General features: G+C 42.7%; 7 protein-coding genes across 14 annotated transcripts in view; 6 read left to right on the top strand and 1 right to left on the bottom strand.

Moving 5' to 3' along the window:
* Positions 1-14554: 14554 nt before the first annotated feature.
* Positions 14555-23606, top strand: ttc29 (tetratricopeptide repeat domain 29). Of its 2 annotated transcripts, none has more exons than XM_012832792.3 (11): positions 14555-14892; positions 15215-15310; positions 15396-15479; positions 17531-17754; positions 18641-18826; positions 19179-19391; positions 19743-19828; positions 19985-20076; positions 20263-20386; positions 22762-22984; positions 23100-23606. In XM_012832792.3, exons 2-11 carry the CDS (start codon positions 15219-15221, stop codon positions 23114-23116), a joined length of 1341 nt encoding a protein of 446 aa, XP_012688246.2. In that variant the 5' UTR covers positions 14555-14892; positions 15215-15218; the 3' UTR covers positions 23117-23606. The 2 variants fall into 2 exon arrangements, with proteins under 2 accessions (XP_012688246.2, XP_031441258.1); XM_031585398.2 differs by having other exon boundaries at positions 23103-23606.
* Positions 23607-23847: 241 nt separating this feature from the next.
* Positions 23848-30783, top strand: slc10a7 (solute carrier family 10 member 7). 3 transcript variants are annotated; one of them, XM_031585008.1, is made up of 13 exons: positions 23848-24072; positions 24596-24678; positions 24789-24925; positions 25585-25660; positions 25782-25820; positions 26206-26241; positions 26768-26851; positions 27388-27553; positions 28313-28364; positions 28733-28806; positions 29129-29274; positions 29554-29603; positions 30357-30783. In XM_031585008.1, the coding sequence occupies exons 1-12, from the start codon at positions 23973-23975 to the stop codon at positions 29572-29574; spliced, it is 1014 nt and encodes a 337-aa protein (XP_031440868.1). In that variant the 5' UTR covers positions 23848-23972; the 3' UTR covers positions 29575-29603; positions 30357-30783. The 3 variants fall into 3 exon arrangements, with proteins under 3 accessions (XP_031440868.1, XP_031440867.1, XP_012688288.2); XM_031585007.1 differs by having other exon boundaries at positions 29554-29599; XM_012832834.2 differs by lacking the exon at positions 29554-29603.
* A 107-nt stretch (positions 30784-30890) lies between these two features.
* Positions 30891-34399, top strand: anapc10 (anaphase promoting complex subunit 10). The gene is made up of 5 exons (XM_012832835.3): positions 30891-31253; positions 31644-31760; positions 31911-32001; positions 32116-32236; positions 34073-34399. Exons 2-5 carry the CDS (start codon positions 31646-31648, stop codon positions 34301-34303), a joined length of 558 nt encoding a protein of 185 aa, XP_012688289.1. The 5' UTR covers positions 30891-31253; positions 31644-31645; the 3' UTR covers positions 34304-34399.
* Positions 34400-34569: 170 nt separating this feature from the next.
* On the top strand, positions 34570-42184 carry LOC116224637. 3 transcript variants are annotated; one of them, XM_031585010.2, is made up of 7 exons: positions 34570-35473; positions 36425-36817; positions 38427-38533; positions 38842-38947; positions 39505-39633; positions 41044-41220; positions 41376-42184. In XM_031585010.2, exons 1-7 carry the CDS (start codon positions 35425-35427, stop codon positions 41420-41422), a joined length of 1008 nt encoding a protein of 335 aa, XP_031440870.1. In that variant the 5' UTR covers positions 34570-35424; the 3' UTR covers positions 41423-42184. The 3 variants fall into 3 exon arrangements, with proteins under 3 accessions (XP_031440870.1, XP_031440871.1, XP_031440872.1); XM_031585011.2 differs by having other exon boundaries at positions 41044-41210; XM_031585012.2 differs by having other exon boundaries at positions 41065-41220.
* Positions 42185-42412: 228 nt separating this feature from the next.
* On the bottom strand, positions 42413-50774 carry LOC105904845 (protein phosphatase methylesterase 1-like). 2 transcript variants are annotated; one of them, XM_031585006.2, is made up of 15 exons: positions 50661-50774; positions 49808-49892; positions 49409-49501; positions 46910-46967; positions 46644-46695; positions 46307-46461; positions 45482-45572; positions 45218-45283; positions 44790-44979; positions 43854-43977; positions 43557-43601; positions 43345-43409; positions 43172-43239; positions 43045-43082; positions 42413-42663 (listed from the first exon to the last, which is right to left on the bottom strand). In XM_031585006.2, exons 1-14 carry the CDS (start codon positions 50735-50737, stop codon positions 43058-43060), a joined length of 1194 nt encoding a protein of 397 aa, XP_031440866.1. In that variant the 5' UTR covers positions 50738-50774; the 3' UTR covers positions 42413-42663; positions 43045-43057. The 2 variants fall into 2 exon arrangements, with proteins under 2 accessions (XP_031440866.1, XP_031440865.1); XM_031585005.2 differs by having other exon boundaries at positions 43839-43977.
* Positions 50775-53354: 2580 nt separating this feature from the next.
* Positions 53355-57449, top strand: gprin3a (GPRIN family member 3a). The gene is made up of 2 exons (XM_031585541.2): positions 53355-53610; positions 55390-57449. The coding sequence occupies exon 2, from the start codon at positions 55491-55493 to the stop codon at positions 57447-57449; it is 1959 nt and encodes a 652-aa protein (XP_031441401.1). The 5' UTR covers positions 53355-53610; positions 55390-55490.
* An 8376-nt stretch (positions 57450-65825) lies between these two features.
* The window catches only part of trim2b (tripartite motif containing 2b), a 13863-nt gene continuing 9970 nt past the window's right edge, over positions 65826-69718 (top strand). Inside the window, exons 1-5 of one of the 2 annotated variants that reach the window (XM_031584790.2) lie at positions 65826-65917; positions 66192-66338; positions 66919-67070; positions 68298-68478; positions 69311-69718. The exon at positions 69311-69718 is cut by the window's right edge and continues 367 nt beyond it. In XM_031584790.2, the coding sequence (XP_031440650.1) occupies positions 66303-66338; positions 66919-67070; positions 68298-68478; positions 69311-69718 (777 nt within the window). In that variant the 5' untranslated portion in view covers positions 65826-65917; positions 66192-66302. Of the gene's footprint in view, positions 65918-66191; positions 66339-66389; positions 66456-66918; positions 67071-68297; positions 68479-69310 lie in introns of those variants that run through there. The other variant, XM_031584791.2, reaches the window with a different exon arrangement.

The raw sequence follows: 69718 nt of genomic DNA on the forward strand, positions 1-69718 counted from the left end.
CCAGTCTTCTCAGGAAGTGAGGATACATTTACATTACATTTAGTCATTTAGCAGACGCTTTTGTCCAAAGCGACGTACAAGGGAGAGAACAGTCAAGTTACGAGCAATAGAGACCTAGTGTAACAATAAATACTACTTTACATAAGAAATAGAAAAAAGAAGTGCAGGAATGGAACTGCTGTAAGTGCAAGTAAAGTGTTGTGTCAGATTCGTAGGTTTGAGATAAGGAAAAAACTGTATATTCTGATCCAATTAAAACTCTTTGTTCTCGTTGATTCCTGAAGAAGATCTTCAAAAACGTCAGCAAACCAGCAAAGTGTGAAGCAAATAAGGTTTATTTAGCCAGTGCAATACCAACAGCATAAACCTGAGCTCATCTCGAGACAACACTGATATTACAATGGTTTGAACATCATTTTATACATTAGCTTGGCCTTGGTGCTTCTCCTGTCAGCGTATATCACTTATCACCCCCCTCTAATTGGGCATATATGGTTTTTTTTTTTGGGATAGTGAAACTTCAGGCCTCATGGGTTGGGTTTTGGGCCACCTGCACCAAGATGTGCTCTAAGTAACCTCTAGGTTGGAATCATGCCCTGCCCTTAGATGAACTCTGGGTTGAATCTATGCCAAGTTTATAAGTTTAGCCCAGTAGTAACCTTCCGACCTTCCGGCCTGTATGTAGCGGATCTCTATAGTCCTTGATGTAATGATTCCTTACCCACACTGTGCCCAGCCCTATATCTGAGCACAGATTGAGCATTCTAACTTATTTTATAATAGCACAGTATTTTTGACAATTATGGTATTGTGTATATCCCAGTGATTATGTTGATTTGCTCATGTTCCATTTATAATGGCTTTTTATACTGAGTGTTAATAATCTACACATCGGTTGATATACATGAGTACATGAAATGTTCTACTTATACTGGTTATTACATGAGTTAATAATCTACACACAGGTTATTATACATTAATTAATGAGTTTAAAAATGTTTCCACCACATAAGTACTAGTCGATGTGCAAGTTAGGAAAGGAGGTGCTCTCTGAAGAGTTGGGTCTTCAAGAGCTTCTTGTAAAGACGGTAATTTCCTAGACCAATGAGGGAATAGGCGTCTGGAAGGTTTGGGTGGATTCGTCTCTCTTTGCTTTGCTGAAAAAGTAACATTTATTAAAACACCTTTCTTATTACGACCATACTTAATCTGACTCCATTTTCTGTGTCTGACTCCACTCTTTTGGGAACCCAGTCTAATATCCTCGCTTTTACTGTATATTCCTACCGGGTTTGTAGGCTGATCTCCAACTCAATGCACCTATCGTCTGTAGTATGAATTTCCTCCCTTACTCTTTAGTAACCGTGTTCTTCACTGGAATAGTGTCATTGAACGATCTTGCCAAGATTCCATTTTGACATATCCACAGACATAAACCGCATCTAGTTCTGGACTAACCCAGAGGTTAAAGGGACTTTACAGCTTGTTGGTCTCTGTGGCTCAGTGACAGAGCGCCAGACTGCTTGTCCGCTCTATGTATGTCCATTCGATCCAGTGCAGAGGCTGGTCCGCAATCCTATCCCTATATTATACAATTAACAGTTCAACTGCAGCATGTCTAGTCCAGTTGATTTTAGCCAGGAACCTCAAGTCTTACTCTTGTCGCCGCTATGTCTGTAACCAAATCCTAGTCAGTATTACCGGAACACTGTGACCTGAATAACCATCAGTTAAGAATTTCAGCAGAGGTCATAGTGGGTCAGAATTACCAATGTATTACGTCAGGTACAAGTGAATACTACAGGTTACAATCTAACAAGTCTAAAGTGAAGAATATAAGTCTAAAACACCACATGAAACATAAAAACACTTAAAAATACTCCCTCGAAATGGCAAACCTGTCTCTGTCATGGTTTGCATCATTTTTGGGAGGAAATCGTCAGAAGCAATCTATAACTCAATTATGCTTATCCTACATAAACAATAGAAACTATAAAAAAACGATTCAATTAAATGAATAATCTCTTATTTTCTTTGTTATTTTTGTCATATACAGATATGCAATGATGATTGCTGGGTAATATGTATCTTGTTGTCCAATGTCAAGTCTCTATTTGATCATGTGACGAGACTATACAATATAGTTAGTTAAGGCGCAAAATCTGAAAGTCCGACAAGCTGACTGAGCACAGCCAGAGGCACAGCACACCTGCAAGCCGAAAAACACCTTTTAAACATAAAATTGGTGATGCATGATTTCCTTTTTTAATGGACAAGATAGCCAGCCCATTCAGCCTCTCCTGCTCCAAGCTGCCCCTCAGGTAGGTCTTAATGAGTTTCAATTGGGAAAAGAATCACTCGGCTGTTGCCCTGTCACAATGTCAGAAACAATAGCAGGGCAGTGAACACCTCAACGAAGGTGGATGCTATGGAGTAGACTTTGACCTATCTACTTTCCCAATACAATAGCCGAAGTATCTAATTCGACCGTAAAATCCAACACATTGTTGGTCAAATGCGTGTGCGTGTGTGTTTTGCGAGCGCACAATTTTTTTTCTGCGAACGGGGGGGCCTCCTGGGTGTAACATTTGCCCTAACAAGAGCATTTAAGTAGGTGGGAGCAGAATCAGCAATCACTCTGTAAGCCAGCATAAGTGACTTCAAGTTCAAGTATTTATTTGTCAGATGCACAGAAAAACAGAGTCAGACTTGATAGGAATTATTTCTATATCCCAAATGTATCGGAGACTCAGTCAGATTGTGATGAAAAACCAAATCCAGGTTTATTCTTTCAGTGGCGCGCACCAAAGGAGGAAAGAGAGTTAGATTTCACTGTGTGTTCCACCTAAATCTCCTTCACTGAGTGTCTTTTGGGAAAGCACAGAATTTAAGCTGTGTGCATGCCAGGGGGGGTGGATCCCTAAATGCTAATTATTATATGTCTCTAGTCAGGGGGGGGAAGCTGTGAGGGCTTCTCACACCTCATGTAGGCCAGGAACAGAATACACATGAGAAGTTTTTACAACTCATGAAATCCAAAGAACACTAAAATGACCACTAGGTCAGATATATTGAATTATTGACTATGGAATATATTTATTAAACTAACTATCAAATGTCGGTCCCTTCATTCCCCCTTTTCAAGACTTAAGGTCTTGGACATAAATCTTTGTTTTTAAGATCAGAGTAAACGCTTGCTTAAGTTTTGGGTGAACACAGTCAGTTTTTCTTCTCTCTCTCTCTTTCTCCCAAAAGGTGCGCATTCTCTCGCGAGGTAAGGCGAAACCTTTTTCTCATCAGGGTGCCTCACACCTGTTTGCCAATTTTTTGGTGGGCCCCCCTGATGTTTTTAAGGGGAAATTCCTTACCGACGTCAAATCAAAATGACCGCCCTCTCCAGCCGCGAGAGCCGACAAATGTAAGCAGAGAAATAATTACATGTACAGTACAGGGTAGCCATTCGGAAACATGAAGTTACAAACAGTGGGAACACAGAACAAAATGAACTATACATGAAGATGAACTCAAACAAAAATGAAATTGCTCGGATTACACAATTGTACAGAAGATAACGGATTATGGGAGATACATTATAGTGTCACAACATTTTAAAACATTTCCTTTCTGGTTACTGAGGGGTACATGACATGGAGCATTACTTAATTGTAATGTGGGTTGACGGTAATACGGTTAAGTGTGTGTCTCTGTGTGTGTGTGTTCGTGTGTGTGACTCCAGAATGTGTGTGTCTTTGATGGTGATGGTAATCGTTCCCGATTTTTCCGTGGTCCCTTGGAGTTGATCGTCTATGATGGTTGAAGGTGTGTGTGTCTTGACACTCTGTGTATTGTGTCTTGCCTTTGTTTAAAAGCAAGGGTTGACTTTCCTTGGGAGGGGGTAGGACGTGTGTGTGTGTTTGTGCGTGTTAGTGTGTGTGTGTGTGTGTGTGTGTGTGTGTGTGACGCTTGGCTTGTCTCAGTTGTTCCCCTCCTGTGGTCTTTGCTCCTTATGGGGTCATTCCACCTATGCATCTCTTAGCATATCAGGAGATTGCCATTTCTTTGAGGTGTCCCCGTCATCTCTTCTTGGTGGTGGTCATCGGTTCAGGTGTTGCGGTGGTCCTGTGGATTCCAGAGGTGTTGATCTGGGTTGATGGCTGTGGTCTGAGTTTGTCCTCATTTCGACGTCCTGGCCAGATGCGGCATGGCGTTTGTTTGAAGTTCAAACGATTCTGCTGTTCCTTCATCTGTTGATTTTCTGGAATGGTCCCCCTTTCGACACCTTGGAGAGAAGCTGCTTCCTTTTTTTTCATCGCTATTCTCCATATTCCTAAAAACTGTCTGTAACGAGATCTCAGAAAAAGATAATACCGGCCAACACCTCCATGAGGCAGGAAGCCTGTTAGCATACTCAACACATCAGACAATAGACATTTGGTATTGGGTGTGAAAGACTGCAGACAGCTTAATCTCAGACAAAAGCAGGTTTGCTTAAATCACATCATCCTGTTACCTGCAAGGTCTGGGCATTTGCATCTAGAAGGAAAGGCCACAGACCCATACTAACCCAATAAACAACTGAGAGTTGGGATTTGAAAGAAGCTGAATGTTTGAAAGAAATGGAATGATTGAAAGAAAGAAAACGTTTTTAAATCTCCTTCAATTCAAACAATTTCACTTAAAGACAAAGTCAGTGGTCAAATGTAGGTTAAACAGTCCTGTAAGTTCATTCATTCATTCATACGACGGCTGGCCAGCCTACAGGCATACACACACATTCATTCGCTTGTTCAGGAGACAGGTGTGTCCATCCCTAAGAGAAAGGAATCAATCTGTTAACAGAGTTACGTTACAGTTAGTTAGTTAGTTACAAAAGTATCTCATAAAATCCATTTTTATCCAGATTCCAATGGCACTTGAATGCCAAACCATTTAAGGCATTCCTTAATTCATTAATTGCTCCTGGATCATTTGATGAAGTCAGAAATTCAGCAGCTAAACCTGTTTTGAGAAAAAACACATTTTGCAGTTATCATCTTATTAAGGTCAATTCTCTCTGAAGCTCAACACCTCCCCCTTTTGATCTACCAGCAGTCGTCTGCTGCTGTGAGATCACGTACGGTTTCCGAAAAAAAAAAAAACATCTTATTTTCCATGTACCTTAAACCCATACACTAAGGATGCAGACTTTGTTCTGTTAAAAAATATGCTTACAATTATTCATAATTGTAACACTTCATACAATGATTTTAACATGGGTTAAGAAAATCATTGTGTAGGCAAAACAAATGCTTAAAGTCTGTCTTGCTATGTGGCTTTGGTGTGGTTCACTTCAGCTTAATGGGCCATCAAGGTCACAGGCGCGGCTGTGCCTGAAGAGGAATTAAGTGGTATGTGTGAAAGCTGTCTGTAACTATTGTGTGAACAGACACAGTCTAACATTTTAGCAGTCTAACATCTGACTTTATCAAAAGCATTGTGAAATCTGGACTTAAAGGAATCTTATGTCTTGAATCATGACTGGTCAAATCCAAGAACTGAATCTCCACAATCTAATGTAAATAATTTACAAATTAACTTAGAACAATTTCTAAATTAAAATATTAAAAATGCTGTAGATCCCTTTTCAAACACCCGTTCATGGCCACAACCTTTTTTATCCTCTTGGGAAATTTATCTGAGCGGTAAGTAAAACAATAGAGTATGTCACAAGCACAGCTCAGACTGCCTCGGACCAATACCCGAAAAAATAGATGTGTCAACTTCTAAGACAAGCACCGTGTGTGTCAACTTCTAAGACATCACAATAAAAATAAAAGTAAAATAACATAAGATTTCTGTTCTAAGACAAGCACAGTGTGTGTCAACTTCTAAGACATCACAATATTTCTGTTCTTAGACAGGACTCTACTTCCTATATTTCCCAAGATTTAGGTAAGTGTACTTACCAAAGCGTTGTGTCAACCGGGGTATGAAATCTCAGCAAAATTCCAAGAATTAATATCTCGGTGGTGGACCTCCAATTGATGGTAATTAGTTTTATACCATATATTGAAGATTCAGTCTTAGGTTTGATCAGTCAGGATTCAGGTTTATTCTTGAAGAATGGCGGCCGACCATTTTGTGAGACAGAGACTTTCAGATCCATCCTCCCTCACAGAACTTCACCTCAGCATATCTGACTTGTTCCTTGGGGAACAGTCTGTTAAATACACTGACATTAAGGGGTGTTACCGTCTATCCAAATGGGCCACGCATGCAGGGTTCTTTGTCTCGACCTGGGGGGGAGGTGAGACCAATGTCGCACCTCACTTACCCAGGTCAGAGACAAAGAATATTCACCAAGCAAGGTCCACTCATGGCTCATGACCCATCCAAATAAAAGCAACAATTATGACTAGGTATAATATCATTGACTTATTGACTATGGCATATTCTTATGACCTATGCTGGTCCCTTCAGACTGGGCACTGAAATTCTTAGGACAAGACACCGCACAACAAACTACCATAGCATAACACAAAATAACTTTCATGACTTGAACTTAATGCAAGCAGCTACAGGCAGCCAGTGGATCTCAATGAGTAGCGGGGTGACGTGTGCCCTCTTTGGTTGGTCGAACACCATGACACCATGACGTTCTGGATCATCTGTAGTGGTTTCACCACGCATGCCGGCAGGCCCGTTAGGAGGGCGTTGCAGTAGTCAAGGCGGGAACTCACCAAGGTTTGCACCAGCAGCTGGGTGGCATAATGGGTAAGGTATGGCCTGATTTTGGAAGCTGCCCTCTCAATGGTTTTAGATAGGAGCGTGAGAAGTGAGACTGGCCGATAGCTTTCCACCTGAGTGGAGTCGAGAGACGGCATCTTGAGCAGCGGTGTTACCCAAGCCACTTTGAATAAAGAAGGAAATGTTCCAGAATGAAATGAAGCATTAATCATCTGTGTGATTGCCGGTAAGGTGATATGGCTTGAAGGGTGTTGGATGGGATGGGGTCCAACGGGCATGTGGTAGGACGGCTACCTGTTAGGATTTTGGAGACCTCACTCTCAGTGAAAGGGGTGAAAGAAGGAAACAATGAGAAATGTATGGTTGTGCCCTTAGGGGGAGGAGACAGTTGGTTTAATTGCTTCCCGATGGCTGCCACTTTCTCTGTGAAAAAGGAAGCAAAGGTATCAGCAGTCAGTTGCACCGTTGAACTTGCCGGAACAAGCCGGCTGTAATGAAAGAATATAATTTAACGACACTATGAAATGAAACACCAAGACAAGTACAAACATCTGGACATGAAACAGAAGCTCCAGAGGAGTTGAAAAGAAGGCTGGTGTCACAGCCGACTGTGTTCGTAAAAGCCTCATCACAAAGTAAGGCTGCAGTGAAGGCAAGCTTTATTGCAGTAGCGGAGGTCGCTAAAGCAGCCCGACCCTATACCGAGGTAGCCTGACGATGTCATACTCATAATTCTAGTCAGAATATGAGTCTGATATCGCTCCATTGGGCTGTGATTATGGGGCGTGTTTCAACCGAACCAGGAGAAAAAATGCCTCTTCGCTCAATTGGTTACCTACAACCAATCAGAACAACGTAGTATGTGACCAGGGGCAGCTGATACATTACACTTTTACCGGATCCCGTAGGAAGGAAGGCAAAAACATCTTTTCGATTGACAAATGCCTTAATCGCGTTTCTCTGTTCCTCTTTCAAAATGAATGCACTGTCAATGTCTAAATGGACTCGAATCTATACATTTCAGCTCTCCAGCGGCAGCCATGTTTGTTGAAAATGAATTCAACTCGTGTGTTGGTGACGTGGTTGGTTACGTTACTGTTGATCATCTGTCCATCCTCGTATAAAGCCCGCCTTAACAATTTGATTGGTACGGCCAATATCTGTCCGCAGATAATTTCTCCTCAATGGAGTAATGCCAGACCGAACTTCCCAACCAAAAAATGTGTGGGCGGGGCTAAGTTCGGTCTGGTATCCAGGCTAATACCGAGGTAGAATTAGTCAAGAACTGCGTTATAAAAGTTTGCGACATTGTGTGCCCTGATAAAAGGCAATTTTGTTTTAAATGTGAGCCTTCGCAGAAACACGTTGCTGATTGTGTATGTGACCTTGCCACCGATCTACAACAACACCTGATGGGAAAGGGAAAAATATTTCATTGCATACTCCCTTGCTGTGGATGAGAGCAGCGACACATCTGATACTGCCCAGCTGTCAATCTTCCATCCGTGGAGTGGACTTGACTCGGAAAGATCTCTTTGAAGAGGTACCCAAATGTGTAAATGAAAAGGGGCTGCCTTGGGACAAACTTGTGGGATTGACCACAGATGGAGCACTTGCAATATGCAGAAAAGAGAGGCATAAGAAATGAATGCCATTGATGTTTATTTAATTTTTTTTATTAGATCTCTGTGTTTATAGGCAAAAACGAATAGGCCTAGGCTTTAGGCTGCTTGTCCCAGATTCAATAGGCCAATGGTAAACTTAAGTTCATGTTTACATATGAAAAAATATAATATATCTTTTTTTTTTCTTCAATGAATATTGAATATGTCCGGCCCTCAACTTGGACGCAGTTTTTTATTTTGGCTCTCTGTGTATTTGAGTTTGACACCTCTGGTTTAAGTAGAGAGGTGACAGGTGTGCGTGATTAGTACTGCAGTGAATGAGATGGAGTTGCGTGAGTTGAAGTCGAAGGGGGCGTGGCAGGAGCAGAGTTCAGCGCTGGCGTGACATGCACACAAAAAACCACAACCACACGGCCCTCATGCCCATTTCGCTTCACGACAACAAACTGAACTAGTTCACATTTCCTCCCAGCGCTATATTGCAAAGGGGATTGGGCAAAAAGTGTAAAAACTGTTGACAGTGAGAGTGTTCAACTACGGGTAAGAAAAGTTGGGGCTGACCGGTTTATTTTTTATTTTCAATGGTTCATACTTTTGTGTTATTCACTAGTAAAATATCTCGATAAAATGCTGCATTTGGGCCCAAAAAGGATATCCTGACATTCCAAATAATACAGTGGCACATAAAAAAAGCTTTACATATTTAGTATTGAGTTCAGTTTGTTTTCTAACACATAGCTATGGCAATATAGTACATTTTGATATTTGTAGCATACTAAGTTCATTTCCTCAGTAATAAGTAGGACGCCCACACCAGATGTTATCTATATAGCACTACTACTGCACAAAGTATGTCATCTGAAAAAGCTGGTGTGTGCCCTTATAGGAGGGGTTTGTGGATAGCACAACCACTTCATGAAATGCATGTGACCATTGAGTTGCACAGTTTCTGAACAGTACATGATGTCAGTGTCTTCAAGGTTGGACCAATGTTCATGAATCATAGCCCACGTAAAAGCCCCCTTAATATAGCGAAATTCCAGTCAAATAAGGGAGTGTTTGTAACGTAGTGAGGTGGAAAATATGTGAATGAAAAACTCAATATTCTGTGTGTGTATTATTAACCAGCAGTATAATCACCAGTATGGGTAGAACTTTAACTATCAGTATAATCACAAGGATATTCATGATAATAAGCTGTTAAAACTACTGTACTATCACAACATGAGTTACACTACTGATAGGACTTGTGTTGTGCTTAAACATAGAATGCAGCAGTCCTAAGCACAGAGGGTGGGGAGCCCACCCAGAGACTGTGGGGGATCTTCCATGTGCCGGCCTGTAGGCCCGAGAGTTTCCCCCTTTCCCTGTGGCACTGTGCCCAAGGCACAAGGCTCCAAGCCAGGGGTGATTTAGAGCACCTGCTTAGCCATGAGGGGGTAGAAGATTTATGGTGACATCAGAAGTATATAAACCATGGTAAAACTCTGTGATATCAGTATAGTCTTGCGACTTGCTCAGGTTTATGCTGTTGGTATTGCACTGGCAAAATAAACCTTTTTTGCTCCACACTCTGATTCCTGAAGTTTTTGAAGAACTAAAGAACCAAGAGTTTTATTCAGATCAGAAAACTGACTATTTACCCTATCTCAAACCTACAAATCAGACACGACATTAGCTAGATAGCTAAATAAATCGATACGACAACATAAAACAACGGGTGAAATTAATTCAATACTTGAAGTTAGCACTAACAGATAACATTAGCAAAGGAAATGCTGATGAGAACTAGTGAAATTCCAGTCAGATAAGGGAGTGTTTGTAACGTAGCTAGATAGCTAAGTAAATCGATACAACAACATAAAACAACGGGTGAAATTAATTCAATACTTGAAGTTAGCACTAACAGATAACATTAGCAAAGGAAATGCTGATGAGAACTAGTGAAATTCCAGTCAGATAAGGGAGTGTTTGTAACGTAGCTAGATAGCTAAATAAATCGATACGACAACATAAAACAACGGGTGAAATTAATTCAATATTTTAAGTTATATCATACAGCACTAACAGATAACATTAGCAAAGGAAAAGCTGATGAGAACTAGCGAAATTCCATTCAGATAACAGAGAGCCTTAAGGTAGAAAGCAAGCTAAACACAAAAGGTGAAATTACTTCAGTACTTAAAGTTATCTCCTACAGCAGTGTATTAAATGTGTAAATGCTCACCATGTCGACAATTTACCTCGGTAGATTCCAACAATTCGTTGTAGCTTTAGCATCCAGCTTGCTTCACTGTTTGATTTACGCCCCCTCAAGTCCAACAATTTCACGTCACCTAACTTCGCCCTCCAACATTTCTGCGGCGTGATTGGTCAAATGTTGAAAATGTTGGACAATTGTCCACGGTGATTGGCCAAATGTTGGAGATTCGCGAACGTGATTGGCTCTCGCCTCCAACTTTCTCCAACATTTGACCGGCTGTTCCTTCGATCCAGTCTCTTCGGGGGCATGAGTTCGAATCCCACCGCTGCCAGAGTTTTGACGTTGGAGGCAGCTTGGTCTCTGACTACATAGTGTTAGATGCAGGGGCGGGGCTTCCTATAGGGCCTCATCTGGGCCATATCTGAGCTGCATCTGGGCCGAACTACAGTGGAAAGTCTATTGCGGATTTGGTTGAGAGACTGTGTGCCTTCAAGACAAAGCTAACGATCTTCACAACAGACTTAAGGGACTCAAAATTGATGCACTTACACCTGCGATACTAGCTTTTCTCATTTGAAAGCTATCAAAACAAAGACACGTTCTTCCCTGACCAATGAGAAGTTACAGGAGTTGTCTCAGGATTGCACTTACTACATATGAGCTGTAGAAAATCATGGTTGTAATACAGTGGTGTGGTGAACATGAAGCAGTTTTGCAACAACAAGTGTCATGAGACCTGTGTGCAGAGATGAGTGTCTTGTTAGGTCAGACAGAAGGGCCCGTGTGCAGAGATGAGTGTCTTGTAAGGTCAAGCAGAAAGGCCTGTTCCCCAGGGATGAGACTTGTTTTCGAAAACAGGCCTACAGGTGCAGGCTGATGGAGACAGCCAAGCATTCATGGAGGGGTCTCGGGATAAGAGATGAAGACAAGATGTTGTAAACAGGTCACCGTTGTCCTAAAATGTTTCTCCGCAACAAGTGAGTGAGAATATTCTGATTGGCTGAGCGTGGATAAAATGTATACGTTTGATAGAATATTCTGATTGGTTCAACTTGGATACATTTTGGGTGTTCAATTGGTTTGATTTGGATACGTTTTAGGCTTTTGATTGGAAAAGCATAGTGACGAAATATGCCATTTAAAAAGTTAGTGCACTGTTTTTTTTTTACAGAGCTGCTCCATGGACCACCACTGTGATTGAATGAAATAACTGCAAGATTGAATAAAACTTCAGTTCATCACATTTGATCCTCCGACTCATTGAAGTATCAACTCTAAGATTTGAAGAGGTTGTTTTCGCTACAACAGAGCCTAATTATCTTGAAAAAGCCAAATCAAGGCAGCGTAATTTTTCCCACTGACTAATATGTCCATGCAGCTATCAGATTGGCATGATTAGCCTGAATGCTTTCAGTACTAGTGATTTTGTCTGGGAGTGTCAGCCAAATCGCCCATTGAGGCATGTAAATATTACTTGTTGTTTGTCAGGATATTGATTGATCTGTTTTACAAATATAAATGTGACCAAACGTCTGGTGTGTATACTTATGTAGTCAGCCTATCACCTGGCTGAGGGAAGATTTGTTGTTCAGGATACTGTTCCTAGTTTCTTTTACAAAAGAAAAAAAAAGACAAAACAAATGTTACATCTGAATAGAAGTTACTGTGTATTGCCCATCTACTGATTCTGTTTGGCTGGCATATTTGATAAATAACCAATGAATGGGGGCACCTTATATGTCTGATTGAGATGTTTTTTTTTTTTTTTAAGGCAGTGTACAGTATTTTCCCCACTGACACAATGATGTGTATTACAATGACAATTACAATGAAATTAAATTATATGTATGGTTATATGTTTAGTCTGGGTGATTATTTTACTACCCAGATCTGTTTACATGAATGACAAAAGTCTGTATGGTAGCTCATTGAGAGAATATTGTTTGTTTGTCAAGATATTGTTTCACTGATGTCTTACAAATATGTGAATGTGGCCTACTTTTGTTCTTAAGGATACTGTTTCACTGGTTTATTTTACAAATGACAAAAGGTCCATATGAATAGTAGTTATATTGCCCATATAATGAAAGTTTTGATTGTTTATCTGACAAATAACCAGTAAATGGGGGCATCATAAGCACCTTATGTCTGATGAGATGTTTGAAAAATGAAAAAAAAGAATGTGCATCATATCCAGTGTTTATGGGAATCTTTTACTCTGACTTTATTAAATGGAGTTGGATATGAATACATGCCACTTGACAATCCACAATAGGAATATATTTGTAGTGGTGTCGCCTTTTATAGCCCTGTATTAGGCGACATAGGCGGTTGCCTAGAGCGCCACCCAGAGGGGTGCGCCAAAAACTGCGCCCAGCAATAACTTATTATTATTATATGGCAACGACAGTACGAGCATTCTGATTGGCTAATGGGTAGTCATGCCAGCCGCGTATTGACCTCCTCGCCGGTCTGCCGGTCTGATAATAACTACTTACTAACCGAGAGTGAGGTCATGCCTGGAAATATCAGACTGAGGCTGTAACGTATCGACCGAGCGATAGCGAGGTTGATACGGCAAAGGCGAAGTCTGATATTTCCCGGCATGACCGAACGGTCGAGGTTAGTAAGTTGTTTATTATATGGCATTTTTAGCTCCTTTCATTTTGAAAATGAAAAGAAATGGTCATTGTAAATAGAAAACATGTCGTTTTGTTCAGCTCTCAAGTCTTCTCATGACGCAGTTTGTTTCAGGCGTTACCTAGCAACCAATTACTTGCGAACTTCAAGTTACAATGATAAACAGAAAACGGTTCAGCTAAAATGGCCTTTTAATCAGAATCAGAATCAGAATCATCTTTATTGGCCAAGTATATTTCCACATACAAGGATTTTTTCCTGGGTTTAATTGCTCTCAATATTAAACTGAAAAATATGCATGCAACAGTTTAGGATAATAAATAAATATAATATATAATATAATAATAAAATATAATAATCTGTCAACTGTTCACTAGAGTGACGGCAAGAGGGAAAAAACTGTTCCTGTGTCTGGTGGTTTTTGTGTACATAGTTCTGTAGCGCCTGCCAGAGGGGAGGAGCTGGAACAGATTATGTCCAGGGTGTGAGGGGTCTGCAATGATTTTCCCTGCCCGTTTCCTGGCTCTGGATGTGTACAGGTCCTGGATGGTGGGCAGGTCGGCACCAACAATCCTTTCTGCAGACCTGACTGTCCGTTGTAATCTGTTCCTGTCTAGTTTAGTGACCGAACCAAACCAGACAGTAATGGATGAGCAGAGAACAGACTCAATGACTGCAGTGTAAAACTGGATCAGCAGCTCCTGAGGCAGGTTGTACTTCCTGAGCTGGCGCAGGAAGTACATCCTCTGCTGGGCCTTTTTGAGGACTGTATTGATGTTTGGCTCCCACTTCAAGTTCTGGGAGATTGTGGAACCCAGAAACCTGAAGGATTCCACAGCAGACACAGTGCTGTTCAGTATGGTGAGGGGGGGCAGTGATGGGGGGCTCCTCCTGAAGTCCACTATCATCTCCACAGTTTTGAGCGAGTTCAACTCCAGGTTGTAGCGACTGCACCACAGGGCCAGATGTTCAACTTCCCTCCGGTATGCAGACTCATCTCCATCTCGGATGAGGCCGATGATTGTTGTGTCGTCTGCAAATATCAGGAGCTGAACAGACGGGTCTCCTGAGGTGCAGTCATTTGTGTACAGAGAAAAGAGCAGTGGGGAGAGCACACATCCCTGGGGGGCACCAGTGCTGACTGTCCGGGTGCTGGATGTAATTTCACCCAGCCTCACCTGCTGCTTTAAGAAGAAGAGTCTAGACTAGAGGAAGAATGTTGCGCATAATAACCCCTATTTACAGTAAAGTAACAACACAAGTGATTCAAACTATACTAGTCTAGTCTTCATCATCACTTTCAATAACACATTTTCGCTGCTTCTGAATTTCCTCATGGCTTTTGATGTCTTTTTTTTTTTCCTTTGGCACATTTTCGCTGCTTCTGAATTTCCTTTGGCTTTTAAAAAAAAAAATGTATGTCTATCAATATCGCTAAATTTTAAGATGACGTCAGAGGAGGGCAATAAGAATACTTATTATTGTTTGTTAGCTAAGTTGTTTATTTGTTTTGATTCTTTAGTGTGCACTTTGCATTTCTTCTTAGCTCTTGTTTGTAATAAATAAAGGTGCAGTTCTATACTGTAGAACTGTTCAGAAGTCTCGAGTGGGAGAAGCACTGTGCGTCTGTTACTATGACGACAGAGTCAATGTGTTTGCCTGCTAGTTGAGAGCAAACATGAACTGAGACTCAGCGTGGTGAGTGTAATTCCAAGAGGCTGTTTTTTTTGCAGTGATAGTGATGCAATATAAACTAGGCATTAACTTGGATAAGAATAGTCGATACTTTTATTTCTGTATTTTTGTGATACCGACTGATTACAAACTTCCATTTTACAGAAATGTTGCCAATAGTTTGGATAAGCTATCGCTAGTATGCTAATGTTAACTTTAAAAGGCGCTATCATAAACCAAACTAAGACAGCTGGCTAAAACATGACAATTTTTACTGGTTAACTGCTGATGTTATTCCACTATTTCGCTCTTAACCCCTTAATGTAATTACCGACTGCCAATTCAGAACTATGAGCGCCTCTGCAATCATCCCTCAACAGAGGACCCCGTTGTTGCCTGATATAAGTACCTCGAAAATCTCTGCGAAAGACCGGAAAACCAGGTACGATGGGCTTCAGGTGGTGTGGTAACTTGGCCTACGACAGATGGCGGTATAGGTCTACCCTTACACTGCTATTTGTTTTCAGGCCGCAAACTCAGAAAAAGCAAAGCCCCCCCGCAGACAACAGCAATGATCAAACTACACGCGTTACAAAGGATGAAATATCACTGTAAGTGCTTTCTATTGTACTTTGGTGTGTTTTGTTCTCGAAAAGTAAAGTTGAACTCATTGTTGCCTGTCGTGCATACACAATCACTCACGTGTTCAGTGACATATGCTTTGCACGTTCGCTCTAAATACCGTGGAATGCTGATGCGGTATAAACAGCTGAACGGTGGTAATGTTGTTGTTGTAATATTATGTAGTTAGCTAGGAGCTGTGCAGTAATAGCTTGCACACTTATACAATCAGACTACTGAGTATATTAGACAAACTTGCTTTCACTCTCATATGAAACCACACTGTCTCATATCTAATGGTGGTATGGGGATATGGAAGGCTCTTTCTTTCTAGGTCTCTCACTGACAGACACACACACACACACACACACACAATCACGAGAACATCAACACCACTTATTATATATAGCAATCATTAGGGCTGGGCGGTATGACAGTATATAACGTGCAACGGTAGAAATGTGTCTACCGGGAGAGATTTGGCCATACCGTTTCAACCGCGGTATACTCTTATTTTGAAATCCAATCGATTTATTTTTAGATAATGACCTCCGAACTATACTTCATCCCTCTTATTATACAGTAACTCGCCAAAACAGTAGACATTCCTCCAAAAAATACCTCTTTAACGATTTTGTAGCCGTTGTGATTTCTGCTGAGAAATAAAATAGAACTCTAAAGTTTCAGGTGTTGCGTAGCAACCCATTACTTCTCGTTACGTTGAATGACTGGACTACTTGCGGAATGATATGAAAGATGGTCAGCAGTCATTACATTTTCGCAACAGTGAAAATAAAGAAATTACAGACCTGCGAACGTTGGGGTGGCCCATTCAAATCAACGGAACTTTTTTTGAACATTCTCAAGAGCCGTATAATGCGATACGCAGTACAATTTTTAAGCACATAACCTACAAGGACTGTCATGCCTACTTGTTGAGTAATCCTCGACTGTTGGGCAAGATTCAATATACTGAAAAATATGGACTGAAAAGTGTCTAGTGTAGGCATTTATTTTTCAGTATTTCAAAGTGAATGAGCTGTGAGAGCACAAGAACAGTGAGCGTCTAGCAGCGATTATCATATACATGTATCGCTATGTATGTCAACAGCGATTACGGCCGAACCAACGAGATTCTAAGTAATATGGAGACAAAACTTTTTTTGGTACTCCACGTAGATCATAAACCCTTGAATATAAAAACGACTCAGTAAACGCTACCTATAGTGCTTTTTATCCAGAAAAACTGCAGCTCCATCATTTACTTGCGTCTGTTTACAGACCAGTCATCACCTCGTCATCACGTTAGCACGTCGCAGCAACGGGCTGAGGCGGTCAATGGAGCGTCTATGTATATATGTGTAATGGCCAACTTCTTAATTTTTTTTATTTTAATATGTGGCCATATAAAGAAAATATCTCATCATTATTGCGTTAACATATGGACACACATTGAAAAGAAAGTTTTAACACTTGAGTTATCTTCTGAAAGTACATTAAAGAACCACTGAAACATAAGCACTGGACTAAATGCCACAGAAAGATTTTTCCTTTTTTTTTTTTTTTTTTTACATACACTTTGCTTTTATTTTACTATTTAAAGATTCAATGGATACTGGCCACTATTGCTTAGGCCAATAGCCTATTGAGGCAGTATTGTTTCTGCACCTTATTGTTCTTAAGGGTCAATAAATAAATGTCTGTGGACACATTCTGTGGTCACCCTACGTATAATAAACCGTGATATATACCGTAACCGTGATATAAAATTACAAATACTGTGATAGAAGATTTTGGTCATATCGCCCACCCCTAGCAATCATGAAACAAATGTCTTATATCCAAATATACTTCCAAGACAAAGAAATTCAAACTTTTTATTTCTTTTTTGTTGCTAATTTGCCAGTGAAATTGAATGTTTTAGCCTATGCATGAAATGAGTAATCCTACACTCATGCTGTTTTTGGTAAGCAAACAGTGTGAGTGTGTGTGTATGTATGTGTGTGTCATTTCATTTGAGCTCTCTCTGTATCGTGTGCAGCTACCGTAACTCCCAGCGGCAGAATGTGTGTGTGGCAATGCTGCGCGAGGGCTTCCATCGCTCCTTCGAGGAGCTCTTTTCCCTGCTGCAGCGCTTTGAGGAAGCGCGGCAGGCAGGGGGGCCAGACAACCCTCTCTGGTACTTGCCCTCCCTACAGGAGCAGCCGGAGAAGCTGCTCACCTTGCAGACGCACCTGACTAGGGCCGAGACCGCATTCAGAGCTGGTGAAAACTGAAAACACACATACACAGACATACATCCACACACACGTAGTGAATTGGACTACTCTTATTTTACAATAAGAATGGACTGCATTTATATAGCGCTTTTCTACCCAGAGAGCACTCAAAGCACTTTACACATTAATGCCTCAGACATCTACCCATTCATACACTGATGGCAGAGGCTACTATGTAAGTTGCCAACCTACGTATCAGGAGTGGTTAGGGGTTCGGTGTCTTGCTCAAGGACACTTCGACAGGAGGAGTCGGGATTGAGCTAGCAACCTTCCCATTACTAAACGACTACCTCTACCACTGTCACCCCTGTGGTCCTGTTGTTCTTTTTTAATGGAATAATATCTTACCTTTACTTCTGTGTTGGCAAACCAAATACAAAATATACTCTTAGCAGTGGTGGCCCTGAATGAGTATAGTTACATGTTTCCAAAACTACAACATGTTGCAGGCTATATTATATAAAAACTTATAAGGCTTCAGCTCATGTTCTCATAGACATTTTTATGTATAGCCCTCACTAACTCATAACTATTATTAGGCTGAATTTTATTCAGCAAACGAATACACACAAACACAAGTTACTATAAAATGTTTTCAGTATCTACTTAGTATTTTCAGTCTGCTTGAGTGTTATATGAGGCCAAGTTATATTATGAAGTTCTGCCTGAATGTTTCATAGCAATAGGACACTACTAAGTGACATTCATTGTCCCTGAGTTGTGATGTACCATATGTTGAATCTAAAGAAGGTGTGTGTGTGTGTGTGTGCGCAGGAAACTTTGCAAAGGTGAACTCATTGTCTCTGAGTTGTGATGTACTATATGTTGAATCTAAAGAAGGTATGTGTGTGTGTGCATGTGTGTGTACGCAGGAAACTTTGCGAAGGTATATGAGGAGCAGTTGGCTCTGGCGGGATATTTTACGGGTCCAGGGGAGGACTGGCTAAGCCTGTATTTCCACCAGGTGGCGCTTCGCTCCGCCCAAAGGGTTAGACTTGACGGTGGCCGCAAGGAGGCAGAGGCCAACGCCAACCTGGCCAGGGTCTACTTAGAGCAAGGTAGCACGCTAACAAACAGCAGTCATATTTACACACACACTCCATGCACACTGTCACCAAAAACTCAAACGTCACACACATTACAGCTTGGGCTGGGGTTCAGTAACGAGATTGGTGATGCATTAGGGATGCGTGTTCATTTAGAGAAGATTTGATAAGGCAGGGTGTGTGCTGAAATTATAGTTGTCCCAGAGATCATTGTTGTGATGTTCGTGATGTGTAACCGAATGTTAAGCAAGCTTATTAAGTATTATTCATAAGAAAGTATCCCTTGAGGTAACTTACAGTAGCTGTGGGTGAAGGTGATTTATGCGTGACTGTGTGTGTGACTGTGTGTGTGTGTGTTTATCAGGGCAGCTGGACTTGGCGAAGGAGCACTTTGAGGTGTTCCACTGCCTGTCCAAGGAGCGTCCGTGGTGGGACGCGACTGGTCGGCCGCTGCAGCAGTGTGCCTGTGAGGGACTGTGTGCCGTGTACACCCAACTGGCCCAGGGGGCGCTGCAGAGCCAAGAGTATGAGCTTGCCATAGAGATTCTCAGCAAGGCCTTCAACATAGCCAAAGAAGGTAGGCAAACCAGAACTCCCTTCATCCTTCACCTTGCCAGCTAAACCTTACAGGTGTACTGCCCCCATCTGCTCTGCCCTGTGTATTGAATTCAAACCCTCAACAGAGCTTACAGGTCATCCAAGACAGGCAATACTTTATTATCATTTGTCATTCTACCCAATGTGTTACCATGTAGTCAAGACTCTACTTCTTATTTGTTCCTGAATACGATTATGACATCATGAGCTGCCTACTCCGTAGGAGTTCAAACTCAAATTAGCAATGGTCACTCTACAAGCCTTCATTTGTCTGATTGTCTTATCTAGTGTGTTTATGTATTTGCTTGTTTGCATTCGTTGTGTTCTACAGCTGATGATGAGGAGATGCAAGGGAAGGTGGCTTATTGGGTGGGGCTGGCCTATCATAGGGTAGGAGACCCAAAGACCGCTAAAGAAGTGAGAACCAACCAAACTTGCACACACACACACACACACACACACACACACACACTCATAGAAAGACATACACATGTACACGTCTTTATTAAATATTTTTTGCTAACTATGCTGTTTGTTCTGTTGCTCTGTGTGTGTGTGTATGTGTGTCTGTAGTACTTGACTATGTCTCTGAATACCAGTACGGTACTAGGTGACACTGAATGTCAGGGAAGAGCGTACAAAGCTATTGCCAAATCACTGGAGAGGTGAGCCACCAACCACCACTACTCACTCTGAAAACACATTCAAATCTACTCCACTCTGGTCTTTCTTTGTTTCACTATAGTACACCCTCCCATTCCCTTGTTTTCATTTGTTTTGTCACCCATATGAGGACACACATGGCATTTGAACCTTCCTTTCATTTGTGTGTGTGTGTGTGTGTGTTACAGTGATGGAAAACTGGAAGAAGCTGTGCAACATCTGGAGAAGTTTGCAGAAGTCTCCCGTAGCAACAAGCAGCAAGAGAATCTTGAAGAGGCCTGCATGAGTATGGGAATAATTTACTCCAACAGGGTACGACGCTCACTTGTGTTTCTGTTTCTATGTGTAGTTTTTTTAGTCTCTGCATATATTGTATGCATTTGTTTGTTTGTAAAATCCTACAATGTGTAATCTTTGTGTGTGTGTTAGGGTTGCAAAGGAAATTTGCGGTACATTTCCAGAAACTTACTATTGGAAGTTAAGCTCAGGAATTTTGGAAATTTTGACAATTTGTTTTGCGAAAGTTAGCCTATAACAGGGAACTTAAATATAGTTGAAAACAAGAGTAGGCAAGCATAGGTCAGCTGGACCCTGGATGCAGCTAGTTGGGAACATTGTCTGCCAGAAACGTAAAACTATGACTTTCTGTTGTTTTTGAACGTCTTTCATTACCTATCAAAAAAGCGCAAAAAGCGACTTAAAAGTAAAACATAAAAGTAATTACTGCAAATGAAAGGCTGAGCAATAAAAACGTCATTCAAAACTCTATTTTAAAGATGTATGGAATGCAACACACGCTGTGTTTCTTTGCAAAGGATGTAGCTAGCTATTGTAAACCAAATTGACAGAATTAATGAATTTGTGTTTTATTTTTCTCTCAACCATGATCAAATGCGTCAAATGCACGCTGTATCCATTTGACGATTGACAACGCAAACAGGTAACTGTATTTATAGTCCACAGGAACAAAATTGTTTAGTTGGCAAGTGGCTAACGTTAGCAATTCTAGATCTTACAGCATGATCTGGTTTGAATCGTACCTCACTGGGCGCTCGTTCAAGGTGTCATGGCAAGGTCAGCTGTCTGTACCTCACCACCTTACCACAGGGGTGCCCCAAGGCTCGGTGATGGGACCACTTCTCTTTGCCATTTACACCACTTCGCTGGGCCCTATCATCCGCTCGCATGGTTTTTCCTATCATTGCTATGCCGATGATACTCAACTGTTTCTGTCTTTCCCTCCTGAGGACACCACTGTCTCGGCGCGGATCTCGGACTGTCTTGCTGATATATCCACATGGATGAAAAACCACCACCTTCAGCTGAACCTGGCCAAAACGGAACTGATGGTCTTTCCAGCCAAGCAGGCCATCCACCACAACATCAGCATCAATATTGACTCCTTGTCTCTTGTTCCATCCAAAACAGCAAGAAACCTCTGGGTCATTATTGATGACCAACTGTCTTTCACGGACCACATTGCCTCTGTCTCTAGGTCCTGCCGCTTTGCGCTATTCAACATCCGCAAAATCAGGCCGTACCTAACCCAGTATGCCACCCAGCTGCTGGTGCAAACCTTGGTGAATTCCCGCCTTGATTACTGCAACGCCCTCCTAACGGGCCTGCCGGCTTGCGTGGTGAAACCACTACAAATGATCCAGAACGCGGCGGCGCGTCTGGTGTTCAACCAACCGAAGAGGGCACACGTCACCCCGCTTCTTATTGACCTCCACTGGCTGCCTGTAGCTGCTCGCATTAAGTTCAAGTCACGTATGCTTGCCTACAGAGTGCTTGATGGTTCTGCTCCCACCTACCTAAATGCTCTTGTAAGGGCAAATGTTACACCCAGGATGCTGCGCTCTTCTAGTGAGCGTCGTTTGGCACTGCCGTCTGTGCAAGTACGTCTCATTTGTAGTTCCACGTTGGTGGAATGAACTACCCAGCACTACCAGAGCAGGGGCGTCCCTCTCTACCTTTAAGAAGCTTTTGAAGACCCAACTCTTCAGAGAGCACTTCCCGTCCTAACTGGCACTTCGACTAGTGCGTAACTTGCAATTACAGCAGTTACATTTCTGCACTTCTTTCTTTCTTTTTTATTTCATTTTGTTATATTTCTTATGTAAAGTAGTATTTATTTATTGTTACACCAGGTTCTATTGCTCGTAGCTTGAATATTCTCTCCCTTGTACGTCGCTTTGGACAAAAGCGTCTGCTAAATGACTAAATGTAAATGTAAATGTAATGATCTTGGTTAAAACAACCCAATTGAATGCAAATTCAGTTGAATTTCAACTCTGCACTGTGCATTCCTCCATCACATGTGCAGTGCATTCCTCCAGGATTCAGAGGAAAAACGCTAAAACCAGAGGCTTGAGAAGCTTAACTAAATGCTTTCATTTTACATTTAGAATGGGACTTTTTTGGGGAGGGATCATAGGGAATACATTTCTTTTTTTCAATATTCATGTTTTTGTTGTTCATTGAAAGAATCCATTAAAGTTCTACTCATGAATGGATTGTCAAAAAATGTCATTTTAATTTTTTGCATGCATGTCTGCTTATGACAAAACAAAATGTTGTTTTGTCCTGTTTTGTCATATAAGACAATGTGTGTGTGTGTGTGTGTGTGTGTGTAATCTTTGTGTGTGTGTGTGTGTGTGTGTGTGTGTACATCTGTGTGTCTCTAGGGAGAATATGAGCGTGGAGTGGAGTATCTACAGCAGGCCTATGAGCTAGCGAAGAGTGTGTGTAATGTCGGGAGGCTTCAGCAAGCTCAGGTGTGTGTGGGTGTGACTCGTGCCCAGCGCATGCTCCCTTCTTTCTCCGCACACACCAACAATGGTAACCCTGACGACATACAGCGCATCATCACTTGGAAAGACAGACGCCAGGATGCATATGACTACTCAAGTGAGTTTAGATTAGATCACTCGGGTCATGAGTTAGGTTGGCATGTAGCCTTTTGAGACATTATTAGATTATGATCAAGAAGGCTGTCCATTAAATGTCTTTTTCTGTTTCCTAGCAGTGGGGAAGAAATAGGAGGAAGGAAGAGATAAGAAAAGAAAATCAGAAAACGGAAGCGAGGCTTGGCTGCAAACAACTTATTAAGCAAACGATCAAATGAAGTATGAATGAAGGCATCTTTTCTACACAATAAAAACAACAAAGTTGTAGTTGTACTTACGGTTTACCGAACACATTCCTAGTCTCATCTATCATGTGGCACGCAGTGAAGTAAGTGCGGTCTTTGCTGCCCAATAGGCTCTGTGATGCAAACATCCTTGCATCTCAACGCTAGTTTTAAACTGATGAAAGTTTGCCTAATTTCCTCTAAATGAGACATTTTATATGAGATCCCACAGTGTTTATTTGAAAGCAATGTTTTTTTTGTATCATAATACACACACACATTGGTGGCAGGTTTCTACATGTCTGTCTGTCTGTCTCTCTCTCTTTCTCTCTCGTCACACACACACATACACACACACACTTTGTGAGAATCAGACAATAAAACTGTTTAAATTGAAAACTCAAGAATGAAATCCATTATGGGATTATTGAGATGGTTTTTGCTGATGAAATTGGTATAGGGTGGGTGTGGCAAAATAATTGCATCCAATGTCATAGCTGCGTTTATTCTTATATCTGCATATCTGCTGACATTCGAACATCAACCTCCCACACTTCTGTCTAGTAAGGTGGACACAGAAACTTTCAGAAAGAAAAAATGATGTGCATATTATACAGTCATTACGGTTGTGATGGCGACACGCGTATGTGTCCGGAAGTGGGGGAGCAATTGGGGCTCCTCCAGCTGAGAAGAGAGAAAGGTCTGTGTCCTGGGCGCTACTGCGAGGCATACCTACTGGCGGAGAGCTGAGGGGTGCCTCTTGCTATGGGTTTGCTTGCGCGGATACGCAAGGAATGGTTTATAATCGGGATAGTTGTGGCAATCGCCTGCGCTAGATTAGAGCCATCTGTCGGGGTGAAAGGAGGTAAGTCTGACCTGGTCGATGGAATGTGTATGGGTGAATATAGAGATATGTTCTAATAACTAAACTTTGTAGTCAGCTGATGAATGAGACCTCATCAGTTTGTCATTGAAGTTACTACAGCATCTACAGACGCTTAAGACATCAGTGCCTCTCAGCCAACCGCAGTGTAACGTTAAACTACCACTGTCGGTGTTCATTTGTTCACAAGGAAGCATCCATGAACAGGTTAGGCTACATGAACTAGAGGCAGAATGCCCCGTGTGTGTTTCCCTCCAATGACTCTCATATGGTCACGCGCATCTGTAGTGACACGTAGCACCCGGACCTGCGCGCGGATACTGCCCCCCCACCACGTCACACCTGGTGTGCGAGGAGTGCTGCTGGCCCCTGGGCATTTCTCTCCCTCTCTCCTCACTAGCTCATTCTACCTCTTCTTTGCCGATTTCGTCTGTTCCTGTCTGTTTACTGATAAGTGTGGTGTATCTAGTACTTGTCTTTTAACCTGCCTTCATCTCTCATTCAGGTCCTCTTCGGCCAGAGATCACTGTATCTTACATTGCTGTCTCTGCCATCTTCCTGAACAGTGGTCTCTCACTGAAGACCGAGGTATGGTGACTTACTTAGTCTAAGTTAGTGAAGTCAGTTTGCTTGACACACCCATGACTAATTACCTCTCTCTCTTGCTCTGTCTCTCTCCCCCTGTATCTTTGCTGTAGGAGTTGGCCTCGGCGCTGCTTCACGTGCGGTTGCACTTGTTTGTCCAGTGCTTCACCCTGATCTTTTTCCCATTATGTATCTGGGTACTAGTCCATGTCTTGGAGCTCACGTCAATGGACCCGTGGCTGCTGAGAGGGTGCGGGAATACACACACATGCATATACACACACACACACACACACACACACACACACACACACACACACACCTCTATCTGTACACAGTACACATAGTCTATAGAGGCTCACACTGACAAACATGTCTTAAAATGAAATTGAGGTAAAAAGCCCTTCAGTGGAGTGCAAACATCGTCATGTTTTGTTAAATGTTTTTCCCCATGACGAATCACATTGTCAAAGCAGTGAGTTTTGTTTCACAGCAGAAAAGGTCCAGACAGCTATCTTTTGCGGCTCTTATCCTTTGCCTTCATTATAGAGCAGGTTCCTTGGTGATAAGAGAGGCTTATTGTGACCTTAAGAGATAGTAAGGGAGACACTACATAGAAGAGACAGGGCTACTGGCTGTCTGTTATCAGCCACTAGGGCATTTATAGGTGCAATACACTCACTTCACAATCCCACAATCCGGGGGGGGGGGGGGGGGCGCACACACACACACACACTCACAAACACAGTAGTTCATTCACAGAAGTATGTATGCATATATTTTCCAATACTTTCTGTACGCCAGTAAGCACATGCATGTGGTAAACCCACTCGTTCATGATCTTGTGTGTGCGTGTTTGTTTGTAATGGGCTTTTGATGACCCTGGCTTTGTGTGATTGTGTCCCCAAGGCTGCAGACAGTTGGTTGCATGCCCCCACCAGTATCTTCTGCTGTCATTCTCACCAAAGCTGTAGGAGGAAATGAGGTAAGAATGGTTCAGTTCTTGTATGTGTGTGATTTTGTGTGTGTGTGTGTGTGTTGATGTGCCTGTGATACTGTGATAGTGTTTGTTTTTGTTGACCCTGGCGTTTGTTTTCTGCTTGCAGGCTGCTGCTATCTTTAACTCTGCATTTGGCAGTTTCTTGGTGAGTCTGTAACATAATGACTGAGTATCAGTATTTCACAGGGTGGACAGTGATCCTACATGTCCCAGAATGCACTGGCAGTGGGTTTGAATGAGCGTCTTTATTTGAAGAAAGAAAAGCCAACGTCATTGTATTTGCATTTGCATACAACGAAATTTGGCAGTGTATGGCAATGGTATGAAGTAGCATGGATCTGTATTTGATAGGACAAATTAGAATTATTCAATGCTGTAGTTCTATGTAGCAGGATGCAACATAATCCATAACCGGGTAGGTTTGTATGTAGGAGGATAAGACCGTATTGTAAACTAAAGAGTGTGGATTTAGGGGATCAGTATTTGGCAGGGTGTGATGGGAACTGACCCCTGACCTCTGTGCTTGGCAGGGCATCGTAGTGACACCTCTGCTGCTGCTCCTGTTTGTAAGTAGATTCCGCATGTCACGAGAATTGATGTGTGTCTGCGTGTGTCTGTGTCTTTGTGTGCATGTGTATGTCTGTCTGCATGTTTATTCTATTTCCTAGGTCTGCCAGTGTAGAAAGAATCTGTGAAACATGTCACAGGATGTTATGCATATATTTGTACGCTCATCATATTCATACGTAGCCATGTTACACAGTCATCTGGCAACTCTTATCCCAAGAAACTAACAGTATACATTACATGTTTGGTCAGTTAACTTAAAGGAAATAGTGTGCTATACAATACAAATGCAGTGTTTCAGTGTTCCAGTGCCATGCATTATCATAAGCCAGTGAAGCAATTATGTTTTTGTGTGTTTGTTTGTATCTGTGTGTGTGTGTTTGTGTGCTATACACATTGGTTATTGTGTGTTTGTGGTTCTGTTTTGTCAAAGGACTGTGAAAGGAGTGTCTGTATCTCAGAACTCCATGAATGCCTTGTGTTACAAATGTGTTATGAATGTGTTTATACTCTTCCTTCCTGTAGCTGGGCTCATCCTCAGCAGTGCCGTTTTCCTCCATCTTCTCTCAGCTCTTCATGACGGTCGTCGTCCCTCTGCTCATTGGGCAGGTGAGTGTGTGTGAGTGTGTGTGAGTGTGTGTGTGTGTGTGTGTGTGTGTGTGTGTGTGTGTGTGTGTGTGTGTGTGTGTGTGTGTGTGTGTGTGTGTGTGGCCCGTGGTGGATCTAGACTGGAGTCATTAGCAGTGTGGCCATTGGGCAGGCCTTCAGGAGTAGTTTTCTTTAATGGGTACTTCATGTAAGTGAGAAACAAATTTAAACTGAGTCTAAAAATGCTACCACTACCAATTTGTACAAGAGGATGCGTATCATTGACTTAGTGTGCTGTAGAGAAGTACTGTGACATTGACTGAAGACCTAGCTAGATTGTGCCACATTTCTGCTTAATGTTATAATCACTGCCTGTGTGTGGGTGTGTGCCTAAGAGAGACAGGTTAAACTAGTTGGATGGAGTTTCTTTTCAGGGTGACCAGTATGTTATATTATGTGTTTGCGTGTTTGTGCATGTGTGTGTGGATTTTCTATGTGATTGCATGTGTGTATTTGTGTGTAATTGTGTGTGTGGGGGTGTGTGTGTGTGTGTGTAGGTGCTGCGGCGCTGGCTTAAAGAGTGGCTGGAGCGGGCCAGGCCTCCATTCGGGACCGTGAGCAGTGCGGTGCTGCTGCTCATCATCTACAGCACTTTCTGTGAGAGCTTCAGCCGGCCCAACACACAGATAAACCACATCAGCCTGCTGCTGCTCTGCTTCATCGGTACATTTACACCTGCGTGTGTGTGTGTGTGTGTGTGTGTGTGTGTGTGTGTGTGTCTGAGTGGGTGCATGCAACTGAGTGTCTGTGTTTTTGTATGTAGACTGTTATGTGTGTGTGTTTGTGTATGTTTGTGTGTGTGTGTGTCTGAGTGGGTGCATACAAGTGAGTATCTGTGTTTCTGTTTGTAAACTGTTGCGTGTGTGTGTTTGTTTGTGTGTGTGTGCGTGAGAGAGAGACAGAAATCACAGGGTGACACATTGGTGTTGAAAGCAACATCCCTTCACAAGTTTCCAGACAGGGAATCCATCAGAAGTTTCAGAACTCTTCTGCTAACTTCAGATCAAGCACCACATTCAAACTCACTCACAGACTCCTACATGAACTGGGGTTGGTGGGTGAGAGACATTTAAACTCTCTATTTAGCATCACAACAGGATTAAGATTCAGGTGTATGTATGGTATATAAGGTCGGCTGTAAGCCTCTGAAGACCCTGAAAGGTAGCCTGACATCTACAGTTTCCGAGAGAGCAGAGGTCATGTGGATTCCAAAGGTCACTCATCAGGAGATGCGTTCACACACACACTAGTCTGAGAACATTATGGCACACCATGGGATGTGGTGGTTATTGTTTAGTTCTTCTAACTGTGTGTTATCTGTCTGTCTGTCTGTCTGTCTGTCTGTCTGTCTATCTAATATTATCTATCTATCTATCTAATCTGTCTATCTGTGTGTTGTTTTCTCTGTCATCCCTCTGCTAGTCTTCTCGGTGCAGCTGAGTTTCATGCTCCTGACGTTTTTCATCTCCTCCAGGTGAGCCCCCCTGCCTGTTCAATTCCACACCTTCACTGCAGCCCTATCCAGCAATAATTAAATTTTGATTCTCTCACCGATCCCCAAATGTAGTTTGTCGGGAGGCACTAATCTGCCCACCCCCACCTGGTGCACTGTTAGCCTCAGATAGAGAGAGTGTGTTAGCGCACTGTTAGCCTCAGACAGAGAGAGTGTGTTAGCGCACTGTTAGCCTCAGACAGAGAGAGTGTGTTAGCACACTGTTAGCCTCAGACAGAGAGAGTGTGTTAGCGCACTGTTAGCCTCAGATTGAGAGTGTGTATGTGGAGAACTGTGCTGTGCCTCCTCTGGGAGAATTTGTGTGATGTTGTGGTATGTGTCTTCTACAGGCCAGCCTCCGGTTTCACTCCTGCTGATACTGTGGCCATTATCTTTTGTGCTACTCATAAATCCCTCACACTGGGTAAGACAGTGTGTGTGTGTGTGTGTGTGTGTGTGTGTGTTTATTTACTGCATGGAGTGTGTTTGTGGACTCCATGAATTATGTGTGTGTGATGGCACTATATACAGTATGCCTTCATGGTGTGGATGTGTGGCAGTGTATTGCGTATGATGTAAGGTGTGCTGCTAATATTTGCATGTAGTCTGTGTGTGCGTGCGTGTACTGTGCAGTGCAGTATGTAACGTGTGTGTGTGTGTGTGTGTGTGTGTGTGTGTGTGTGTGTGTGTGTGTGTGTGTGTGTGTGTGTGTGTGTGTGTGTGTGTGTGTGTGTGGACATTGTCAGGTATCCCCATGTTGAAGATAGTGTTTGCTGGAGATGAGCACCTGTCTCTGGTGTCGGTGCCGCTGCTGGTCTACCACCCAGCTCAGATCCTGTTGGGCAGCGTGCTGGTGCCCACCATCAGAGCCTGGATGAACAGCCGGCAGAAAGTGAGAGACACACACACACACACACACGTTCATAAACAGTCAGAGGATGTTGGCTATGTTGATTTCCAAATGACTATTCAAACTCTTTTGAACATTATATTCAATACTATCCAAAATAAGGACCCTCAGTTGTCCTGCTTAAAGAGGCAAGGGTGCACTTTGGCATTGGAAGACGTCATATCTCATGTTCTCTCTCTCACACCCATCTGTCCTTCTCTCTCTCTCTCTCTCTCTCTCTCTCTCTCTCTCTCTCTCTCTCTCTCTCTCTCTCTCTCTCAGTCTGCTATCTTAATTCAGTAGGATTGAGTTACAGCTGACGCTTACTGTGAGTGAGTAAAAACAACCGTAGTCTGAACGGTGGTGATCAGTCAATATCCAAATAATAAATCAGAGCATAGCCAATAGACCTAATTCATTATTAATTATTCTAGAACAAGTCTAATTAAGCCAATGAAATTTGGATCGGTGAGGAATGTCATCTTAAGAATGGATATTAAAATCCACTTAATTTATATCCTTTTGCCAATAAATTACTACAGCAACTAATTCATTAATTTTGTTTCATTATGGGGCAAAACCAAGAAAGCAGTCAGCCATAGCTGATGAAATCACAATACTACACACTTTCAATCAATCAATACATTAATTAAGTCCACAAATCCATATTTTAGTTATTGGTATAATTTGAATCTACAGTTACGGAAGACATGGTGAGCTGATTGGTAAAAATAGACTGTGTTTCTTTTGGAAGATATCTCTAGCTATAGCAGCTGAGTGTGGTGTTTGAGTATGTGTACCCGTAGGATTAACTCTGTGTGTGCGAGTGCGTGTGTGTGTGTTAAAATGTAGAACAGTAAAAGGTGTTTGGGCTATAATTTAAGATCAGTAACCAAGTAATAGATGGCCAATAATGTGCAAATGTGACCAAATATTTCTGAAATTAAAGATAGCATGAAAGAGATCATTATTTTAGGATTTACTTATTTAACTGTAGAAAATTTGGGATGCACTTGCGCATCACTGCCCACTAAATGTTTGTATTTGTGTCTGTGTGTCTAATTTAGTTTTTTTTTTCCCCTCAGGCTCTGAAGCTCACAAGCCTGCAGCCCATCTGATATTATCTGTGATCCCAAAGAGAAGTGCCTTATTGTCATGGCGATACGCTGAATGACACAACTCTGATGATTCCGTGATTTTTTGATTTTTTTTTTTACATGCCAGAATGTAGTTTATTTTTTTACTTGTGATGAGCCATTCCTTACACTACTGGTATACCAACACACACGCAAACATTATCAGACTGTAACGTCTCGCACTTAGACAAACGTTTTCTATCACTGTCAAACTTGCCCACATAACCATCTAGACTCTGTGGTAATGTGTTACTGAAACCTCAATCTATCTTATTTGTCCATCACACACTCATACACACTTAACACTTACAATGATGTGAAGTATGACATTTTTACTGCCCTGTTTTTGGAGTAAAATTTGTTACAAATCCAAAAATGTTGTCTGTGCAATTTATGGGTTTTATTTTTTTGAAGGGGAGGGGGGTGAGACTGCCAGTTATGTTGGTGATAACGTAACTTATCTAGTTTGATGAAACACTGCCACTCTGGTTTATGTGAAGAACAGAAGACAAATTAAGTCATCAGCTCCCCTTCGTTTAGGATGGAGGGGGAGCGAATTTGCGCAAGAATCTGTTTTGATGTTTTTGATATGCACTGAGCATGTAAATGGTACTTCTGTATGTTCACCACTGAACGTGAGAAAGACTCGTCTGTCGCCCCCCAGTGCAAAACAGGGACAACAGAAATCGGAAAATGCAGACGCTTCGATGACGCACTTAACATGCGCCAAAACCGGGAAACTGAAATTTGAACTGTAACAGCTAGCTGGTTTAAGAAATAACCAGCAAGAAACCTCAACGGAATGTTGCCTTTTTGGAGTTAACGTTGGAAACTATAAACATCGAGGTAAGTGAGCTAGAACCTTTAAAAACGTTTATTGGTTTATTTTACTACTTGCAACCCTTGAAAACCCTCGCGTAGCTAGCTAGTCATGAACTCCTCTATGTAACCATTCCCCTGTTGATGTTTTGTGGAAGGTTGTGCTAGACAACGTTAACTGTGCCAACAGCCGTAACTATCTAACGATCTTTCGCATTTCCTAAAACATTATATTCAAGATTACTGTCGCCGTGGTTGCCCCATCGATGAGTAACAAGCCAACGCATACAGAACTAACGTAGCCACCGGATAACGTTAACATTCTCAAGCGGATTCTACCATTTACGTTTTCTCATTTGAATCTTACTTGTTTGTATTAAATCGTCTGGTTTTGTTGAAAACTCAATATCTTTTCAGTTATGGCAACTGCTGCTAAGACTCCTGCGGGTGCGGATCCGAAACAGCTGGAGCGCACTGGGTCAGTGCGAGAGATTGGATCGCAGGCCGTTTGGTCCCTGTCGTCATGTAAACCCGGTGAGTTTACTTGGCGGTCCCTAGACTGTTGGGGATGATAAAATGGTCTTTATCGTTCTCATTGGCTGACCCACTGTGTCAGTCAGTTGTTGTTCTGGTTGTCAGTTGGTTACTAAAGGTTATTGTGTGTGTGTGTGTGTGTGTGTGTAGGGTTTGGGGTGGATCAACTCCGAGATGATAATCTTGAGACTTACTGGCAGTCAGACGGATCCCAGCCCCATCTAGTCAATATTCAGTTCAGGTAAATGTACACATGTAAACCCTATGATATGTGTTTGTATGTTCATGCATATATTATGCGTGTATGTGAAACATGTCTCTAATATAATCTTTTCTTGTGTGTTTGTACATGCAGGAGGAAGACCACGGTGAAGATGTTATGCATCTATGCTGATTATAAGTCAGACGAGAGTTACACGCCCAGCAAGATCTCTGTCCGTGTGGGCAACAACTTCCACAATTTACAGGAGATCAGGGTAACCTTGTAGGCTAACACATACTCAGACAGAGATATTACAGATACACATATGCATGGACACACAAACCTTCTGATGAAGGTTTAATTGGTTGTATGTATGATCTACATCTATATAATATATATACAGTGGGGAAAATAAGTATTTGATCCCCTGCCGATTTCGCAAGTTTGGCCACTTGCAAAGAAATGTGTGATCTATAATTGTAATGGTAGGTCTATTTTAACAGTGAGAGACATAATATCAACAAAAACATCCAGAAAACTGCATTTCATAACAGTTATGAATTGATTTGCATTTGTTGCAGAAAATAAGTATTTAAACCCCTAGCAAAACATGACTTAGTACTTGGTGGAATAACCCTTGTTGGCAAGCACAGACGTCAGGCGTTTCTTGTAGTTGGTCACTAGGTGTACACACATCTCAGGAGGGATTTTGGTCCACTCCTCTTTGCAGATCCTCTCCAAATCCTTAAGGTTGCGTTTTCATTGTCCTGGCTGAGGGAAGGAGGTTCTCGCCCAAGATTCCACAGTGCATGGCCCCATCCATAATCCCCTCGATGCGGTTGAGTCGTCCTGTACCCTTGGCAGAGAAACAGCCCCAAAGCATAATGTTTCCACCTCCATGCTTGACGTTGGGGATGGTGTTCTTGGGGTCATATTCAGCATTCTTCCCACTCCAAACGCAGCGAGTCGAGTTGATGCCAAATAGCTTGATTTTGGTCTCATCTGACCACATCACGTTCTCCCAATACTCCTTAGAATCATTCAAGTGTCCATTGGCAAACTTCAGACGGCCCTGTACATGTGCTTTATTGAGCAGGGGGACCTTGCGAGTGCTGCAGTACTTCAAACCATTGCGGCATAGTGTGTTGCCAATGGTTTTCTTGGTGACTGGTCCCAGCTACCTTGAGATCATTCACAAGCTCCCCCTGTGTAGTTCTGGGGTTATTCTGCACCTTTCAGATGATCACCGATACCGCACGAGGGGATATCTTGCATGGAGCCCCAGACCGAGAACGGTTGACCGTTGTTTGGTGTTGCTTCCATTTGCGAATAATCGCACCAATAGTTGTCTGCTTCTCAACAAAGCTGCTTGCCAATGGTTTTGTAGCCCATTCCAGCCTTGTGCAGGTCTACAATCTTATCTCTTACGTCCTTGGACAACTCTTTGGTCTTGCCCATGGTGGTGAGGTTGAAGGTGTGAAGTATGATTCTTTGGACGGGTTTCTTTTATACACGTCACCAGTTGAGATCAGGTGTACCTTGCTACGCCTAATGAGGACTAATCTGTGTGCTTCTTGGGCACATAACTGGTCTGTGGGAGCCAGAATTCTTGCTGTTTGGTCTTACTTATTTTCCGCGACAAATGCAAATCAAATCATAACTGTTATAAAATGCAGTTTTCTGGATGTTTTTGTTGATATTCTGTCTCTCACTGTTAAAATAGACCTACCATTACAATTATAGATCACACATTCTGTGCAAGTGGCCAAACTTGCGAAATCAGCAGGGGGTCAAATACTTATTTTCCCCACTGTATATATTTATAGAGAGAAAAACCTAATAGATATATTTATTTTTCCTATGTTAACATTAAGGTGAGGTTTATGGTGGTATTCTCATCTCATACAGGGGGGATGCAAATGAGTGTGGTTCATGCTCTGCTCATTGGAAATTCTTGAAACGCAGTGTGTGTGTGTATGACAGTTTAATGTTTCTGTGTTGATTTAATGACTGATTCAATGTGACATGCCCACATTAAAGGGTGCGGCTGTGTGTATTAGGCTAAGTGCCACAGTAATTAGTGTGTGTTTGTGTGTGTGTGTGAGAGCAGCAGCTGGAGATGGTGGAGCCCAGCGGGTGGATTCACATCCCCTTGTGTGACGTCATGAAGGGGCCCATCCGGACCTTCATGATCCAGATCGCAGTTCTGGCCAACCACCAGAACGGACGCGACACACACATGCGTCAGATCAAGGTCTACACGCCCGTGGATGACAGCTCTGTCGGCAAGTTCCCACGATGCACCACGGTGGATTTCATGATGTACCGGACTATCAGATAACCTGAGCACTCACAGCAACAGGAGTAGAACTGTGGCTCTCCTTGTGCCAATTTGTGTGTGTGTGTGTGTGTGTGTGTGTGTGTGTGTGTGTGTGTGTGTGTGTGTGTGTGTGTGTGTGTGTGTGTGTGTGTGTGTGTGTGTGTGTGTGTGTGTGTGTGTGTGTGTGTGTGTGTGTGTGTGTGTGTGTGTGAGAGAGACTGAATTGGGCTTGTGCATGTGATGTGTGTGTGTGTGTGAGAGAGAGAGAGCATATTAATGAATAAACACATGCCATACATTGCATATGTACATATGTATCTTTGATATGATGTGTAATAAAAATACATATTTACCTGTAAATAATTTTATGTTTATTATAATGAAAATATTTCCACATAATATTCCACATTTTAATTAACCATAATGGTGAAATGTCTACGCATTAGTGTGGTTGTAACCGGCATATTGAGTGAGTACAGGCACACTGTACACATAAGTGGGGCAGTCATAAGCATGTTGGTGGACAAGAAAAGGTAAAGATGACAACAGTGGTGACTCCGTCTGAGACAGCAACCCGCCGTGTATGTAGAAACGACTCTGCTCAGGTGTTACTAGAGCAGTTCCTCTCAGCAGGCTAGAACTGATGTGAGGATGAAGACTTGCTCCTCTCTAAAGAGGACAGAGGATGCTTTTGACAGACAAGGCAGGAACCATGTCACCCAAACAAGTTGAGCTCCACCCAACCTACATACTATTAAGTTGAGCTCCACCCAACCTACATACTATTAAGGTGAGCTCCACCCAATCTACATACTATTAAGTCGCTACATCAGGCTCTCTTAAACCACAGGTGATTAGGCACCCAAGAAATAATCCTTAATGCCAAGGTAATCAGAGAAGTGCTATTTGATGCGGTGTGTGTGATGTAGAACATGGCCCTATGTCGAAACCTGTACGCCATCTCTCCGAACACTTCTGAAATGAGTCAATGCAGTTAGAGTGTGTGTTTGTGCTTTCACTGTGTGAGGGGAAAGAGAAGAGCACATCCTGTGTGAGCAAAGCTGTGGTTTGACTACTGCACAGCAGCACACACACTCGCACGTCAGTTCTCTCTTGGCGAGTCTTCAAGCGACACCAGAAACATGAACCTCTTTGTTTTTTGCGCCCAAACCCCAGTTCTGTTGATTCATGGTAAGAGTTCATTTTTTTGTCTTTGTGTCATTTTGAATTAGTACAAATTTTACAACTTGTACAGGACTTGCCGACTCAGTGAAAACTGTAAGCATGAATGAGTCTTCGTCATGGTTTTTGATGTGATGCAATCTAATGTGAAGCAATTGATGTGACCATGTGCTTAACGATTGAATGCGATGTCTTAACCTCAAATGCTCAGAGAAATATTCGGGATAGTGTTTTTAACCAAGTTGTAGTATGTTTAACTGAAGCATACTTTTGAGACATTAGAGTGCTATGAGCCTTAGAGCTGTATGTGAAATGTAGGATTACAGTGTGTGTGCCTAATGCACCACAATATGTGTGTGTGTATGTGCGTGGTACTATATATTTTGCATGTTTCAGTATCACATTTACTGTGTTCGGGGAGATCCAGAGTTTGCTTTTTTCAACTGAAAAATAGAGAAACCTCAGGGAAGGTACACAAAAGTCCCATTTTGCGAAACCCCCTCCTGGCCGGCCATAACCTGGACAGCCCGGGCCTGCAAGAGAGAAAAAGTTTTTTTGTTTGTTTTTGTATTCTGGTGTTGGTCAGCCACTGCTCACCTTTGATTCATAGGTTGAGGGTGCTGAGAGTGCTGATCATTTCTATGACTATAAATGTTCTGACCACCCCTCCTCCCCCTCTCAGAGCCTCGCTATACAACACTACAGTGTGAACCATGTAAATTCACAGTGTACAGTGTAAATTCTAGTGAAGTTTTGTGTTCAGCTTGTTTCTGCTTTTTTTTTCCCTTGAAAGGAAACTAGGCGCCACTTTTTTTCTCACAATGTCTCAGTGAATGCAGGCAGTCAAGTTGAGTGTAAAGTTGACATTTGATGTTTGACTGCAGGAAGACAAAGACAAAGGGCGAAATGTGTTGCACTGCCTTTCTCACTGTCTTCTCACCTTTTTTTTTTCATGTGCAGCTCTGTTATTCCTGTCGACGGCCAGGTCTTGGGCCCAAAAACCGGTCATGGGCCCAACAACACTCTCTGCGATCACTGCCACTCCAGGGGGAAACACCTCATTAGAACAAACCTCCCCGATACCAACACACACACACGATACTGAGGCCTCATCGCAAACAGCGAATAGCACTACCCTACCTTCACTACTCAATGGCACCGACACGGCACACACACCAGACGAGAAGAGTGGAGACACTGGGAATACTTCTCTGACAGTTCCAGTTCCAGTCACTGTCACCAGCCCTGCGCCGGAGATCACCACCACTGCGCCGAAGATCACCCCCACTGCGCCGGAGATCACCATCACTGGGCTTTCGTCGACGAAGCCAGTGATGACCTCCAGCACGACTGGTGAGGATGGTTATTACAAACACAGGGCTGGCAGCAGTTAAGTGTGCGTGTGCGTGCGCCTGCATAGGTGTGGTGCATGCATGGGTGCGTGCGTGTGTGCGTGCGTGCGTGTGTGTGTGTGTGGATGTGTTTACTGTATGTCATTGTATTACTGTATTACATTTGTGTGTATGCATTTGTGTGTGTGCGTGTGTACATGTCAGTGTGTTTATGTCTCTTTACATTTGTGTTTGTGTGTGTGCATGCTTATGGCTGTGTGTGTATGATTTAGTCTTTTGCAGTCATTTCCTGTTCTCACCACAGCACTTGCTTGTTAATCTGCGACCCACATTTTTTTTTTTTAAATCCTGAGGCAAGCAACAGAATAAATTGCACACATAACCAACCTAAAGCCACTTGGTCTCCTGCATCTAAGAATGTATATTTAGACTCTCTGCCAGCAATTGTATCAGAGAACAATGCAGAGAACAGTGCAGTGAGTGTTTGTCTGTCCTTTATCTCTTTGAACTGAAACCATAAGTAAGACAGAACAGAAATATACTCTTAGTCCAAGCTCTCTGTCATCTGACAAAAAAAAAATGTAACATGCTTACAACATCTACTACTTTTTTGTTACACACAGGAAAAGATGCAAGCACTCATACACAAAAACCTAACCTAACCAATATACAAACCATACCATAGATACTGCCCAACCATAAATACTGCTCAACCCATAGATTCTGAGCAGCAGGACCCAAGAACACCACTTGGCACGCCGCATGTTGTACCCAGGATCCCCACTGGTATCTATGTGTGCTGTATCACTCATCCCCACTGGTCCTGTGTGTGCTCTATCACTCATCACTCATCCCCACTGGTCCTGTGTGTGCTCTATCACTCATCCCCACTGGTCCTGTGTGTGCTGTATCACTCATCCCCACTGGTCCTGTGTGTGCTCTATCACTCTATCACTCATCCCCACTGGTCCTGTGTGTGCTCTATCACTCATCCCCACTGGTCCTGTGTGTGCTGTATCACTCATCCCCACTGGTCCTGTGTGTGCTCTATCACTCATCCCCACTGGTCCTGTGTGTGCTCTATCACTCTATCACTCATCCCCACTGGTCCTGTGTGTGCTTGTCAACATCATTCACTTGCTTCTGCTACCAGTTCCACATAGTACATCTTTTTCACCAGTTTTCGCATACACCAGTTTCAATCGCATCTTCATAGGGAATCGTTACCTCAATAAAGTAAACAACGCACTCACACTCAGAATACAACACCATGCCTTGTCTCAGAGCAGTCACAACGATATACTAGGGAACTTGAAATGGTGTTTTGACATCGGCGACTATGTGCCTGGTGTCCCATTTTCTGCCCCTCTCACACACTTTTTTTAATGGCAGCTGACGGCATAGCTACTCATAGGGAAAAGTATTCACTATTCAGATGCCACTAAATCCTTCATAATTTACCTTTTAAATCAGACTTTACGTTTAGTTAACAGTACATAATACTAATAATACTAACCATAACAGACCCGTATAGACAGTCTAAATGCTTTCTGCCAGGTACTGTATGATATACTTAACTCAGTGTAATCTGTTTAAATCCCCTTGTGCAGCTCAATCTACAGTGTCATCGGCTGGAGGATCTGTGATCCTGATTTTCATCTTGTTGGCCATCATTGCTCTGGGAGTTCTTCTGTATTACCTGCGCAAGAAATCAAGGGTGAGAGAGAGTCCTTCTCCAGTTCTGCTGTACTGTTGGAAAACTACACTGTGCTCTATATACTACGCGTACTGCTATGAAATACTCAATACTCTGCCATACCTTTCTTATGACGTAGGCTACAGTTGATGCAAACGTTTAGGCAACACTTGGCACACCCTGATCTTGACATTTAGTTATGTCTCTGAAATGAAAAGAAGTAAATATAAGTCCTACAGGAAACTAGTGAAGTGAACATACGCACACTCCTACATTCACACGTTCCACAAGGGGGTGCTAATTGATCTGTGTTCTGGTTGTGTTGACAGAGTTACTCTTTTGACCTCCATTTCCCCGCCGACGACCAAGCCAGTGATAACACACCCCTTAAACCTGTGGAGGTGGAGATGGAGAGGTTTCAGCCTAAAGACACAGGTAGTGAAAGCATGCATAATGTCATGCATACACTACACACACACACACAAACGCACGAACGCACACACACGCACGCACGCACGCACGCACGCACGCACGCACGCACACACACACACACACACACACACACACACACACACACACACACACACACACACACACACGTACACACACACACACACATACACACACATATTCACACTACACACTACCCACGTACACACGTACACACACACACACACATTCACACTACACACGTACACTCACACACACGTACACACACACACATACACACACATATTCACACTACACACGAACACACACACACACACACACACATATTCACACACACACACACACACTCACCCACCCACCCACCCACCCACACATATTCACACACACCTTTTAACACTTCTTTAAAGAACACTGTTTGCCGCAATCATGCACACATACAGAATTGATGTTTTTACATCATGAAGGAACTAGAATTTAAATGAATTCTAATTTGAACAAGCTTATGAACTATATTTATTTCATTTCTCTTGCCTGTTTTACAGACAGTCCAGCGACTCTCCCGTCTGAAGTTAATGACTGTGCTGCCAACCACCTGGGCGTAGCCAATGGGGGTGTAGAGGAGGGACCAGGGGAGACAGCCATCACTCTTGACAGTAGAAGTAGCGAATCAGGTCAGCCATTAAGTCCACTATCTCACTTATTTGATTGGTCTAGTCATGAAAAATCAGGACAGCCCATCCCACACCAATCAGACCATCTTATACCTCACCAGACAGGACAGGCTATACCCCACTCCTTAAGTTTATACCCTGCTGATCAGGTCAGCCTCTACTGCATGTCATCCATCAGGACATTTTTATACTATAGAGGCTATGGGCTGGCAATAACAGAGAGATCTGTAGCTGAAATAATACAGATGTTCTATGTAATTTAATACAATGATATATATATAATAATTGAGAACTTTTTATATATATACTGTATATATATATATTAGTGCTGTCAAACGATTAAAATATTTAATCGCGATTAATCGCATTTATGTCATAGTTAACTCAAAATGAATCGCGATTAATCGCAATTTTTTATCTATTCTAAATGTCTCTTCGTTTATTTATTTTTTCCATCATTTTATTTTAATTTTAATGCCCTTATCAACATGGAAAAGTTGATTGGCTTGCTTTATGCAAATGTTTTATTTTATTGAAAACCAATATTGCCAAACAGGGCGGTACAAAATAAAATTATAAAGTGCACATTTCAGGTAAACAAGGACTCAGCCTATAGTGCAGTTAAACCATGGCTTAATATTTTCTTTTTTTCAAGTTTGCTGGGAACATAGCAGTCAGGCCTCTTATTTCAGAAACATTGAACCGTAACAGTTAGGTTACCAATAAAAGGTAAGCCTACTACTTCTTTGCTTTCAGCCAGCTGCCCGTTGACAGTTTCAGACAACAGTGAAGCTCGCTTCTTTTGCACAACACAACTTTTAAAAGTAAACTTTCCATTCAGAATCTTTTTATCATCCATTTCGCCGTATCGCGCTCACCATTCACTCAAACCGTAACGTTAGCCTACTACACAGTTTGCGAGGCCAAAAAGAATGATATTCTAAAAAAAAATTTTTTTTTTAATTTTTAAAAAAAAATAAAAAAATAAAATCGCGTTAAATCTCGCGATAAAAAAATTAACGGCGTTAAAATGGGTTTGCGTTAACGCCGTTAATAACGCGTTAAACTGACAGCACTAATATATATATATATAATAATTGAGAACTTTTTATATATATACTGTATATATATATATAAGTTCTCAATTATGCATTAATATATGAATTATTTATTAATTAGCTTAAAGAAAGGTGTCTGCTAAAGACTTCAGTGTAAATGTGTGCACTTGTGCACAAATCAGACCAGTCTGTTCTCACCATTCAGGTATTAACATGCTGTAGGCTACTGCTGACAAATTTGATTGGCCTAAAATTGGAGTTCACACACACTCATACATTCCCTCTTCAGTGTGTTACGTTTTTAGATATAAATTACTGTGTGTGTGTTTTTGTTGTGTGTGTGTTTGCTTAGATGAGTTTGTTGGTTGCGGAGATCTCTCGATAGATTGCTTGCCAAAGGCTGGGTCGCAGATAGATTGCGTGCCAGAGGCTGGGTCGCAGACAGAGGACACCTCACATGTCAACGTAGAAGAACAATCAGGCAATGAAAACAATAACAACTTCACAGTTGTCACCAAGGTAACAGCAGGTCAGTGAAGATGTGTTTATGTGTGTAATATGAGTTTTAAGGTCTTTTGTTCCAATACGGTTGATGTCTATGTATCTGTACCAGCTACACTTTAACGTGTGCATGTACCTATGTAATATGGTTTCATGTAATAGGGTGCAATGTGTGTTTTGCAGGGCTCAAGGGTAGAGAGGACAACTTTACAGAAATCAGCCTTAATTAGGCATTAAGAAGACAACCCTAAACAATAACCTTTAACCCTTAACCTCTGACACCCTGACCCTCAGTTCCAACACTGAGTCTTTGCTTGCTTCATCCTTTGTCATTGCTTGTTGCCCATAGCTCTTTGTTACCACGAGTTCCTTGTATTCATTGATAAGCCCTAAACCATAAGCCCTATCCAAGATCCATTACTCCTAGCACCGTGCCCCTAACCTATTGGGTTATGATATGGTATATGGTATATTGGGTTATGATATTGTATGTGATATCTCTCATTGATATATCCCTAAGCCCTAACCTACCCATTGGGTTCTATGTCAAGGTTATTTTTTGTGATCACTTGCATCAAACCCTCAACCTGCTAACTCCCTCCTTGATGCACCTAACATTTAAGCCCCCCCCATTTATATGCTGTAGTTGCATACTTTGCGTACTTGCATGTGTCTGCAGTTCACACACACACACACACACACACAATAATACATGCTTTGTAGTTATATCCACCTGTCTATCTGTAGGAACATGGTCTGTACAGTATTACTAGCACATCTTTCAGAAGGTATCTCTGGAGACTTGCATACAGTTTTTGTTTGAATATGATTAAAAGATGTAACGAACTGACATTGTATTGAATTGAACAGATAAATTCATACTTTGAATTGTATAAAGTAGTGTTGTTACGTGATGAGTGAATACGGATGTGTTGTGAATGCAGGATGCCTATTTGAGCTTATACCAAATAAAGAATTTTGTTTTAAATACACCTGATGTTATCATGTATTTCAGGCCCTCGCAAAGCTTGCGTGTTTAGTTATTCTACAAGCTAGCAACCGATTTCTTTCTATAGTTTCAAAAAGCCTAAACTTTTAAAATTCAAATAGGCACAAGCACCAACAACAACAAAAAATATATACATCTTCCAAAAAGCCTTGACTGGCAGAAAACTGAAACCTCAAAAAGTCAGAAGGTTAGATACCACTAAAAGTCACACGTTCAGCATTCACACACACATACACAAGACAACACACACACCTCTCAGGGGTTTTCCAAAAAGAGACTAAAAATCAATTTGTTTTATTTTATAATAACATTGTATTTTTCTCGTCAGGTACAGAACAGGTATCAAAGTGTTTTGTCCAAGCAGAAATGAGTAGGGTAGAAGTAGACGCAGGGGATTGATGATGGTGGAGCTAGTTGGTTTTGATTAATGAGAAAGTCCTGCCCGAGCACTTCTCAGCAATCCTGTCAATGAAATAATGATTATTAAATCAAACATGAAGCGCCCTCATAGACTGCACTCTTAACACTCCACCCTGCAACTATTGATGCACCTCAATGTATATATTTCTTTTTTTAATTTACTCAGGGATATTTATTTATCTATTCATTGATTGTTATTTATTATTATTTAGCTGTGGCAGTTAATGTCCACAGCAATTTAAATGTTTTGCTGTCTGTTGCTGCCTCTACTGTCTCGTTGTTTTTGTGACAATGACAAATAAAGTACTTTGAACTTTGAACTTTGAACTTGAGTAACATTGAAAATGATTCCCTTGCTTGTGTGTGTGTGTGTGTGTGTGTGTGTGTGTGTGTGTGTGTGTATTTTTGAGAGGTCAACTCCACCTTTTTGTCATCCTCATCGCATGAACGGATAGGAGGAGCTGGAAAAGAGGTCAAAACACTGAGTTACACTTATTCTACAAAAGCGCACACACACACACACACATGTGCGCACACACACACGACTGACCTTTTTGTTTCACTTCTGGCTTCTGCAAACTTGTGTCGGATCAAAAAACTGGCCAGTGCATCAGCAACCTAGAATATGGGCACTTAAATTTACCACAGATACTAATATGCCATATCTAGTATGTTTTGCTGCTAACTACCATGAAAGGGCGAGGGCATTTCGTAATCGCTTACTTTGTCTGGTGTGTCCTCGTGCACTGCATGTCCACAAGGGGGCAGCACCTGCATCATAAATTTACCTGCAAAGAGCGAAAAAAGGTCATTTTCTCATTCACCTTACATACAGTCTGTAACTGTGTCGTAATAGATATCTGACGCCTTGATATGCACCCGTTTTATTCACACCCATATCAACAGACATATGGTGTATTATTTGTGATATTTACCTTGCATCTGGCCTATAGTTAGGTCTCTGTCCAAACGGTCAATCCCTGTCAATCAAAATATATAATGAAAACAGTGATTTAGTCAGGAAGAATTGCATTGTCAGCATTTTACCTCTGTCTTCAGTAGTGAGAGCAAAAACAGTTTAATATTAAGACTGTGAAAGAACCACTATGAGACCTGATGACATAGCATGAATCAGCGCTGCCCTCCGTTATAAGTAACACACTGCAGAGATTACAGAATAGAGTTAGTGATGTTAGAGACGTTAATGCCGGTAGAACCTTTGAATAGAGCACCTGCTAGCAGAAGCAGTTTGGGCACGTTGCAGCTGAGGAAGAGGTTAGAGATGCCGCGGAACCAGCCGTCCCAGTACTTCTCCGCCTTGGACAAGTCGATCTTCCAGAAGTATGCGTTCAAGGCCTGCAGCCAGGGGAACACGTGTGCGGAGAACTCAGGAAAGGAACCACCACCCGACCCTTACTACCCGTGTCAGATTATAGCAGCCTCTGAACCCACCACAAAGACCTATCTAGAGGTTTTATTTAAGTAGTACAGTATCTGTTTGTGTTCTTAATGACGCAGTCGGCTGTCTTGGTGCGACAGCAGGCCTTTGTAGCATCTCTTACACACCACTGAGTGTTGTTCTTCATGGACACATAACTAGTTTAATTATTGCCTTAAGCAACATGTAGTGGGTCCATTGCCTAGATAAAGTTGCACACACAATATTTCTGAAAAGCATTTTGTCTTTGAATGATCATGTAACACAATAATTATAAAATGACAGTGTATAGAAGGTTAAGCGTAATACATTCTAATTGTAACTGTGTATAGTGTGTAGCTATTCACATAATTATCATGGGAACATGTCTATACAAGAACTGAGGCAATTGGTTATTTGAAGTAATGTATATATGTTGTGTTATTACTTCTACATTACATGTTAATGCTGTCTGCATGAACACAGTTTGGATTTGACTTTATTGAAGCTATACACCAGGTAAGAGTTTATCTGTATGAAATGCAGCTTTAATGCTATGAAGGTTGTATGTAGTTAGTAGTTAGGTGTTAACCTATGCTACACAGCTTTAATGTCAAGGCCGTTATGTGTGGTTAAGTTAGGTGTTAAACTGTAGCTGTATGTGATGTGAGGTGTGAGGTGGGGTCAAAGTTAGGCGTTAAACTCCAGCTGCATGCGATGTGAGGTGTGAGGTGGGGTCCCTGGGTCTCACCTCCGGGTCGCTGGGTCTCACCTCCGGCTCGCTGAGTTTCACTTCCGGGTCACTGGGTCTCACCTCAGATGCGGCGCTCTCGGCTTTGTCGGTGGCGCAGTTCAGGTCATAGTACTCCTCGTGGCCCTCGGTCACGCCCTCTCCCACCGGACTCACCTGCTCCGCCGTGTCCCCCTCCTCCCCCTCACACCTGTGTGCGTGTGTGTGTGTGAGAGAGAGATTGAAAACAGTGACAGCCATTTGTTTCCATAAACAAAACCACATTAATTTATTATTAATTATATTAATTTAACAGTGATTATGGGGGAGAGGAAGTTATATATGTTATTATTATGTATGTATGTATGTATGTATGTATGTATGTATGTATGTATGTACTATGTTTATATATTTGTATCTATAGGATTGCTTCCAGCCATGTGCCTTACCGTCGGACTTGACCAGCCATTGACACTTTTGCCGATTCTAAGTTTCTAATTTGACCACTCTTAAAACTGTAAAGAAAAAAATAATAGGAGAAGGATCAGATTTAATTAGGGTATTACAGCTTCTCTGAAAATGCAATACAATCATAACAGTAACTGCAGCCTATGTTTTGTGAAAGGTCTATACATGTAATTATTATTAATAATAAAAAAAATAATAATAATAATGTAAGCAAATAAATGTCTTGAAGCACAGGTGTGTCTGACCTCCACTCGATGGCGTGGTCGAGGGTCTTGAAGGATTTGGGCCGTCCCTTGAGGAAGTTCTGCATGCTGTGGAGCATGTCCATGGCGCTTCCTATGCATGAACAACCAACCAATCAGTGCTTTTACACTCACACTGCAAAAATGTAAATCTTAGTAAGATGAAATATCTTAACTCTCACACACACACAAAACATATTTCTTCTAACAAGGCATTTTTCATGTTGGAGCATTTCACTTGCTTCAAACGTTTCAGTCGTTAATTATCTTAATAAGGTATTATAACTTGTTACTGAGATTTTATTACTGGTTCTGAGCAAGTTAATGCTTGAAACTAGTTTGATCAGCACTGACAAGTACAAAACTGCTTTGTCAAAGTGGGAATCAAGACAGATGTACTTGTTCTCAGTCTGGCCACACTAGTTTTAAGATATATATATATTTTTTTTTTTTTTTAATCTTGGTAAGTCAAAATGTCCTGTTCTGTTGGCAGATAATTTCGCTTATTTTAAGTAATATATCCCCCATTTTATTACTTTTTTCCTTGTTTTTAAAAGCTGAATTTTTGCAGTGCACACTCTCCTCCAATGGACATATTACACACGTTATTTAAAAAGTCAAACATGTGTAAATGAACATATTACACACGTTATTTAAAAAGTCAAACACATGTGTAAATGTCCGTGGAGTATGTATTTTTTCTGCATTCCCTGTTATACAGGTCGTCACACTCTATTCGTCCCAATTTAAAGTTTCTTAAAGTGGCTTTCACCACTTCCTCCGCTGATAATCAATAAGCATTAGAAACTCTTTCGAGGGAAGCCTCACCCTCCACGACATCAATGACGACCAGTCCTACTACAGAAGACAGAAGTGGTCCACAGGCTGCGTGCACTGCGATGGCCCCGCCCATACTGTGACCAACCAGAATGATGGGGGGCGGGATCTCCCCATAGGTGGCCCGCACCACATTGGCCACGTCTCTGTGGAGATTAATGAAGACACACCCACTTTACAGCTGGTGCAGTGATATGTATGTATGTTAACATTAATCAGGTGCAAAAACTCTCTCTCTCACACACACACACACACACACAGACACACACACACACATACTCTCTCTCACACACACACACACACACACACGCACACACAAATATTTAACCTGGACATGGTCTGAGTGGAGAGGTCATCAGCATGTCGAACCTGAGTGGCACCTGTCAGAGCATTCAAACATAAATATTCATTATGATGATTTGCACATTCAGTGATAATACAACAGATAGAGGAGACAGACTACATGTACTATGACTATAATCATTTAGCCATACAGTCGTAGCATATGTATTATGACTAAAGCACTATCACCCTGACCATAGCACACAGGGCAAACATTAGGGCTAGTCTTTAATGCCCAGTGAGTGACCTCACCGTGACCCCGCAGATCCATGGCCAGGACTCTACAGGTCACTCTGCTGCTCATGGCTGCCTGCAGACAGAACAAAACAGGCACTTCTCCCGTCAGTGCACATGGCCTCCCAGAGCACACATCCTGCCCAACCATAACTAGCTTTCTAGATATGGGAATAATGTAAATGGAATGGTTCAGTGTGTGTGTGTGTGTGTGTGTGTGTGTGTGTCTGTGTTATTAGTTGAGCCTAGTTCAGATAGTTCATGTTGTTCCTGTTTTTATTCAATTCTAGGCACTATTAACCAATCATGTGTGTGTGTGTGCAGACCTGCCAACATACACGATTTTGGCGTAGCAGATACGATTTCCAGGCCCCAATTACGCTGCTACGCTTGACTTAAATATCCTACGCATTACCCAACAAATCGATATCATTCATCTAGCAGGCAGCCACGTGCATGTGTTGACATCCAACCAGCCCTAAAGCTCACATATAAGCCGTATTATGATTCGTCATAATGATCCATGTACTGCACCCGCTGACATTTGTATTTCTTTAACCTCGACGAAGTCCCTGCCAGAGCTCCAGTGTGGAGATATTTACATCTATCTAATAGAAAATCCATCCCCCTACACATCTCAAAAACTGAAAGCCTACAAAAGCACAGATAGTTATTTAATTTTCAGAAGTGGATGGGTTTACAACGCTGTCGTCTGGAAGGTGAAAACAAAAAACATCTTCATAATCAGAGCAAAGATGAGTGCCATTTAATAGCTAGCTACCAGCTAGCGAGATACCTGCTGTTAGCTACGAGCTACCAGCTGTTAGCTAGCAGCCTTTAGCCTACCCAACGCTGTTCTTTATCATTTGACACAATTTTCTGGTTTAAACAAGTACGAACACCTCGTCTGGCGAATGACAACTTAAATTATCTTCCCATATATTTTCTACTGGCATTGTAGTACTACCAGTTGGATGACAAAATACACTAGCCTAGCCTACTTGCTTAAGTACTTGTCGCAATCTCAGAGAAGAAACCGGGTAATCCAATTTGAATTGTGTTGATGCTTTGTTTCTTTGTTGTGATGAACTCTGAGGGTTTCTACCTTTTCCCATTATAATTTAATTTATGAGTTAAATCGAGGAGATTATAGCATCAGCTAGATAACTAGTTATCATTTCATGCAAATTGAACTCTTCCATTTAAATCGTTTAATGATATTTAAAGTTCCCTTAGCTAGCTTGTTATCCTAGCTAGCATAGCAACTACATAACCATAGCAAACAGGAAACACAACCTTAGCTGCAAAGTTTAATTTCTCAAAATCAGCTCACCAATAGAAAGCAGTCTTGGGTTCAAAGTGATCACAACCTCTTGTATGATGCTAAATGGCTTCACATAGACATTAAACAATCCTCAGATAAATAATGTGAAATCAACGGAGCAAGGGCTGATATCAATGTAATGTTAGCGAATGAGGGGTGAGAAGCCCCCCCTCCCCCTTGTTAATATTTATTCTCCGGTGTTCGTCCAAAGCCAAATCAATTCTTGAGGTTCCAAAAAGCAATTTGGCTTTCAATCCGAGTAGTCGATCGTGTTATCTTCTGTCCGTCGTTTGAAACAAACCTTTTAGCTCCATTATTTATCACTTCACGTTTCGATTGAAAATCCAGTTTCCAGGCTCTCGCACGCCCCCTTCATTGAGGCAGAGGTACTGTTTGCCTCCCCTCTGCTTTTTCACTGCTAAATAGGTTCTTCACTACGTGAAATACATAGAAGGGACATATAATGTGCCTACAAATTTCCAAAATTTCCCTCGGGATGAATAAAGTATCTATCTATCTAAATATTACAGTGGTGACAGACAATGAGAAAGCTAAAGGCATGCGCTCATCCCAGTTTGTGAGGGATTGCACAATCTGAGATGAGGCGCAGCTCGTCACTGTCTCACCTCGCGGATCTCCGTTCTGTTTGAACAGGACATGCGCAAATTCAGCGATTTTGATTGTAAAAATAATAATAATAGCAATAATAATGCTTAAAATGATTGTAATTATACAGAAATTACATTTGTAGCACAGATCAGTAGAGAAATATTAATATTTATTTTAGGTTGAACTCTAATGTTGCTCTAATGTTCAGTGCTTAGTGACCACCATCTGACACTACAGTGTCAGTACTGTATTTGGTAATTCAGTATTATTTAATGTGTTTGGGTAATAAAACTCCTTTTTATGTATGTCTGTGTATAATTGTGTGCAACAGTACAGGGAAAAGAAGAATTATTCACTCAAAATACTGCACTTTTTTGCAGAAAAACATGTCCTAATATGACATGGATTGCATCTCCGATCATGTAAAGTCTCTGGCTTCTGGGGGCCTCAGCGGCCCCCAGACCCCCGGCCTAAAACATTTCCACCTCGCTCCGCTCGGCTTGCTACTACTTTCTCAAACACAATGGTGGCAGCTCTGTGTGTGTGTGTGTGTGTGTGTGTGTGTGTGTGTGTGTTAGACCTACGGTAAATACGGCCCAGCTGAGTGCCGAGTGCCCTCCTCCATGCAGTAACACCAGTAGGGGTCCATCTACTCCACTCTTATACACACGGAACACGTGACAGCGTCAAGGAGTCAACAACATGTGTGTATGTGTGTGTCTGTGTGTGTGTGTGTGCTTAGAGATGTGAGTGTGCATGAATATGTGTATAGATAACTGTAAATAAGTGGTTGCATATTTTGTCACAAGTCTACCTCTGAGGTGTATACGCGTGTGCGAAAAAGCTAATGGTGTGGATGCTCATAGATGTGTGTTATTGAGTAATAACTGGTGTGATGGTGTTTGTTAATTATTGTGTGTGTGTGTGTGTGTGTGTGTGTGTGTGTGAGAGAGTACATGTGTATGTACTTTAGAAAAGGATATATCTTTGCTCTCAGCAGTTCCCACAACAACATCATCCATCATTTCAAAGTATTCATTCCATGAAACCGGTGAATAGTCTCTCTTCCTGCCAACACCATGACCGTAACACACACACACACACACACACACACACACACACACACACACACACACACACACACACAGACAGAACATAAATACACGTCATCAAATACACACTGTAATATAGATCAGAACGTACACTATAAATCCATAAAAAGCTGTTCGATACTAAAATTCCAAACTTTGCTAGGATGTTTACATTAATCGTTTGCTATCAGTTTAGTTCTGTGTAACACTACAAACAATGATGAAAGACTTTATGCAGTGCTACACAACCCCCAAATAAAACAATATGTAACAAGTTTGCGCTCCCTAGACCGCATAGTTGTAGAGAAAACGCCAGAATTCTTCAAATTAATCTGCCAAAAAAATCAGTAGCTCATGCCTCTCTAATATACAGCAGGCCTACATAGTCTTTAGGTCTATATGATCTCTTATTGTATTTCAAAGGGCTGCCAAGACAACACAACGCCATCTACATATGTTTTCCTAATTCCCTAAACAAGCGTATACCTCTCAAAATACACAACATTTACTTGAATGTTATGTGTCAGTAGATATTTAATCTCCATGGTAACCTTACACCTCTATTTGTTCTGACAAAACCACATTTCCATATTGCTTGATACCAGCCTCTAACCATGAGCATCAATACGTCAATAACTAACTAGTCACGTACAGTAGGAATCATTAATAGCAATAAGTATAAGAATGAAAATATGTAGTTTTGAAAGTTCAGTAGTAATATTTTAGTGTGTGTGATGGTTCCTACTTCTCCGTGTCGAAGTTCTCCTCCCACATGCTGAGCTGCGGTCGCTGCGGCTGCTCAGGGTCCAGATCTGAAGCCATGAGAGAGACAGACGGACAAAGTGTGTGTATCCCTCCCTGCTCCATGCTACTAAAGTAACTAACACACACACACACACATACACACTCTCACACATGCGACAAGGCCTTAAAGTAGCACTTCAGTCGCCGTCACACAAAGAGGTCACCATGTGCTGGTGACAGGTGAGTCAGGCGGAGCTTCTGATTGGCTGAGAGAGCTGGAGTGGGTCAGGTGGTCTGGACTTGGCCCATTGTTCATTTGGTTCAATGTTAATGATGGTGACTATTTTTATCAATCTACTAAAACGCATTCCACGTGTGTGCTTTTTCCCTCATTCAGCATTTACTTACACATGAACATCAACACATTTTTCTCGTGAGAGCACTCAAGACGGTACTCTTGAAAAAAACTAAACAGGAAACCAGAGGGCCTATCCATGTATTTGCATGACTACCATACGAATGTATCCATTGCCATAGCACTTCAACCCAGATGACAAACCAGATGAAAGAAATATACAGTGCTTAGTGCATGACTGGAGACCATGCTAGACCTGGGCTTTCTTTCTTAAATGGAACAGAGATTAGTCAAGATGAAGGAATTATTGTAGTATGTTTGATTGATTGCATTGGTATTTGGACAAGCCTGTCTACCCCCAGTGTTGTAGTGAGAGAGAGAGAGAGAGAGAGAGAGAGAGAGAAAGAGAAAGATAGTGATTAGGCAACTGAGAGACAAGCCATGAGGTGAAATTAATGTTGGACGGAAGGAGAGACGGAAAGAAAGAGTGGTTATCCTTTTTATTTGGACATGTGGTAAGGCAGACAGGCAGGCTGCTGTACAGGCAGACATTTGCGTGACCTCCGTGTGACCTCCCTGCCTTGCATTATACACCTGCGGTCATATATGAAAAGTCAGTGCTCTCAGTTTAGATCAGGATAGTTGTCTGTATTTTAAGTGTGTGATGTGCGCATGTCTGTGTGTGTGGTGTGTGTGTGTGTGTTTTAGATATGTGCATGGCGGGTGTATGCAGGTGGACTCCTAATGCATGCTCAGATGGTGGTGACATTGCTTGATTGTTGCTTAGTAACCTGAGAGGCCCACCTTTCTGACCATGGCAGTAAGCTCTGATGTGACAGCACACCCTAAAGGAGTGGAGGTCCCATCACACCCTCATCACCACGTGTAAAATCAATCACTTTGTTTGCGTCTGTACTTCAAATTGTGGCGTAGAAATAATGAAACTGCAATGAGTGAGGGGGCATGAGAGCACAGTGGAGCCTGATACTCAGGGCAGTGAAGGGCATCATGGTCGCCAGTTTTACAAAGAAAAGTTACACAAAATATTCACTTATGCAATGCAATGTTCCGTTTCTTGTTCTGTGATTGTGTGTGATATGTGTTTCATACAATATCTATGATGAGGACCTAATGCAAAGTTAGGGTATTTTATGTGCTGCTCATCTAAGGAAAAACATAAAATGCCCAAAGTTTTAATCAAACATAGCTGTATTAACAGTGTGGTTTTGAAACGGATGATTGCTAGCAACACAGATGTTGACCAATCAACAAAATCCTTAAATAATAAAAGCCTTCTCCTTCCTTTTTTTGTTTTGTTTTGTTTGTTCAGCCAAATTGAGGCTTGAGTGGGCTGTGACTGTAGCCTTTTAATTTCTGTAAGTGTATCTCCGCAATGCCATCTTGCCCGGTCCATGGGACACGGGCAGAAGAAAACAGAGGGGCACGTGGCCAAACTGTTACTGGCGCACTGCTATCACAGAGCGTGTCACCCCTCAAGCAACCCAATAATGACTCATACCCCGCCCGCCCACACAATGGCCCTTCTGGCCCAGTGCACTAGAGACGAAACAAGTGAAAACAATAATAATAATAATACAATGCATTACATTACACACACACACAGGATCTTAATATGGGCTTGAGAGCATGAAGATTATCTCTGGTCTCTAATGTGAAATAGGCAGACATTTGCGCAACACATAATCCCCAGCAACCATCAGTACACGTTGACATACAGTGCATGCACACACACACACACACACACACACACACACAGGCACACACACATTGCTGATATGTAAAAGCACACACTCATAACACAACCATATGCCCACGCTAACATCACAGAGACATTTTCACACAGAAGGATTAACGTACACACATGTACACAAATGTCACAGGCATGTATAAACACATTTTTATCTCATAGTCACACAACTACACTTACATCACCACCCCCAGCCTCTACACACACACACAAAGATGAAACTTCGTGCTTCTGTGTAAAAGCTCACTTAGGGAATTCCCAGGTGGCTTAAAGCGGACTAATGCATGTTAGCAGCAGAGATATCTCTCACAAACACATGATAATAGGTGTGTGTGTGTGTGTGCCTGTGTATGCACATGCCCATCTGTGACTGTGTGTGTGTGGGTGCACATGTGAGTGTATGTGCACGTGTGTATGTATATATGTATGTGTGTGTGTGTGTGTGTATGTGCACATATGAGTGTGTGAGTGAGTGTGTGAGTGTGTGTGTGTGAAGTGACCCAGTTTCCCGCAGGCGGAGCATGTTTGTTCATCGGGCCGTGAGAGTATCGTGAGGAGGCAGAGCAGAGAGAGAGAGACGCACACGCCACACACACACACGACTCAGAGACGCCGTGCAGACGGGACCACTGAGCGCTGACCCTGACGCTGGCAAACACCAGAGGCACAAGAGCCGCCGCAACCTCCACACCGCTGCACCGGACCACACACACCACACTCCGTCACTCCCACAGCCAGGAACCTCCACACCGGACCACACACACCACACTCCGACACTCCCACAGCCAGGAACCTCCACATAACTGAGCTGACGCAAGCACAGCACAGGTAAGGGTGATGCTGCAGTTTCATTCATAAATGAACATTTGATGTGTCTGAACCCTTACACAAGTCAGATCCAGCTGTAGCTTGCTCAGTTTATCATTGTTGCCATTGTTTTCTGCATGTGCATGTATTTACCAAATGTGCGGCTGCTTTCGGCATGTTGTTGCTCATGTTGCCGTAGTACTTCGGAGAGTTCCACGGCAGTCCTCAGTTGCAGTGCACTGGTTGTTGGATATTGCACTAGTATATGGAGCTGTATAACTATCAGCATTCGATTCAGGGATTCCTCCAGTTGTTAGGTACTTCCAGATGTTTCTTGGTCATTGGTAGGCTGGCACAGGTAGCTTGTAAATAATACACCATACATCAGTTGATCTCTGGGAGCAGGTGAAGAGAGATGAGGAGAAATCTCTTTTTAGCTCTGAGAGAGTCTCAGAGCCCCTTGACGGAGAAGGTCAGGCGGAGTGCTGATCTCGCCACACGAAGAGAAAGCACATGCTGAGGTAACGGCTGCGTTGTTATCACGGTGGAGGTGCAGGACCAGAGGGTTTGGAGGGAGTTGAAGAGGGGGGATGGAGGGTATCCTTGAAAGATCTCTTTGTGGGTTGGGTGGGAAAACAGTACGATTCTACATACCCTCTCAGTAAAAAAAACATACTGTAGTTATCCTGTGTTGAGTAACGGAATATATATATTCGTGACATGGATTTTTGTTAAATTATTCATGTGTATCTAGGTGCCTGTGGCAAAATGACTCGCCATTTTAGTTAGCAATATGGCTAGTTAGTCAAGCTTGTTGAGGTGTTCTGATCTACGCCCTTCCTTGAACCAGTGTTGTCAGTCTTCCACAGGACCATACCCGTCATTCATGAAACTATTAATGTATGCCATGAATGTTTACCAAAGGTGCAATGGGGAAACATAGTAGTATATTATTCCAAAGGTGCAATGGGGAAACATAGTAGTATATTATTCCAAAGGTGAAATGGGGAAACTTAGCAGTAGTAGTAGTCAAGGGGGAATAAATTCACCTCTCCCTTCGGAATGGTCATTTTTGGCCGTTCGAGTGTTCACTGAGAGTGTAACCCTGCGCTTGAGATTGAAATGTAACTCCATTTTTACAGTCCAAGATCACCTCTATTTACAGGTAGCAATTGACCTCTGACTGGTAGATGATAATCTGATGCTCTCTACTAGTGGATGTTCGATATCCTACTAGTGGATGTTTGATATCCTACTAGTGGATGTTCGATATCCTACTAGTGGATGTTTGATATCCTACTATTGGATGTTCGATATGCTACTAGTGGATGTTTGATAATGCAGGCTAATCTAAGGTGTGGTCGATGCTATGATTTCTCCTCTCATGGAGAAAATAACCTGAGGCAATAGATCAGCTGCAGCCACCAGAGGAGTAATAACCTCGACGCATCGAGTAAAAGTGTCAGTGTCAGAGTAAATGTTTTAGTGTTCAGTTTTAACACTGACAGTGTAACACTGCTCTTGGCATTGAAATGTAACTCCTTTTTTACAGTCCAACAAGTCTATAACAATGTCAATGTCAAAAATGCAGTGTAGGCGAGAGATCTTCTGGTGTTTTAATTTAGAGTTTTGACTCCAGGGTGAAACTCAACTTGACTTTCAGTGCTACTCATCTGAGCCTCGTCATGTTCACACACTGTAATTCATTACTTATTTAACAGTGTTATTTAATAATGAAATGAGGTTCATTTCTGTGTCACAGTGATGTTATAATCTCTTTTTTCCCCCATCTGTCCTCAGAATGATCTGAAATGGGTCGACTAGATCTCTGATGATGCTGCTAACGCCACTCTGACATCACACATCCATCAGCATCCATTTTCGTCTCCAGCAATATCACCATGGACACCAAAGGTAGAAAACCTGCCTCCTCTCCACAGCTCCCAGCCAGTCGTGTTAGCAAACAGGAACCCAGCCAGGGCACCTCTTCTTCGACCGGGTGTGACCCGTCAGGTAGCAGGGCGCCCGGCAAAGGCGATGCTAGTGCCGTCATGCTAACGGTGGGAAGCAGCCAGAAGAGTGGGTCCATGGAGCACGTTGCGCAGATCCACAGGTCAGGACAGGCCGGCAAAACTCATCTGACCTCATACTCCAGTGAGCCCAAACTGCATAAATCCCCTAACAGCTCGAGACCACAGACCAGCACAGATTCGCCTAAGAATCCCCACGCCAGAAACAGCGTGGTGACAACGTTTCGAATACCGGCTAAAGATTCTCCGAAGACTCAACACAGCAGAGCGTCTGCTGCCTCTCATATACCGGCTAAGGATTCGCCTAAGCTCAACAGCTCAGCTTCAACCTCTCAAACAGCAGCTAAAGACCCCAAGAATCAAAACAAGCTTGCGTCTTCTCATATACCAGTGAAAGTGTCACCAAAAATTAACAAAGTGCCCTCCAAGACATCAATGAAAGAGTCGCCAAGTAACAGCAGCACACCTCTCTCCCTGTCGGACGACCTGTCTCCTGTCAGTGATGATGGGAGTCTGGCTCAGGCTCTCAGGGCTGATGTCATCCCTGTCACACCGCCCCCTGTTGTCCACCAACAGGTAAAACAGGAGACAAAACAAACCAGCCCTGTTGTCCAGGATTCTCAAAAGCCACTCAAGGAAGAAGGCAAACACGTACCTTCTCCACACACTCATCTGTCTCCTGTCAGTGATGATGGGATTCTGGCTCAGGCTCTCAGGGCTGATGTAATCCCTGTCACATCTCCCCCTGTAGTCCACCAACAGGTAAAACAGGAGACAAAACAAACCAGCCCTGTTGTCCAGGATTCTCAAAAGCCACCCAAGGAAGAAGGCAAACGTGTACCTTCTCCACGCACTCATCATAAAGACGCACACAGTCCACAACCACAGCAAAAAGACACGCACACACACACTCAAAAACAGATGACGCACACGGTAGAAGCCCAACATAAGGCCCCACACACCACCAAGACTCAACACACATCTCTATCCAGCCAGCCAACACACGCATTGACTGCTGCCAGTCAACACAGTGCCACCCCAAAGACCAAACGGCAGACATCGCCGCACGTCACAGAGCGAAAAACGGTGGCGCCGAGAGATAAGAGTGCGGAGAAGAAAGGAAAAGAGAATGACGGGAAGGGAGTGAGAGGCAAAGACGTGGGGAAGAGTGTAGCAACTATGACTGGTCCGGAAGGACTGGGAAAGGATGTGGCGGTGCAAGTCTCTGATGATCTTTGCAACGACGTCACGGTCACGGTATCGCAGCTTGACAATCACCTCACTGGTGCCACTGGTGGGCACATCAATGCTGAGGAGAGCGCGCTGGTCCTGCGCCCTCAAAAGCCAATAGTTCGCCAGCGTCCATCATCACAGTACGTCTGTCAGATTGAGATCGAGCTTAGCAGCCAATCACCAAAAACCTCAGGCCAGGCTCCTCCCCCAGCTACAGCTGTGATCCCAGCTCTCCCCTCTCTTTCTGGGAAATCAACCGACGGACCTGACATGCCCACGGACCAATCTGAAGCGAAAGACACGACAGGGGAGGGACTGAGACAGGAGAAAGCAGGGCCCGTGCAGGAAGTGACGTGGGATGACCAAGGGCTTACATGGGAGGTGTATGGCGCCACGCTTGATTGGCAGGCGCTCGGCTCAGCCGTCCAGAGGCATTTGCACACCCAGATAGAGCAGCTGGAGCTACGCCTCAGAACCCTACAGGGCTCAGTCTCTGAGAAGAAGAGCCCGCCCCCCGCGCGCAGGGTGAGGAGGAAGTGCCGATGTTGGTTTCACTGCTCTTCCTGTTGCTGCAAGCGCAAGCAGCATAGCGCTTGAACTTTGACCTTTACACTCTGACCCCCCTTCAACAGGACTGTTAGCCTCTGGGATCACAACACTGACTCAGCACAGTTTCACAGTTTCACAGTTGCTTGTGTTTTGATTGATTTTAATCCTGTGGTAACTCGATATTAATCTGGTTGCAATCCATGTGTGGTCCAGATATGTCAGCACTTGATGGACTGATAAATAAATATGGTAACACAGATGGGCATCCAAAGCATGCAAACAGAGACATGTGCGCACGCACGAGCAAACAGAGAGAGAGCCATACTCACAAGCACACACACACACACAATTCTTCGCAATACTCTCACACACACACACACACACACAAAAACACAATCACTTACAAATACACAAATATACTCTCTTCATTATGCGCTCTCTCTTACAAACGAAACATACACACACACACACACACACTCACCTACACACACACACACACACACACACACACACACTCACCTACACACACACACACTCACCTACACACACACACACTCACACACACAGTAAGCTTGGTAAAGTAGGTCTGTGTGTTCACTTTGTAGCTTTTTTATGTGTAGCTTTTTTCAATGAGGTCACAGTATTCACTGCCACCCATCTCCCTGTTCAGTTTAAATGGATTTATAGACGTGCGTGCCTCTCTGTGTGTGTGTGCGTGTGTGTGTGTTTATGCATGTGGTTTGCCTGTGTGTGTGTGTGTGAGTGAGTGGTTTTTAGTACAGCTGTGCTCTGACTTCTATTTGGGTTGATGATTAATGTTTCATGTTTTGTCCCCAGTTGCTTGCAGAGGGAGAGAGAGAGACAGAGAGAGGGAGAGAGAGAGAGAGAGAGAGAGAGAGAGAGAGAGAGAGAGTGCACAGATAAAACACTGGGACTATTATATTTGACACTGAATAAACAGATTCTGATTCACATGTGAGCTGAGCATATGAATGGTAAACCATGAGTGTACTGGTATATTTATGAATTAGCTCTGTATTAGAGGCTAGTCTGCCTGTAGGTATAACAGCTGTACTGGATGGATACTACAGGTCAAATCTGTGTTTAAGGTTTTGAACCGGTGAGTTTCTCAATATTCATAATGGTCTAGTCAGGTATGAGAGTGAGGCTGATATGACAGGCATCCCCATACTGGCACCTGGTCACTGCTTTCTGAGAGAGACAGAGAGAAAGAGTGAGAGAGAGAGAGAGAGAGAGAGGGAGTGAGACAGAGAGAGAGAGTGAGAAAGAGAGATAGAGAGAGAGAGAAAGCTACAACATACACACAAAGAGCTGCATAAATAAACCTTTAAGCATTGCTGACACACAGCTCTACATCCGCTCACAATATCAGGCTCTGTTTACTGAGTTTTAGGCAAATACATTGCACACTATTCCACTGACCTCCTCTACAGGGATGCTCGGAATACATGGGATTAGAAAAGTATTATCCTTCTGTCACTGGCTGTATATCTATATAAGTGTATCTAACTGTTGCTGAGAGGAAGAAATCAATTTGAAGTTATCAATTGTATCAGGTCTCTCTCCCTCTTTCTCCCCCTCTCTCTCTCTCTCTCCCTCTCTGTCTTTTTTTAGTTGCACGTCATACTTCATTACCCCTGATGTCGTACTTGTTTCACAGAGGGAACCTCATTCATGTTTTATACAGAGCAGCTTTTTACAGTGAACTGTTCAATGATACTTGTGCATGCATGTGAGAGTGAGAGAGCATGTGTGTGTGTGTGTGTGTGAGAGAGAGAAAAAGTGAGTGCATTCGTGAGTAAGGGGCTGTATGTGCACGGCAGTGTATATGTATGTCGATTTGACTGTGTGTGTGTGTGTGTGTGTGTGTGTGTGTGTGTGTGTGTGTGTGTGTGTGTGTGTGTGTCTCTGTGTGAGAGAGAAAGAGAGAGAGAGTTAGCGTAACAGGGCTTCAGTAAGCTCTCAGAGAGTGGTTTTATGTGTGCCATGACAGCACACACTATCCTTCAGACACTGACACAAGTAACCAGAAAACTCAATCTCATCCATGAGCTGAGTGGCCTATGTAAGTATCTCTCTCTCTCGCTCTCTCTACTTTTTGTAATTTCTTTTATTTAAATTATTAATGCCAGGGCCTGAGCTATTGTATGTGTGTGTGTATGTGTGTGTGTGTGTGTGTGTGTGTGTGTGTGTGTGTGTGTGTGTGTGTGTGTGTGTGTGTGTGTGTGTGTATGTGTGTGTCTGTGTGAGTGTGTGTGTGTGTGTGTGTGTGTGTGTGTGTGAGAGAGAGAGAGAGAGAGAGAGAGAGAGAGAGAGAGAGAGAGAGAGAAGTAGTTAGCAGTCAATAACAGAGAGAAATAGAAAAATTAAAGACAGGTTATGTTTCTAAGAGTCTTATAGTGATAATAAATATATGGTATTATCAACGGAACAGAATGAAGCTAGACACATATTAGTAAATTCACACCGAAGCGTTGAGTAGAGCTGCCTGGTGTGTGTGCTACTCAGTAGCCACTGCTCTGTCTGCTCTCTCGTATTAACGGTCACGTAGTGCTAACCTAACACACTATTTAGAATCAAATTGGTTAATCCAAAGGGAATATTGCACGAAATGAATAGAAAGAACTAAAAGATGGTGTTTTGGCTAATCATTCATGTTTCCAATGCTGTGGCATGATGTCTCAAAAGTGTAGGTCGGGAGCCATACCTGCATTCATTGATTTAGTTTTTATCTTCTTCACTGGTGGGTAAAGTGCGCCTTCTTCTGGAAGTAAAGAGCACAGCCCATCCAGAGTCTGCCATCTTGTGTTGAGAAATAGTATTGTATTGTTTGACTTTGATGTGGGTGTACTGTTTATTTATGAATTACATGTTCCTAGCCATTTTTAGTTAAATAGTAATCTTGATATATATCCATATCCATCTGGCTACCAGTGTTTAAAACAGGATCAGGCCTTCATTTCTTTTGAGCAAAGAAGATCCCCATTGTGTCTTCTCTAAAGGTGTGCACATGTGATTGTTCAGAAACAAAATCTCTAAAATCATTTATATTGTCACTGGTCTTGCAGGAGTGTCTATTTTTTCAGTTTTCACAATAAACTTTTTAACAGTTTTACTCAAATGAGGATGTAAAGTAGTATTTATTGTTACACCAAGTTTTTTTATTGCTCTTAGCTTGACTGTTCTCTCCCCTGTACGTCGCTTTGGACAAAAGCGTCTGCTAAATGACTAAATGTAAATGTAAATGCGAATGGAATATCGACTAGTCATTTCTGCTGCTGAGACAGGAGTAAGCATGCCAGCCCAGAGATCAGTTTGTTGTCGTCTTTTTAATGGTTTTATTTAGAGGATTTTTTTTTAATTCAGGTTCATACAACACAAATGTATGTCAAGTCGTATAATGTGTCCCAGAATATAATTGTAATATACATAATTGTGATATGAGTTTACATTGTAGCTGTAACATCTGTTGATTTTATATATATTGCCAATTCAGTTATTATGAGTGAATAGTCGCAATTTTAGGGTATGTGTGTGTGTGTGTGTGTGTGTGTGTGTGTGTGTGTGTGTGTGAGTGTGTGTGAGTTTGTATGTGTGTGTAAGAGAGTAAGAATTAGAGAGAGAAAAAGATAGAGCGAGAGAGAGAAGGGAAAACGAGAGACAATTAGAGAGAATGTAGCGAAAGAGAGAGATGAAGACAGACACAGACATCAGCGAATGAGGAAAAAACAGCTGGTGTGGCAGACCTCCCTGCTCTGTGATTGGCTAATCCTTCCTCCTTCAGCATGCAGGGCACCACCTCCCCCCACCTCGGCTAGCTGGTGCAACTGATCGTCTCTGTTTTTGTTGCCATAGCGCTGTGGAGGGGGAAAAAAGAGAGAGGAGGAGAGAAGAGAAGAGAGGAGGTGAGGAGAGGAGAGGTTTCTGCTGATGAACGCACACCCACCCCCCATCACGAGGAGATGAGATGGGTCTCTACACGGAACACACGCTCTCTGCTTTCTGTTCATTCATCTGCAGCAACATCAAGGTAAGGCCTGAGAAAAGATGGGAAGAAGGGGAGAGGGGAAGAAATAGAAAATGATATGGAGGGAGGGAGGAGAGAAGATTTTTAAATAGAGAGAGAGAGAGGGAGAGAGAGAGGGAGACAGAGAGATGAGACGGACAGATGGAGAGGAGAGGAGATAGAGAGAATGAGGCAGCATGTGCACTGAGACCACAGGAGAGAGGAGAGAGGAGAGAGGGAGGAGGGAGGAGGAGGGAGGGGCACAGGGGAAGATGATAGATGCTCTCTGACTGACTGAATTGCTAGCCTGGGCTAGGCCCCGCACCTCCACTCATTTCTTCCTGTCTAGACTCAGTAAACTACACGTGTGTCTGTGTCTGTGTGTGTGTGTGTGTTTTCATTAGCTGTGTGTGTATGTGCAGGCATGTGTGTGTGAGTGAGAAACGCTGGTATCTTGGCACTGCTGACTGCCCAGGCCACGTCAGACGCGCTGCATGTGGCTCGGTAGAAGCAAACAGGCTGGAGCGCGTTAGCTGGTGCAGTTTTTGCACTCGACTGGAGCTGCGATATTAGCCACGGGGAATTCTGCTTCACTGCCTTCAAATGGCTTCCTCCGGCCACAGAGTTAGCCCCTCTCACTCTCTCTCTCTCCCCCCCCTCCTGCTGTCCTTCCACCTCCTCTTCTCTCTCTCTCTCTTTCTCTCTCTCTCACACACTCTCTCTTTCTCTCTCTACCCTTCTCTCTCTCTCCCCCTCTCTTTCTCTCTCTCTCTCTCTCTCTCTCTCTGTCTGTTCTCTTTCTTATTCCTTTCTGCCGTCCTTCCCACAATTAGCTATCTGATGGATGTTTACGTGTTGTCCTGCTCTTGCAATGTCACAGTCTCCTCATGGAAGATTACCAACTGTGCTGTTGATTTCAGGGGGTTATACCAGGACAAATCTTAAGGTGATGAAGCAAAAATCAAAAAACATCAAAATCATGTTAAAATTGTCTAGATGGAATAGTATGCTAAAATCGTTTAGATGGAAAGACACAGAAAAAGAGACAGAAGGGGGTGGTGGGGTGGGGTTGAGATGATGACAGATAAGTTTTCTTGCGTTTTGTTCTTTAGCTTGAAAGGAGGACCTCTGTGGTTGGCCTGTGATATTGCCTGAAAGGAAGCAACCCCGAGCTCTGAGTTGGCAGGTCTTTGTGATAAAGTATCTCTAATCTCACTAAGCCAGATTGAAACTAGCCCAATATGCAACAGATTTGATCTGAACCACCCCACAAATCCACGCCTGGCAATCTGTCCTTTGCTCTTCATCTGAGATTATTCACCATTTTAATACGGAAAACTGTGGAACGGGGCTAAAGCTGGCCACACTACTCAATACTCTGAGATGTAATGAACATTTCACATTTTAATGGCAGAAGATTGATTAAAGTACACAACACTGAGTGATGACCTGCTTTTACCATATTTCTTGTTTAGTCATTCATTGCCAAAAAGCCAGCAAATGTACTTCCAGCAAAGATAATATTTTATCTTGCAGTGTGAGCACCTGGCATATGGTGGAGAGAGGGATTTCCTCTCCTGAATAAAAATGAATGTGATATAGTAAGATGAGAAGGCTATTTCTGGGACTGGGGCAAGGGGTCACGAGTCCTTCCCAAGGGGTAAATATCTCTGTGTGTGTGTGTGTGTGCGTGTGCGTGTGCGTGTGTGTGTGTGTGTGTGTGTGTGTGTGTGTGTGTGTGTGTGTGTGTGTGTGTGTGTGTGTGTGTTTTACACTGCCCTACTGCAGTGGTCATTCTTCATTCCAGGGTTTGTTTCTGTTTAACTTGGCACCTGGCATTGGCTGATACAAAACTACAGAACATTACTTCTACTTCTTTCTAATACTTTGTGTTTCAAAATATGAATTTAACATTTAACCAATCACCATAATTGACTCCCAGATTCTTTGATTGGTAAATTATTCTCTAAATTGTACAAAAATGTGTGGAGACAACGAAAAAAAACATTTGAATGCTATGGTATACATAGCATAATTGTATAGCCATATGTCCTGATATGGACATGATATTAAACCATTAGATTAGATTATGATGAACTGTATTTCAAACACTAGTGTTAACCCAAGTAACCTAGAACAGATCAGATATGAATTTTGCTTGGGTCATGCATAGTTCAACCATAAGCGATATTACTGTATGTTCTCTTCAGCCATGATAAAGCTAGCATGGCACTGGCATCTGTGTTGTTTGTATTCAAACATTAGCATGCTTTCACAACCATTTTGGTCACACTGATCAAAATCTGAGTCACCTAATTGACTTATTGCACATCAAGCGCACCTTCAGTGAGTATAAAGTGACACTCTTAGCCTAAACCGCAGTCATGCTGAGCTGAAGATAGCTTACTGCTGCTTTTCGGATTCGGTTACTATCCAGATTGCGGTTTCTAGTAGACGAATCCTGATCACCATAACAACACTGCTCTACTCAGACAATATTTTACCCTCAAGCTGCCAGTGGATCTGCCTTGCTCTAGATTTGGATTTTAGCTGACCAAGCACACTGTCTTGTTAAACCATGTTATTCCTGGAAGTACAGAGGCATGGAAATTATGAAATAAAAAGGCTTGTGCATGTTAATGTCGTACTACCTAATTTGCCTTTGGGGGTTGATCATGTCGTACTAGTATAATCACTTACTCACTGCTGTTCTGTATGCCAAAGTTAAAGGTGCCAGCGACTGTGAGGTGGAAAATAATAACATTGTGGAATTTCTGGAGCAACCACTAACACAAAACTAGTATACTTTTATACACATTTCCCCAGTGTTTTGGAACTGGTTCATTTGAATCCTTTGACACATAAAACAGATAATTTGCTTTCTCCCCTGAACCCCGTCCCTTTCTCTGTCATTTCAGTTTCTGTTTTTATTTCCGGGTATTACTGAGTGATCTTGGTCAATGAGTGTTTGTATCAGCTGGTGAATTATTGCATTAGGACCTGCTTCTGCTGTGCTGCTTGACTCTGAAGTACATACTTGACTCTGAAGTACATACTTGCAGTAGTTTTAATGTGGTCCTATGCTTTTGGTCAGAGCTTAATTCAGCTACAGGCCTACATGCATTGGTGGGTATCAAACAAGCAGGTTAGCCTATTTACAAAGGCTGTTAGCTCATTAGCTTGCGACTTTTAATCAAAAGCTCCTTAGTGTATTTACTTTCATGACAAGGGCACTCTTCTGGAGGAACAGAAAAGCACCCAGAAGACCCAGAGCTCAAAGCTATGCATCACTGTCTAGTTTACTGTTGGATCCAACAGTCTAACTTTCTCATACTTCAGCAGATGTGTGCAAGATTCTCTTAATGATACCACACTAATATTTACAGTGTACAAAATATTAAAGACAGATAGTTCAAAAGACTAATGATTCCAGAATGGATCTGACAAAGAAGACACATTAAACCAAAAAGACTACTACTGTCTTCAGTGGTCTGATAAGGATAATTGTGTACCATAGACGTCACAATTAACCTCAATTTTTTAAAACTGGCATCACCCTTTAGAGTGGGACTGCTTTTCCAAATCTGTCCTCTCCCTGGTCTCTCTACGTCTATTTCAATCACGATCAGAATATTTTCTCAGAAAGCCCAGAACACACGGATTGCCCCATAATCCTTCGCAGTGTTTTACTGCAGTGAACCAGAGGCTACAAATAGGGGAGACAGGATGTGGCTAGGAGAGAGACACAGCAGGGTGGGGGTGGCGTTGGCGGTGGGGGTGGGGTGGGGTGGGGTGGGAAGTGATGAGTCTTAGACAGAGACAAATCACAAATACGATTCGGTACAGCTCTTTTCAACCATGTAAGCACTCTAAACACAGGACCTTCCCCTGGAAGTCAGACATAGTCTTAAGCTGGCGCAGTATTTCAGTATTTCCCGTAAAAGCAGTTAGCAATGGTGAAATTAGGTTGCCCGGCGCTGCCGTGCACTAGGCTTCACCCACACACATGCAGGAGCTGACGTCGGGTTGCTATGGTGATGATCTGCGCTCTTTTGTGAGGAGGATATTTTGTGGCGTATAATTTATTCTAATTTTTCTGTAAAATCCACCCCAAAAGGGGTTTCCTCTGTTCTGACTCGTCTCCCTGCCCCCTCTCTGAAGGATGTCTGACCCACTTTTTACATCAATGCAAATGTTTCATTGATGTTTTAATCCACAGATCTTTCTACTAAGAGTTTTATATCTAGGTATCAACAATCCTTGCATGTCTATTTATGTGTCTGTGTGTGTGATTCTGACCATCTAATCCATGTCTTTCTTGCAGGGCCTTGTGTAAGATGGAGAGGTCTGCGCAGGCCTCTGCCTCTCCTCACCTCTGGTGTAACAGCTCTGGTGCCATCCAGCTGTGTCCCTGATCTTCACTTGAGCCATACTCTCTAAGACGACACAATATTACTCAGCCACTTACATTCCCACAAACCGGAAAGGGGTGAGTCCTCACCCACGCACACACCTACACACAGAGATAGAGAAAAGAGAGAAAGAGAGAAAGGGACAGAGAGAGAAAGAGAGAAAGAGAGAAAGAGAGAGAGAGTGTGAATGCACAGCACAAGTCCATTATTCTGAACAGATCTGAGAGATCATTTGTTTATTAGTTTTTGATCAGAAAAACTTCATATACTCACATTTCTGTTGACGTGTGTATAGCACATATATTTTGGGTGCAGTTTACAAATTGAAATGCAAACTGCTCTGTTTCTTAGCGCCAGTCGCAGGGTGCTGTTTGTCCCTCAGCAGCCACCGTGGAGCCGCAGCAGAGGTCCCCAGACAGCAGCAGTGAGGAGTGCACAGTGCTGGAGGCGCTGCCCAACAAGATGGCACTGCCCACCTGCACACAGCACCAGGGCAAGGTAAGAGCACTGCCCACCTGCACACAGCACCAGGGCAAGGTAAGAGCACTGCCCACCTGCACACAGCATCAGGGCAAGGTAAGAGCAATGCCCACCTGCACACAGCACCAGGGCAAGGTAAGAGCAATGCCAATGACATACTAATATACAGGGGGATATCTCTGCCAACCACATACTAATATGCAGGGGGATATATCTGCTTCCTGAAGTTGTTTATATTTCTCTGGGTTGATTAAATGGAGGCAAGGGCCAATCAATGTCTATAAATGTGTCACATATATCAAAAGCCGCCAGGGTCTTTAAGGTCTTGGAGGTCAAGTGATTGCTCAGTATGTCTGGCTTGTATTTCATCCCCATGTGTATCACACACACACTTCCTTTGATGCAGTTCTCATGATGCAACAGGGTCTAGTCCTCTATTAAATACCTCTCAAAATCATAGGAACTGCACACACCTCAGTGTAGAAAGAAAATCTCCATGAATGATACCAGAACCTGCTGCTGTAATGGAACTACTGTGCAGCATGATGCCATTCTAGTTGCTCAGTCCTCCCTCCCTCCCTCCCCCCTCTCTCTCCAGGAGGTGGCGCTGTACTGTGTGGCGTGTGCCGGGGCCGTGTGTGAGGACTGTGTTACTGGCGACCACGCTGGCCATCCCACAGAGCCCCTCACTGCCGCCGTGGAGAAGCTCCGCCTCACGCTGCAGGAGAGAGTGGCAGCCGCCACAAACAGGTGAGACACATTGTGACACATCCAGTGCAGATGCCCATTACACTTTGTCTTTTACATATCATTCGTGGGCTTTTTGGGATCGCTTATGCAATCCCTCCATTTTTTCGATTTGCAATCCAACGCAAAATCAGCAATTTACCGCATTTTTCGCCACGCTGCATATTTTCTTATTTACCACTTAAGATGAAGAACACTGAAGATATACTGAAGAAAATAAGCCTTGACGTTAAATCGCAAATTACTTACGTTTCTTCAGGCCTTCTGATGGTGGTATAAGACAATGCACAGTCTGTCTCAACCACTGCCACCATGTCCCACCCGCTTGGTGTCAGCCTCAGGTGACGTTCGAGACATAGCTGATATATATGTGCTATCTCGTTCAAAGTTAAATGACCTCGTTACGCATTATGTTATTCTGCATTGTATTTAGTTGTGAAATTGTAAATAGTGTTCGAACATGATAATAAACTTAGTGCATACAATTGTGTCCAACTGCTTTATTCCGCCGTTCGTTCTGCACAGAGATGCCATTTAAAAATAAAAGCCCGTTCTTGAATTTAAACATAATTTCAGTGAGTAGAATATGGGCGAAGTAAGCCCAGGAATGGTCAACACATTTTGAATAATCATTTTTTCCGTTCTGTTTTCTTTCAACAAATGTGCCGGATTACTCATGTGCCAAAAGTCCAAAGTTCAAACCAAGGCAATGCATTTTATTTCAATTTAATTTAAATAACATCCTGGTGTGGATGAAATGACCATATAAGGATGGTTGTTAGATGACACATCTAAAATGAGTGTTTTCATGTCGCCATTGCATGAAATAAAGACATAAGAACACAGAAAAACAACCAAACTAAAGAATACTAATTCTCTTTGTATTTGTGCAGTTTTTCTTGCAAATTTTCAGAAATCACCACCAAAACAATCTGTAAATTTGATCGCAAAAAAAACATACACAAACCCAAATCCTGGAGGGACTGCTAATTGTTTTACACTGCAATGATTCATTTTAGCCAATTACACATTATGTATATATTGACTATTGACTAACATTGTTTGACTGACTGAATGATGGCTTGATTGATTGATTGATTGATTGATTGATTAGTTAGGTTAGGTCAGACTGTTCATTGATGGTTCATTGGTAGGTTGTGTGGTTGATTGACCGATTAATTAAATTAATGATACACTGATTGATGAACGCTCGTCAATCTCTCACTACAGATTACCACAGATGGCAGAGGCCCGGCAGTCGCTGAGAGACATCCTGCAGCAGCTGACCGGTCAGAGGAGTTCCATCGAAGAGGACATCCACTCCACCTTCACCGATCTCCACAAGACCCTGGACGTGCGCAAGAGCGTGCTGCTGATGGAGCTGGAGGTCACTTACACCCTCAAGCAGAAGGTTGCGGGCATATTTAAACTCTCCGAAGGCTTGTCTACACACAGTGTACTTTGGGGGCTGGACAGACTTATTCACTACACCACTTCTTATTATCTACATTGGGAGGTTGGGAGACAATGTCCGGTTCTTGTGCATGTTTACCACAAGTTGTCCCACATAAACAGGTTGCATTTACAAACAAGGGTCTTCGATTTCTTTTATAAAAGGTCATAATTGAGCATAATCTATAGTACCTTCATACAGGTGCAACTACTTCTCTTTTTATTACGATATGAATCATAAAACCTTTTTGGGGTGGTCTAAATGCAATGTACTCTGGGGCTACACATACACTTATAGTTCTCCTATCATGTCTCTGCGGTAGTGTCCCCAAGTTGTTGCACACATTGTAATAACTTTGAGTCTACCTCTCTGGAGTGCTCTCCTGGGTCACACACTAAGCTGGCTGCTTGTCTCTTATCTCTTATCTCTTCCCGGCTTCATGTACCGTCACAATAACAAACCTTCCAACAGTGACTTGGGTTTGTCCGTCAGTGTTTCTCAGTGGGTATTCTGTACACACAGTCCAATAGAGATGGTTGATATGGGACTAACTCTAGCTCACAAACATTCCAAGGCTACTACTGGATAGAACAGACAACCTTGGAAATGACATGGGTGTAAATGGTGTCTTGTGATCAAGATCACTGTATTTTATTTGGACAGTACGAGGAGGAGTGATCCTCAAAATAAAACAACATCTGTTTTGTGTCTCTGTGTCTCTCTTTTTTCCTCTGAAGTGAAATCCCCCTAATTTGGACCCATGCCTTTTGCTTCCCTCTGCTGGTTGTAGATCTTGCAGGCCCAGCTGGATGCTTTGCTCCAGGGTGAGGAGAGCATTAGCAGCCGCTGCAGCCTGACGGCGGAGGCCCTGGACGGGGGTAGTGACGCGGCCGTGCTCCTGGCCCACCGCGGGCAGGCGGAGAAGCTGAGCGATCTGGCCAGCCAGGGCCTGCCCCTGCAGCCCGAGGAGAACGACCAGCTGGACCTGTACATAGAGTCGGAGGAGCTGAAGAAGTCTATCCACAACCTGGGGACCATCGTCACCACCAACGCCGTGGCCTGCCAGTCCGAGGTGTCTGGTGAGGGCCTGGAGCAGTGCGCTATAGGTATCCCCACCTCCGTCACCATAGTAACCCGGGACAAAGCCGGGGGGCTGTGCAGGGCCGGAAACGCGGTCGTCTCCGCTGAGGTGTACACG

This window comes from Clupea harengus, chromosome 18 (genome assembly GCF_900700415.2).
Source record: "Clupea harengus chromosome 18, Ch_v2.0.2, whole genome shotgun sequence".
NCBI lineage: Eukaryota > Metazoa > Chordata > Actinopteri > Clupeiformes > Clupeidae > Clupea > Clupea harengus.

Bases quoted from the DNA above. Each gene is read 5' to 3' on its own strand.
- slc10a7 (XM_012832834.2), top strand. From the start codon at position 23,973: ATGGGTTTGCTTGCGCGGATACGCAAGGAATGGTTTATAATCGGGATA. The intron at 24,073-24,595 runs GTAAGTCTGACC...TCTCTCATTCAG, and splicing joins ATCTGTCGGGGTGAAAGGAG to GTCCTCTTCGGCCAGAGATC. The intron at 28,365-28,732 runs GTGAGCCCCCCT...TGTCTTCTACAG, and splicing joins ACGTTTTTCATCTCCTCCAG to GCCAGCCTCCGGTTTCACTC.
- gprin3a (XM_031585541.2), top strand. From the start codon at position 55,491: ATGGACACCAAAGGTAGAAAACCTGCCTCCTCTCCACAGCTCCCAGCC.
- ttc29 (XM_012832792.3), top strand. From the start codon at position 15,219: ATGAGCGCCTCTGCAATCATCCCTCAACAGAGGACCCCGTTGTTGCCT. The intron at 17,755-18,640 runs GTGAAAACTGAA...GTGTGTACGCAG, and splicing joins CGAGACCGCATTCAGAGCTG to GAAACTTTGCGAAGGTATAT. The intron at 19,829-19,984 runs GTGAGAACCAAC...GTGTGTCTGTAG, and splicing joins ACCCAAAGACCGCTAAAGAA to TACTTGACTATGTCTCTGAA.
- LOC105904845 (XM_031585005.2), bottom strand. From the start codon at position 50,737: ATGGCTTCAGATCTGGACCCTGAGCAGCCGCAGCGACCGCAGCTCAGC. The intron at 45,573-46,306 runs GTGAGGCTTCCC...GTTCATGCATAG, and splicing joins CGTCATTGATGTCGTGGAGG to GAAGCGCCATGGACATGCTC. The intron at 43,978-44,789 runs GTGAGACCCAGG...CCCTGGCTGCAG, and splicing joins TGAGACCCAGCGACCCGGAG to GCCTTGAACGCATACTTCTG.
- anapc10 (XM_012832835.3), top strand. From the start codon at position 31,646: ATGGCAACTGCTGCTAAGACTCCTGCGGGTGCGGATCCGAAACAGCTG. The intron at 32,002-32,115 runs GTAAATGTACAC...TTGTACATGCAG, and splicing joins CTAGTCAATATTCAGTTCAG to GAGGAAGACCACGGTGAAGA. The intron at 32,237-34,072 runs GTAACCTTGTAG...GTGTGAGAGCAG, and splicing joins ACAATTTACAGGAGATCAGG to CAGCTGGAGATGGTGGAGCC.
- LOC116224637 (XM_031585010.2), top strand. From the start codon at position 35,425: ATGAACCTCTTTGTTTTTTGCGCCCAAACCCCAGTTCTGTTGATTCAT. The intron at 35,474-36,424 runs GTAAGAGTTCAT...TTTCATGTGCAG, and splicing joins CCCAGTTCTGTTGATTCATG to CTCTGTTATTCCTGTCGACG. The intron at 36,818-38,426 runs GTGAGGATGGTT...CCCCTTGTGCAG, and splicing joins GATGACCTCCAGCACGACTG to CTCAATCTACAGTGTCATCG.